Genomic DNA, 72,089 nt, shown 5'->3' on the forward strand with positions numbered 1-72,089 from the left:
CAGTTTAGGGTTTAAAACCCCTAATGCTAACTAAAGGAAAGAGTTCAGTTTTGGGTTTAAAACCCTAATGCTGACTGAATGGAAAAAGTTCAGTTTAGGGTTTAAAACCCTAATGCTGACTAAAGGAAAGAGTTCAGTTTAGGGTTTAAAACCCTAATGCTGACTGAATGGAAAAAGTTCAGTTTAGGGTTTAAAACCCTAATGCTGACTAAAGGAAAGAGTTCGGTTTAGGGTTTAAAACCCTAATGCTGACTGAATGGAAAAAGTTCATTTTAGGGTTTAAAACCCTAATGTTGACTAAATGGAAAAAGTTCAATTTTAGGGTTTAAAACCCTAATGCTGACTGAATGGAAAAAGTTCAGTTTAGGGTTTAAAACCCTAATGCTGACTGAAGGAAAGAGTTCAGTTTAGGGTTAAAAACCCTAATGCTGACTGAATCGAAAAAGTTCAGTTTAGGGTTTAAAACCCTAATGCTGACTAAATGGAAAAAGTTCAGTTTAGGGTTTAAAACCCTAATGCTGACTAAAGTAAAAAGTTCAGTTTAGGGTTTAAAACCCTAATGCTGACTGAATGGAAAAAGTTCAGTTTAAGGTTTAAAACCCTAATGCTGACTTAAGGAAAGAGTTCAGTTTAGGGTTTAAAACCCTAATGCTGACTGAATGGAAAAAGTTCAGTTTAGGGTTTAAAACCCTAATGCTGACTAAAGGAAAGAGTTCAGTTTAGGGTTAAAAACCCTAATGCTGAATGAATGGAAAAAGTTTAGTTTAGGGTTTAAAACCCTAATGCTGACTAAATGGAAAAAGTTCAGTTTAGGGTTTAAAACCCTAATGCTGACTAAAGGAAAGAGTTCAGTTTAGGGTTTAAAACCCTAATGCTGACTGAATGGAAAAAGTTCAGTTTAGGGTTTAAAACCCTAATGCTGACTAAAGGAAAGAGTTCAGTTTAGGGTTTAAAACCCTAATGCTGACTGAATGGAAAAAGTTCAGTTTAGGGTTTAAAACCCTAATGCTGACTAAAGGAAAGAGTTCAGTTTAGGGTTTAAAACCCTAATGCTGACTGAATGGAAAAAGTTCAGTTTAGGGTTTAAAACCCTAATGCTGACTAAAGGAAAGAGTTCTGTTTAGGGTTTAAAACCCTAATGCTGACTGAATGGAAAAAGTTCAGTTTAGGGTTTAAAACCCTAATGCTGACTAAAGGAAAGAGTTCGGTTTAGGGTTTAAAACCCTAATGCTGACTGAATGGAAAAAGTTCAGTTTAGGGTTTAAAACCCTAATGCTGACTAAAGGAAAGAGTTCAGTTTAGGGTTTAAAACCCTAATGCTGACTGAATGGAAAAAGTTCAGTTTAGGGTTTAAAACCCTAATGCTGACTTAATGAAAGAGTTCAGTTTAGGGTTAAAAACCCAAATGCTGACTGAATCGAAAAAGTTCAGTTTAGGGTTTAAAACCCTAATGCTGACTAAAGGGAAAAAGTTCAGTTTAGGGTTTAAAACCCTAATCCTAATTAAAGGGAAAAGTTCAGTTTAGGGTTTAAAACCCTAATGCTGACTGAATGGAAAAAGTTCAGTTTAGGGTTTAAAACCCTAATGCTGACTAAAGGAAAGAGTTCAGTTTAGGGTTTAAAACCCTAATGCTGACTGAATGGAAAAAGTTCAGTTTAGGGTTTAAAACCCTAATGCTGACTGAAGGAAATAGTTCAGTTTAGGGTTTAAAACCCTAATGCTGACTGAATGGAAAAAGTTCAGTTTAGGGTTTAAAACCATAATGCTGACTAAAGGAAAGAGTTCAGTTTATGGTTTAAAACCCTAATGCTGACTGAATGGAAAAAGTTCAATTTAGGGTTTAAAACCATAATGCTGATTAAATGGAAAAAATTCAGTTTAGGGTTTAAAACCCTAATGCTGACTAAAGGAAAAGTTCAGTTTAGGGTTTAAAACCCTTATACTGACTGGATGGAAAAAGTTCAGTTTAGGGTTTAAAACCCTAATGTTGACTAAATTGAAAAAGTTCAGTTTAGGGTTTAAAACCCTAATGCTAACTAAAGGAAAGAGTTCAGTTTTGGGTTTAAAACCCTAATGCTGACTAAAGAAAAGAGTTCAGTTTAGGGTTTAAAACCCTAATGCTGACTGAATGGAAAAAGTTCAGTTTAGGGTTTAAAACCCTAATGCTGACTGAATGGAAAAAGTTCATTTTAGGGTTTAAAACCCTAATGCTGACTGAATGGAAAAAGTTCATTTTAGGGTTTAAAACCCTAATGCTGACTAAATGGAAAAAGTTCAGTTTAGGGTTTAAAACCCTATTGCTGACTGAATGGAAAAAGTCCAGTTTAGGGTTTAAAACCCTAATGCTGACTAAAGGAAAGAGTTCAGTTTAGGGTTAAAAACCATAATGCTGACTGAATCGAAAAAGTTCAGTTTAGGGTTTAAAACCCTAATGCTGACTAAATGGAAAAAGTTCAGTTTAGGGTTTAAAACCCTAATGCTGACTAAAGGAAAGAGTTCAGTTTAGGGTTTAAAACCCTAATGCTTACTGAATGGAAAAAGTTCAGTTTAGGGTTTAAAACCCTAATGCTGACTAAAGGAAAGAGTTCAGTTTAGGGTTTAAAACCCTAATGCTGACTGAATGGAAAAAGTTCAGTTTAGGGTTTAAAACCCTAATGCTGACTAAAGGAAAGAGTTCAGTTTAGGGTTTAAAACCCTAATGCTGACTGAATGGAAAAAGTTCAGTTTAGGGTTTAAAACCCTAATGCTGACTGAAGGAAAGAGTTCAGTTTAGGGTTTAAAACCCTAACGCTGACTAAAGGGAAGAGTTCAGTTTAGGGTTTAAAACCCTAATGCTGACTAAAGGGAAAAGTTCAGTTTAGGGTTTAAAACCCTAATGCTGACTGAATGGAAAAAGTTCAGTTTAGGGTTTAAAACCCTAATGCTGACTAAAGGAAAGAGTTCAGTTTAGGGTTTAAAACCCTAATGCTGACTGAATGGAAAAAGTTCAGTTTAGGGTTTAAAACCCTAATGCTGACTAAAGGAAAGAGTTTAGTTTAGGGTTTAAAACCCTAATGCTGACTGAATGGAAAAAGTTCAGTTTAGGTTTTAAAACCCTAATGCTGACTGAAGGAAAGAGTTCAGTTTAGGGTTTAAAACCCTAACGCTGACTAAATGGAAAAAGTTCAGTTTAGGGTTTAAAACCCCTAATGCTAACTAAAGGAAAGAGTTCAGTTTTGGGTTTAAAACCCTAATGCTGACTGAATGGAAAAAGTTCAGTTTAGGGTTTAAAACCCTAATGCTGACTAAAGGAAAAAGTTCAGTTTAGGGTTTAAAACCCTAATGCTGACTGAATGGAAAAAGTTCAGTTTTGGGTTTAAAACCCTAATGCTGACTAAAGGAAAGAGTTCGGTTTAGGGTTTAAAACCCTAATGCTGACTGAATGGAAAAAGTTCATTTTAGGGTTTAAAACCCTAATGTTGACTAAATGGAAAAAGTTCAGTTTAGGGTTTAAAACCCTAATGCTGACTGAATGGAAAAAGTTCAGTTTAGGGTTTAAAACCCTAATGCTGACTAAAGGAAAGAGTTCAGTTTAGGGTTAAAAACCCTAATGCTGACTGAATCGAAAAAGTTCAGTTTAGGGTTTAAAACCCTAATGCTGACTAAATGGAAAAAGTTCAGTTTAGGGTTTAAAACCCTAATGCTGACTAAAGGAAAGAGTTCAGTTTAGGGTTTAAAACCCTAATGCTGACTGAATGGAAAAAGTTCAGTTTAGGGTTTAAAACCCTAATGCTGACTAAAGGGAAAGAGTTCAGTTTAGGGTTTAAAACCCTAATGCTGACTAAATGGAAAAAGTTCAGTTTAGGGTTTAAAACCCTAATGCTGACTAAAGGAAAGAGTTCAGTTTAGGGTTTAAAACCCTAATGCTGACTGAATGGAAAAAGTTCAGTTTAGGGTTTAAAACCCTAATGCTGACTAAAGGAAAGAGTTCAGTTTAGGGTTTAAAACCCTAATGCTGACTGAATGGAAAAAGTTCAGTTTAGGGTTTAAAACCCTAATGCTGACTAAAGGAAAGAGTTCAGTTTAGGGTTTAAAACCCTAATGCTGACTGAATGGAAAAAGTTCAGTTTAGGGTTTAAAACCCTAATGCTGACTAAAGGAAAGAGTTCAGTTTAGGGTTTAAAACCCTAATGCTGACTGAATGGAAAAAGTTCAGTTTAGGGTTTAAAACCCTAATGCTGACTAAAGGAAAGAGTTTAGTTTAGGGTTTAAAACCCTAATGCTGACTGAATGGAAAAAGTTCAGTTTAGGGTTTAAAACCCTAATGCTGACTAAAGGAAAGAGTTCAGTTTAGGGTTTAAAACCCTAACGCTGACTAAATGGAAAAAGTTCAGTTTAGGGTTTAAAACCCTAATGCTGACTAAAGGAAAGAGTTCAGTTTTGGGTTTAAAACCCTAATGCTGACTGAATGGAAAAAGTTCAGTTTAGGGTTTAAAACCCTAATGCTGACTAAAGGAAAGAGTTCAGTTTAGGGTTTAAAACCCTAATGCTGACTGAATGGAAAAAGTTCAGTTTTGGGTTTAAAACCCTAATGCTGACTAAAGGAAAGAGTTCAGTTTAGGGTTTAAAACCCTAATGCTGACTGAATGGAAAAAGTTCAGTTTAGGGTTTAAAACCCTAATGTTGACTAAATGGAAAAAGTTCAGTTTAGGGTTTAAAACCCTAATGCTGACTAAAGGAAAGAGTTCAGTTTAGGGTTTAAAACCCTAATGCTGACTGAATGGAAAAAGTTCAGTTTTGGGTTTAAAACCCTAATGCTGACTAAAGGAAAGAGTTCAGTTTAGGGTTTAAAACCCTAATGCTGACTAAAGGAAAGAGTTCAGTTTAGGGTTTAAAACCCTAATGCTGACTGAATGGAAAAAGTTCAGTTTAGGGTTTAAAACCCTAATGCTAACTAAAGGAAAGAGTTCAGTTTAGGGTTTAAAACCCTAATGCTGACTGAAATGGAAAAAGTTCAGTTTAGGGTTTAAAACCCTAATGCTAACTAAAGGAAAGAGTTCAGTTTAGGGTTTAAAACCCTAATGCTGACTGAATGGAAAAAGTTCAGTTTAGGGTTTAAAACCCTAATGCTGACTAAAGGAAAGAGTTCAGTTTAGGGTTTAAAACCCTAATGCTGACTGAATGGAAAAAGTTCAGTTTAGGGTTTAAAACCCTAATGCTGACTAAAGGAAAGAGTTCGGTTTAGGGTTTAAAACCCTAATGCTGACTGAATGGAAAAAGTTCAGTTTAGGGTTTAAAACCCTAATGCTGACTAAATGGAAAAAGTTCAGTTTAGGGTTTAAAACCCTAATGCTGACTGAATGGAAAAAGTTCAGTTTAGGGTTTAAAACCCTAATGCTGACTGAAGGAAAGAGTTCAGTTTAGGGTTTAAAACCCTAATGCTGACTGAATGGAAAAAGTTCAGTTTAGGGTTTAAAACCCTAATGCTGACTAAATGGAAAAAGTTCAGTTTAGGGTTTAAAACCCTAATGCTGACTAAAGTAAAAAGTTCAGTTTAGGGTTTAAAACCCTAATGCTGACTGAATGGAAAAAGTTCAGTTTAGGGTTTAAAACCCTAATGCTGACTTAAGGAAAGAGTTCAGTTTAGGGTTTAAAACCCTAATGCTGACTGAATGGAAAAAGTTCAGTTTAGGGTTTAAAACCCTAATGCTGACTAAAGGAAAGAGTTCAGTTTAGGGTTTAAAACCCTAATGCTGACTGAATGGAAAAAGTTTAGTTTAGGGTTTAAAACCCTAATGCTGACTAAATGGAAAAAGTTCAGTTTAGGGTTTAAAACCCTAATGCTGACTAAAGGAAAGAGTTCAGTTTAGGGTTTAAAACCCTAATGCTGACTGAATGGAAAAAGTTCAGTTTAGGGTTTAAAACCCTAATGCTGACTGAATGGAAAAAGTTCAGTTTAGGGTTTAAAACCCTAATGCTGACTAAATGGAAAAAGTTCAGTTTAGGGTTTAAAACCCCTAATGCTAACTAAAGGAAAGAGTTCAGTTTTGGGTTTAAAACCCTAATGCTGACTGAATGGAAAAAGTTCAGTTTAGGGTTTAAAACCCTAATGCTGACTAAAGGAAAGAGTTCAGTTTAGGGTTTAAAACCCTAATGCTGACTGAATGGAAAAAGTTCAGTTTAGGGTTTAAAACCCTAATGCTGACTAAAGGAAAGAGTTCAGTTTAGGGTTTAAAACCCTAATGCTGACTGAATGGAAAAAGTTCAGTTTAGGGTTTAAAACCCTAATGTTGACTAAATGGAAAAAGTTCAGTTTAGGGTTTAAAACCCTAATGCTGACTGAATGGAAAAAGTTCAGTTTAGGGTTTAAAACCCTAATGCTGACTGAAGGAAAGAGTTCAGTTTAGGGTTTAAAACCCTAATGCTGACTGAATCGAAAAAGTTCAGTTTAGGGTTTAAAACCCTAATGCTGACTAAATGGAAAAAGTTCAGTTTAGGGTTTAAAACCCTAATGCTGACTAAAGGAAAAAGTTCAGTTTAGGGTTTAAAACCCTAATGCTGACTGAATGGAAAAAGTTCAGTTTAGGGTTTAAAACCCTAATGCTGACTAAAGGAAAGAGTTCAGTTTAGGGTTTAAAACCCTAATGCTGACTGAATGGAAAAAGTTCAGTTTAGGGTTTAAAACCCTAATGCTGACTAAAGGAAAGAGTTCAGTTTAGGGTTTAAAACCCTAATGCTGACTGAATGGAAAAAGTTCAGTTTAGGGTTTAAAACCCTAATGCTGACTGAATGGAAAAAGTTCAGTTTAGGGTTTAAAACCCTAATGCTGACTGAATGGAAAAAGTTCAGTTTAGGGTTTAAAACCCTAATGCTGACTGAATGGAAAAAGTTCAGTTTAGGGTTTAAAACCCTAATGCTGACTGAATGGAAAAAGTTCAGTTTAGGGTTTAAAACCCTAATGCTGACTAAATGTAAAAAGTTCAGTTTAGGGTTTAAAACCCTAATGCTGACTGAATGGAAAAAGTTCAGTTTAGGGTTTAAAACCCTAATGCTGACTAAAGGAAAGAGTTCAGTTTAGGGTTTAAAACCCTAATGCTGACTGAATGGAAAAAGTTCAGTTTAGGGTTTAAAACCCTAATGCTGACTAAAGGAAAGAGTTCAGTTTAGGGTTTAAAACCCTAATGCTGACTGAATGGAAAAAGTTCAGTTTAGGGTTTAAAACCCTAATGCTGACTAAAGGAAAGAGTTCAGTTTAGGGTTTAAAACCCTAATGCTGACTGAATGGAAAAAGTTCAGTTTAGGGTTTAAAACCCTAATGCTGACTAAAGGAAAGAGTTCAGTTTAGGGTTTAAAACCCTAATGCTGACTGAATGGAAAAAGTTCAGTTTAGGGTTTAAAACCCTAATGCTGACTAAAGGAAAGAGTTCAGTTTAGGGTTTAAAACCCTAATGCTGACTGAATGGAAAAAGTTCAGTTTAGGGTTTAAAACCCTAATGCTGACTAAAGGAAAGAGTTCAGTTTAGGGTTTAAAACCCTAATGCTGACTGAATCGAAAAAGTTCAGTTTAGGGTTTAAAACCCTAATGCTGACTAAATGGAAAAAGTTCAGTTTAGGGTTTAAAACCCTAATGCTGACTAAAGGAAAGAGTTCAGTTTAGGGTTTAAAACCCTAATGCTGACTGAATGGAAAAAGTTCAGTTTAGGGTTTAAAACCCTAATGCTGACTAAAGGAAAGAGTTCAGTTTAGGGTTTAAAACCCTAATGCTGACTGAATGGAAAAAGTTCAGTTTAGGGTTTAAAACCCTAATGCTGACTAAAGGAAAGAGTTCAGTTTAGGGTTTAAAACCCTAATGCTGACTGAATGGAAAAAGTTCAGTTTAGGGTTTAAAACCCTAATGCTGACTGAAGGAAAGAGTTCAGTTTAGGGTTTAAAACCCTAATGCTGACTAAAGGGAAAGTTCAGTTTAGGGTTTAAAACCCTAATGCTGACTAAAGGGAAAAGTTCAGTTTAGGGTTTAAAACCCTAATGCTGACTGAATGGAAAAAGTTCAGTTTAGGGTTTAAAACCCTAATGCTGACTAAAGGAAAGAGTTCAGTTTAGGGTTTAAAACCCTAATGCTGACTGAATGGAAAAAGTTCAGTTTAGGGTTTAAAACCCTAATGCTGACTAAAGGAAAGAGTTCAGTTTAGGGTTTAAAACCCTAATGCTGACTGAATGGAAAAAGTTCAGTTTAGGGTTTAAAACCCTAATGCTGACTGAAGGAAAGAGTTCAGTTTAGGGTTTAAAACCCTAATGCTGACTAAATGGAAAAAGTTCAGTTTAGGGTTTAAAACCCTAATGCTGACTAAAGGAAAGAGTTCAGTTTAGGGTTTAAAACCCTAATGCTGACTGAATGGAAAAAGTTCAGTTTAGGGTTTAAAACCCTAATGCTGACTAAAGGAAAGAGTTCAGTTTAGGGTTTAAAACCCTAATGCTGACTGAATGGAAAAAGTTCAGTTTAGGGTTTAAAACCCTAATGCTGACTAAAGGAAAGAGTTCAGTTTAGGGTTTAAAACCCTAATGCTGACTGAATGGAAAAAGTTCAGTTTAGGGTTTAAAACCCTAATGCTGACTGAATGGAAAAAGTTCAGTTTAGGGTTTAAAACCCTAATGCTGACTGAATGGAAAAAGTTCAGTTTAGGGTTTAAAACCCTAATGCTGACTAAAGGAAAAAGTTCAGTTTAGGGTTTAAAACCCTAATGCTGACTGAATCGAAAAAGTTCAGTTTAGGGTTTAAAACCCTAATGCTGACTAAATGGAAAAAGTTCAGTTTAGGGTTTAAAACCCTAATGCTGACTAAAGGAAAGAGTTCAGTTTAGGGTTTAAAACCCTAATGCTGACTGAATGGAAAAAGTTCAGTTTAGGGTTTAAAACCCTAATGCTGACTAAAGGAAAGAGTTCAGTTTAGGGTTTAAAACCCTAATGCTGACTAAATGGAAAAAGTTCAGTTTAGGGTTTAAAACCCTAATGCTGACTAAAGGAAAAGTTCAGTTTAGGGTTTAAAACCCTAATGCTGACTGAATGGAAAAAGTTCAGTTTAGGGTTTAAAACCCTAATGCTGACTAAAGGAAAGAGTTCAGTTTAGGGTTTAAAACCCTAATGCTGACTGAATGGAAAAAGTTCAGTTTAGGGTTTAAAACCCTAATGCTGACTAAAGGAAAGAGTTCAGTTTAGGGTTTAAAACCCTAATGCTAACTGAATGGAAAAAGTTCAGTTTAGGGTTTAAAACCCTAATGCTGACTAAAGGAAAGAGTTCAGTTTAGGGTTTAAAACCCTAATGCTGACTGAATGGAAAAAGTTCAGTTTAGGGTTTAAAACCCTAATGCTGACTAAAGGAAAGAGTTCAGTTTAGGGTTTAAAACCCTAATGCTGACTGAATGGAAAAAGTTCAGTTTAGGGTTTAAAACCCTAATGCTGACTGAATGGAAAAAGTTCAGTTTAGGGTTTAAAACCCTAATGCTGACTAAATGGAAAAAGTTCAGTTTAGGGTTTAAAACCCTAATGCTAACTAAAGGAAAGAGTTCAGTTTAGGGTTTAAAACCCTAATGCTGACTGAATGGAAAAAGTTCAGTTTAGGGTTTAAAACCCTAATGCTGACTAAAGGAAAGAGTTCAGTTTAGGGTTTAAAACCCTAATGCTGACTGAATGGAAAAAGTTCAGTTTTGGGTTTAAAACCCTAATGCTGACTAAAGGAAAGAGTTCAGTTTAGGGTTTAAAACCCTAATGCTGACTGAATGGAAAAAGTTCAGTTTAGGGTTTAAAACCCTAATGCTGACTAAATGGAAAAAGTTCAGTTTAGGGTTTAAAACCCTAATGCTGACTAAAGGAAAGAGTTCAGTTTAGGGTTTAAAACCCTAATGCTGACTGAATGGAAAAAGTTCAGTTTAGGGTTTAAAACCCTAATGCTGACTAAAGGAAAGAGTTCAGTTTAGGGTTTAAAACCCTAATGCTGACTAAAGGGAAAAAGTTCAGTTTAGGGTTTAAAACCCTAATGCTGACTGAATGGAAAAAGTTCAGTTTAGGGTTTAAAACCCTAATGCTGACTAAATGGAAAGAGTTCAGTTTAGGGTTTAAAACCCTAATGCTGACTGAATGGAAAAAGTTCAGTTTAGGGTTTAAAACCCTAATGCTGACTAAAGGAAAAAGTTCAGTTTAGGGTTTAAAACCCTAATGCTGACTGAATGGAAAAAGTTCAGTTTAGGGTTTAAAACCCTAATGCTGACTAAAGGAAAGAGTTCAGTTTAGGGTTTAAAACCCTAATGCTGACTGAATGGAAAAAGTTCAGTTTAGGGTTTAAAACCCTAATGCTGACTAAAGGAAAGAGTTCAGTTTAGGGTTTAAAACCCTAATGCTGACTGAATGGAAAAAGTTCAGTTTAGGGTTTAAAACCCTAATGCTGACTGAATGGAAAAAGTTCAGTTTAGGGTTTAAAACCCTAATGCTGACTAAATGGAAAAAGTTCAGTTTAGGGTTTAAAACCCTAATGCTGACTAAAGGAAAGAGTTCAGTTTAGGGTTTAAAACCCTAATGCTGACTAAAGGAAAGAGTTCAGTTTAGGGTTTAAAACCCTAATGCTGACTGAATGGAAAAAGTTCAGTTTAGGGTTTAAAACCCTAATGCTGACTGAATGGAAAAAGTTCAGTTTAGGGTTTAAAACCCTAATGCTGACTGAATGGAAAAAGTTCAGTTTAGGGTTTAAAACCCTAATGCTGACTAAATGGAAAAAGTTCAGTTTAGGGTTTAAAACCCTAATGCTGACTGAATGGAAAAAGTTCAGTTTAGGGTTTAAAACCCTAATGCTGACTAAAGGAAAGAGTTCAGTTTAGGGTTTAAAACCCTAATGCTGACTGAATGGAAAAAGTTCAGTTTAGGGTTTAAAACCCTAATGCTGACTAAATGGAAAAAGTTCAGTTTAGGGTTTAAAACCCTAATGCTGACTAAAGGAAAGAGTTCAGTTTAGGGTTTAAAACCCTAATGCCTGACTGAATGGAAAAAGTTCAGTTTAGGGTTTAAAACCCTAATGCTGACTGAAGGAAAGAGTTCAGTTTAGGGTTTAAAACCCTAATGCTGACTAAATGGAAAAAGTTCAGTTTAGGGTTTAAAACCCTAATGCTGACTAAAGGAAAGAGTTCAGTTTAGGGTTTAAAACCCTAATGCTGACTGAATGGAAAAAGTTCAGTTTAGGGTTTAAAACCCTAATGCTGACTAAAGGAAAGAGTTCAGTTTAGGGTTTAAAACCCTAATGCTGACTGAATGGAAAAAGTTCAGTTTAGGGTTTAAAACCCTAATGCTGACTAAAGGAAAGAGTTCAGTTTAGGGTTTAAAACCCTAATGCTGACTGAATGGAAAAAGTTCAGTTTAGGGTTTAAAACCCTAATGCTGACTAAATGGAAAAAGTTCAGTTTAGGGTTTAAAACCCTAATGCTGACTGAATGGAAAAAGTTCAGTTTAGGGTTTAAAACCCTAATGCTGACTGAAGGAAAGAGTTCAGTTTAGGGTTTAAAACCCTAATGCTGACTGAATGGAAAAAGTTCAGTTTAGGGTTTAAAACCCTAATGCTGACTAAATGGAAAAAGTTCAGTTTAGGGTTTAAAACCCTAATGCTGACTAAAGGGAAAAAGTTCAGTTTAGGGTTTAAAACCCTAATGCTGACTGAATGGAAAAAGTTCAGTTTAGGGTTTAAAACCCTAATGCTGACTAAAGGAAAGAGTTCAGTTTAGGGTTTAAAACCCTAATGCTGACTGAATGGAAAAAGTTCAGTTTAGGGTTTAAAACCCTAATGCTGACTGAAGGAAAAAGTTCAGTTTAGGGTTTAAAACCCTAATGCTGACTGAATGGAAAAAGTTCAGTTTAGGGTTTAAAACCCTAATGCTGACTAAAGGAAAGAGTTCAGTTTAGGGTTTAAAACCCTAATGCTGACTGAATGGAAAAAGTTCAGTTTAGGGTTTAAAACCCTAATGCTGACTAAATGGAAAAAGTTCAGTTTAGGGTTTAAAACCCTAATGCTGACTAAAGGAAAAAGTTCAGTTTAGGGTTTAAAACCCTAATGCTGACTGAATGGAAAAAGTTCAGTTTAGGGTTTAAAACCCTAATGCTGACTAAATGGAAAAAGTTCAGTTTAGGGTTTAAAACCCTAATGCTGACTAAATGGAAAAAGTTCAGTTTAGGGTTTAAAACCCTAATGCTGACTAAAGGAAAGAGTTCAGTTTAGGGTTTAAAACCCTAATGCTGACTGAATGGAAAAAGTTCAGTTTAGGGTTTAAAACCCTAATGCTGACTGAATGGAAAAAGTTCAGTTTAGGGTTTAAAACCCTAATGCTGACTGAATGGAAAAAGTTCAGTTTAGGGTTTAAAACCCTAATGCTGACTAAATGGAAAAAGTTCAGTTTAGGGTTTAAAACCCTAATGCTGACTGAAGGAAAGAGTTCAGTTTAGGGTTTAAAACCCTAATGCTGACTAAATGGAAAAGTTCAGTTTAGGGTTTAAAACCCTAATGCTGACTGAATGGAAAAAGTTCAGTTTAGGGTTTAAAACCCTAATGCTGACTAAATGGAAAAAGTTCAGTTTAGGGTTTAAAACCCTAATGCTGACTAAAGGAAAGAGTTCAGTTTAGGGTTTAAAACCCTAATGCTGACTGAATGGAAAAAGTTCAGTTTAGGGTTTAAAACCCTAATGCTGACTAAAGGAAAGAGTTCAGTTTAGGGTTTAAAACCCTAATGCTGACTGAATGGAAAAAGTTCAGTTTAGGGTTTAAAACCCTAATGCTGACTAAAGGAAAGAGTTCAGTTTAGGGTTTAAAACCCTAATGCTGACTGAATGGAAAAAGTTCAGTTTAGGGTTTAAAACCCTAATGCTGACTGAAGGAAAGAGTTCAGTTTAGGGTTTAAAACCCTAATGCTGACTAAAGGGAAAAGTTCAGTTTAGGGTTTAAAACCCTAATGCTGACTAAAGGGAAAAGTTCAGTTTAGGGTTTAAAACCCTAATGCTGACTGAATGGAAAAAGTTCAGTTTAGGGTTTAAAACCCTAATGCTGACTAAAGGAAAGAGTTCAGTTTAGGGTTTAAAACCCTAATGCTGACTGAATGGAAAAAGTTCAGTTTAGGGTTTAAAACCCTAATGCTGACTAAAGGAAAGAGTTCAGTTTAGGGTTTAAAACCCTAATGCTGACTGAATGGAAAAAGTTCAGTTTAGGGTTTAAAACCCTAATGCTGACTGAAGGAAAGAGTTCAGTTTAGGGTTTAAAACCCTAATGCTGACTAAATGGAAAAAGTTCAGTTTAGGGTTTAAAACCCTAATGCTGACTAAAGGAAAGAGTTCAGTTTAGGGTTTAAAACCCTAATGCTGACTGAATGGAAAAAGTTCAGTTTAGGGTTTAAAACCCTAATGCTGACTAAAGGAAAGAGTTCAGTTTAGGGTTTAAAACCCTAATGCTGACTGAATGGAAAAAGTTCAGTTTAGGGTTTAAAACCCTAATGCTGACTAAAGGAAAGAGTTCAGTTTAGGGTTTAAAACCCTAATGCTGACTGAATGGAAAAAGTTCAGTTTAGGGTTTAAAACCCTAATGCTGACTAAATGGAAAAAGTTCAGTTTAGGGTTTAAAACCCTAATGCTGACTGAATGGAAAAAGTTCAGTTTAGGGTTTAAAACCCTAATGCTGACTAAAGGAAAGAGTTCAGTTTAGGGTTTAAAACCCTAATGCTGACTGAATGGAAAAAGTTCAGTTTAGGGTTTAAAACCCTAATGCTGACTAAATGGAAAAAGTTCAGTTTAGGGTTTAAAACCCTAATGCTGACTAAAGGAAAGAGTTCAGTTTAGGGTTTAAAACCCTAATGCTGACTGAATGGAAAAAGTTCAGTTTAGGGTTTAAAACCCTAATGCTGACTGAATGGAAAGAGTTCAGTTTAGGGTTTAAAACCCTAATGCTGACTAAATGGAAAAAGTTCAGTTTAGGGTTTAAAACCCTAATGCTGACTAAAGGAAAGAGTTCAGTTTAGGGTTTAAAACCCTAATGCTGACTGAATGGAAAAAGTTCAGTTTAGGGTTTAAAACCCTAATGCTGACTAAATGGAAAGAGTTCAGTTTAGGGTTTAAAACCCTAATGCTGACTGAATGGAAAAAGTTCAGTTTAGGGTTTAAAACCCTAATGCTGACTAAAGGAAAGAGTTCAGTTTAGGGTTTAAAACCCTAATGCTGACTGAATGGAAAAAGTTCAGTTTAGGGTTTAAAACCCTAATGCTGACTAAAGGAAAGAGTTCAGTTTAGGGTTTAAAACCCTAATGCTGACTGAATGGAAAAAGTTCAGTTTAGGGTTTAAAACCCTAATGCTGACTAAAGGAAAGAGTTCAGTTTAGGGTTTAAAACCCTAATGCTGACTGAATGGAAAAAGTTCAGTTTAGGGTTTAAAACCCTAATGCTGACTGAATGGAAAAAAGTTCAGTTTAGGGTTTAAAACCCTAATGCTGACTGAATGGGGAAAGTTCAGTTTAGGGTTTAAAACCCTAATACTGACTGGCTGGAAAGAGTTCAGTTTAGGGTTTAAAACCCTAATGCTGACTGAATGGAAAAAGTTCAGTTTAGGGTTTAAAACCCTAATGCTGACTAAAGGAAAGAGTTCAGTTTAGGGTTTAAAACCCTAATGCTGACTGAATGGAAAAAGTTCAGTTTAGGGTTTAAAACCCTAATGCTGACTAAAGGAAAGAGTTCAGTTTAGGGTTTAAAACCCTAATGCTGACTGAATGGAAAAAGTTCAGTTTAGGGTTTAAAACCCTAATGCTGACTAAATGGAAAAAGTTCAGTTTAGGGTTTAAAACCCTAATGCTGACTAAAGGAAAGAGTTCAGTTTAGGGTTTAAAACCCTAATGCTGACTGAATGGAAAAAGTTCAGTTTAGGGTTTAAAACCCTAATGCTGACTAAAGGAAAGAGTTCAGTTTAGGGTTTAAAACCCTAATGCTGACTAAAGGAAAAAGTTCAGTTTAGGGTTTAAAACCCTAATGCTGACTGAATGGAAAAAGTTCAGTTTAGGGTTTAAAACCCTAATGCTGACTAAATGGAAAGAGTTCAGTTTAGGGTTTAAAACCCTAATGCTGACTGAATGGAAAAAGTTCAGTTTAGGGTTTAAAACCCTAATGCTGACTAAAGGAAAGAGTTCAGTTTAGGGTTTAAAACCCTAATGCTGACTGAATGGAAAAAGTTCAGTTTAGGGTTTAAAACCCTAATGCTGACTAAAGGAAAGAGTTCAGTTTAGGGTTTAAAACCCTAATGCTGACTGAATGGAAAAAGTTCAGTTTAGGGTTTAAAACCCTAATGCTGACTAAAGGAAAGAGTTCAGTTTAGGGTTTAAAACCCTAATGCTGACTGAATGGAAAAAGTTCAGTTTAGGGTTTAAAACCCTAATGCTGACTGAAGGAAAGAGTTCAGTTTAGGGTTTAAAACCCTAATGCTGACTAAATGGAAAAAGTTCAGTTTAGGGTTTAAAACCCTAATGCTGACTAAATGGAAAGAGTTCAGTTTAGGGTTTAAAACCCTAATGCTGACTAAAGGAAAGAGTTCAGTTTAGGGTTTAAAACCCTAATGCTGACTGAATGGAAAAAGTTCAGTTTAGGGTTTAAAACCCTAATGCTGACTGAATGGAAAAAGTTCAGTTTAGGGTTTAAAACCCTAATGCTGACTGAATGGAAAAAGTTCAGTTTAGGGTTTAAAACCCTAATGCTGACTAAATGGAAAAAGTTCAGTTTAGGGTTTAAAACCCTAATGCTGACTGAATGGAAAAAGTTCAGTTTAGGGTTTAAAACCCTAATGCTGACTAAAGGAAAGAGTTCAGTTTAGGGTTTAAAACCCTAATGCTGACTGAATCGAAAAAGTTCAGTTTAGGGTTTAAAACCCTAATGCTGACTAAATGGAAAAAGTTCAGTTTAGGGTTTAAAACCCTAATGCTGACTAAAGGAAAGAGTTCAGTTTAGGGTTTAAAACCCTAATGCTGACTGAATGGAAAAAGTTCAGTTTAGGGTTTAAAACCCTAATGCTGACTAAAGGAAAGAGTTCAGTTTAGGGTTTAAAACCCTAATGCTGACTGAATGGAAAAAGTTCAGTTTAGGGTTTAAAACCCTAATGCTGACTAAAGGAAAGAGTTCAGTTTAGGGTTTAAAACCCTAATGCTGACTGAATGGAAAAAGTTCAGTTTAGGGTTTAAAACCCTAATGCTGACTGAAGGAAAGAGTTCAGTTTAGGGTTTAAAACCCTAATGCTGACTAAAGGGAAAGAGTTCAGTTTAGGGTTTAAAACCCTAATGCTGACTAAAGGGAAAAGTTCAGTTTAGGGTTTAAAACCCTAATGCTGACTAAAGGGAAAGTTCAGTTTAGGGTTTAAAACCCTAATACTGACTGGCTGGAAAGAGTTCAGTTTAGGGTTTAAAACCCTAATGCTGACTGAATGGAAAAAGTTCAGTTTAGGGTTTAAAACCCTAATGCTGACTAAAGGAAAGAGTTCAGTTTAGGGTTTAAAACCCTAATGCTGACTGAATGGAAAAAGTTCAGTTTAGGGTTTAAAACCCTAATGTTGACTGAAGGAAAGAGTTCAGTTTAGGGTTTAAAACCCTAATGCTGACTAAATGGAAAAAGTTCAGTTTAGGGTTTAAAACCCTAATGCTGACTAAAGGAAAGAGTTCAGTTTAGGGTTTAAAACCCTAATGCTGACTGAATGGAAAAAGTTCAGTTTAGGGTTTAAAACCCTAATGCTGACTGAATGGAAAAAGTTCAGTTTAGGGTTTAAAACCCTAATGCTGACTAAAGGAAAGAGTTCAGTTTAGGGTTTAAAACCCTAATGCTGACTGAATGGAAAAAGTTCAGTTTAGGGTTTAAAACCCTAATGCTGACTAAAGGAAAGAGTTCAGTTTAGGGTTTAAAACCCTAATGCTGACTAAAGGAAAGAGTTCAGTTTAGGGTTTAAAACCCTAATGCTGACTAAAGGGAAAAGTTCAGTTTAGGGTTTAAAACCCTAATGCTGACTGAATGGAAAAAGTTCAGTTTAGGGTTTAAAACCCTAATGCTGACTAAAGGAAAGAGTTCAGTTTAGGGTTTAAAACCCTAATGCTGACTGAATGGAAAAAGTTCAGTTTAGGGTTTAAAACCCTAATGCTGACTAAAGGAAAGAGTTCAGTTTAGGGTTTAAAACCCTAATGCTGACTGAATGGAAAAAGTTCAGTTTAGGGTTTAAAACCCTAATGCTGACTGAAGGAAAGAGTTCAGTTTAGGGTTTAAAACCCTAATGCTGACTAAATGGAAAAAGTTCAGTTTAGGGTTTAAAACCCTAATGCTGACTAAAGGAAAGAGTTCAGTTTTAGGGTTTAAAACCCTAATGCTGACTGAATGGAAAAAGTTCAGTTTAGGGTTTAAAACCCTAATGCTGACTAAAGGAAAGAGTTCAGTTTAGGGTTTAAAACCCTAATGCTGACTGAATGGAAAAAGTTCAGTTTAGGGTTTAAAACCCTAATGCTGACTAAAGGAAAGAGTTCGGTTTAGGGTTTAAAACCCTAATGCTGACTGAATGGAAAAAGTTCATTTTAGGGTTTAAAACCCTAATGCTGACTAAATGGAAAAAGTTCAGTTTAGGGTTTAAAACCCTAATGCTGACTGAATGGAAAAAGTTCAGTTTAGGGTTTAAAACCCTAATGCTGACTGAATGGAAAAAGTTCAGTTTAGGGTTTAAAACCCTAATGCTGACTGAATGGAAAAAGTTCAGTTTAGGGTTTAAAACCCTAATGCTGACTAAATGGAAAAAGTTCAGTTTAGGGTTTAAAACCCTAATGCTGACTAAAGGGAAAAAGTTCAGTTTAGGGTTTAAAACCCTAATGCTGACTGAATGGAAAAAGTTCAGTTTAGGGTTTAAAACCCTAATGCTGACTTAAGGAAAGAGTTCAGTTTAGGGTTTAAAACCCTAATGCTGACTGAATGGAAAAAGTTCAGTTTAGGGTTTAAAACCCTAATGCTGACTAAAGGAAAGAGTTCAGTTTAGGGTTTAAAACCCTAATGCTGACTGAATCGAAAAAGTTCAGTTTAGGGTTTAAAACCCTAATGCTGACTAAATGGAAAAAGTTCAGTTTAGGGTTTAAAACCCTAATGCTGACTAAAGGAAAGAGTTCAGTTTAGGGTTTAAAACCCTAATGCTGACTGAATGGAAAAAGTTCAGTTTAGGGTTTAAAACCCTAATGCTGACTGAAGGAAAGAGTTCAGTTTAGGGTTTAAAACCCTAATGCTGACTAAATGGAAAAAGTTCAGTTTAGGGTTTAAAACCCTAATGCTGACTAAAGGAAAGAGTTCAGTTTAGGGTTTAAAACCCTAATGCTGACTGAATGGAAAAAGTTCAGTTTAGGGTTTAAAACCCTAATGCTGACTAAAGGAAAGAGTTCAGTTTAGGGTTTAAAACCCTAATGCTGACTGAATGGAAAAAGTTCAGTTTAGGGTTTAAAACCCTAATGCTGACTAAAGGAAAGAGTTCAGTTTAGGGTTTAAAACCCTAATGCTGACTGAATGGAAAAAGTTCAGTTTAGGGTTTAAAACCCTAATGCTGACTAAAGGAAAGAGTTCAGTTTAGGGTTTAAAACCCTAATGCTGACTGAATGGAAAAAGTTCAGTTTAGGGTTTAAAACCCTAATGCTGACTGAATGGAAAAAGTTCAGTTTAGGGTTTAAAACCCTAATGCTGACTGAATGGAAAAAGTTCAGTTTAGGGTTTAAAACCCTAACGCTGACTAAAGGAAAGAGTTCAGTTTAGGGTTTAAAACCCTAATGCTGACTAAAGGGAAAAGTTCAGTTTAGGGTTTAAAACCCTAATGCTGACTGAATGGAAAAAGTTCAGTTTAGGGTTTAAAACCCTAATGCTGACTAAAGGAAAGAGTTCAGTTTAGGGTTTAAAACCCTAATGCTGACTGAATGGAAAAAGTTCAGTTTAGGGTTTAAAACCCTAATGCTGACTGAATGGAAAAAGTTCAGTTTAGGGTTTAAAACCCTAATGCTGACTGAATGGAAAAAGTTCAGTTTAGGGTTTAAAACCCTAATGCTGACTAAATGGAAAAAGTTCAGTTTAGGGTTTAAAACCCTAATGCTGACTGAATGGAAAAAGTTCAGTTTAGGGTTTAAAACCCTAATGCTGACTAAATGGAAAAAGTTCAGTTTAGGGTTTAAAACCCTAATGCTGACTAAAGGAAAGAGTTCAGTTTAGGGTTTAAAACCCTAATGCTGACTGAATGGAAAAAGTTCAGTTTAGGGTTTAAAACCCTAATGCTGACTAAAGGAAAGAGTTCAGTTTAGGGTTTAAAACCCTAATGCTGACTGAATGGAAAAAGTTCAGTTTAGGGTTTAAAACCCTAATGCTGACTAAAGGAAAGAGTTCAGTTTAGGGTTTAAAACCCTAATGCTGACTGAATGGAAAAAGTTCAGTTTAGGGTTTAAAACCCTAATGCTGACTGAATGGAAAAAGTTCAGTTTAGGGTTTAAAACCCTAATGCTGACTGAATGGAAAAAGTTCAGTTTTAGGGTTTAAAACCCTAATGCTGACTAAATGGAAAAAGTTCAGTTTAGGGTTTAAAACCCTAATGCTGACTGAATGGAAAAAGTTCAGTTTAGGGTTTAAAACCCTAATGCTGACTAAAGGAAAGAGTTCAGTTTAGGGTTTAAAACCATAATGCTGACTGAATGGAAAAAGTTCAGTTTAGGGTTTAAAACCCTAATGCTGACTAAATGGAAAAAGTTCAGTTTAGGGTTTAAAACCCTAATGCTGACTAAAGGAAAGAGTTCAGTTTAGGGTTTAAAACCCTAATGCTGACTGAATGGAAAAAGTTCAGTTTAGGGTTTAAAACCCTAATGCTGACTAAAGGAAAGAGTTCAGTTTAGGGTTTAAAACCCTAATGCTGACTGAATGGAAAAAGTTCAGTTTAGGGTTTAAAACCCTAATGCTGACTAAAGGAAAGAGTTCAGTTTAGGGTTTAAAACCCTAATGCTGACTGAATGGAAAAAGTTCAGTTTAGGGTTTAAAACCCTAATGCTGACTGAAGGAAAGAGTTCAGTTTAGGGTTTAAAACCCTAACGCTGACTAAAGGGAAAGAGTTCAGTTTAGGGTTTAAAACCCTAATGCTGACTAAAGGGAAAAGTTCAGTTTAGGGTTTAAAACCCTAATGCTGACTGAATGGAAAAAGTTCAGTTTAGGGTTTAAAACCCTAATGCTGACTAAAGGAAAGAGTTCAGTTTAGGGTTTAAAACCCTAATGCTGACTGAATGGAAAAAGTTCAGTTTAGGGTTTAAAACCCTAATGCTGACTAAAGGAAAGAGTTCAGTTTAGGGTTTAAAACCCTAATGCTGACTGAATGGAAAAGTTCAGTTTAGGGTTTAAAACCCTAATGCTGACTGAAGGAAAGAGTTCAGTTTAGGGTTTAAAACCCTAATGCTGACTAAAGGGAAAGTTCAGTTTAGGGTTTAAAACCCTAATGCTGACTAAAGGAAAGAATTCAGTTTAGGGTTTAAAACCCTAATGCTGACTGAATGGAAAAAGTTCAGTTTAGGGTTTAAAACCCTAATGCTGACTAAAGGAAAGAGTTCAGTTTAGGGTTTAAAACCCTAATGCTGACTGAATGGAAAAAGTTCAGTTTAGGGTTTAAAACCCTAATGCTGACTAAAGGAAAGAGTTCAGTTTAGGGTTTAAAACCCTAATGCTGACTGAATGGAAAAAGTTCAGTTTAGGGTTTAAAACCCTAATGTTGACTAAATGGAAAAAGTTCAGTTTAGGGTTTAAAACCCTAATGCTGACTGAATGGAAAAAGTTCAGTTTAGGGTTTAAAACCCTAATGCTGACTAAAGGAAAGAGTTCAGTTTAGGGTTTAAAACCCTAATGCTGACTGAATCGAAAAAGTTCAGTTTAGGGTTTAAAACCCTAATGCTGACTAAATGGAAAAAGTTCAGTTTAGGGTTTAAAACCCTAATGCTGACTAAAGGAAAGAGTTCAGTTTAGGGTTTAAAACCCTAATGCTGACTGAATGGAAAAAGTTCAGTTTAGGGTTTAAAACCCTAATGCTGACTAAAGGGAAAGAGTTCAGTTTAGGGTTTAAAACCCTAATGCTGACTAAATGGAAAAAGTTCAGTTTAGGGTTTAAAACCCTAATGCTGACTAAAGGAAAGAGTTCAGTTTAGGGTTTAAAACCCTAATGCTGACTGAATGGAAAAAGTTCAGTTTAGGGTTTAAAACCCTAATGCTGACTAAAGGAAAGAGTTCAGTTTAGGGTTTAAAACCCTAATGCTGACTGAATGGAAAAAGTTCAGTTTAGGGTTTAAAACCCTAATGCTGACTAAAGGAAAGAGTTCAGTTTAGGGTTTAAAACCCTAATGCTGACTGAATGGAAAAAGTTCAGTTTAGGGTTTAAAACCCTAATGCTGACTAAAGGAAAGAGTTCAGTTTAGGGTTTAAAACCCTAATGCTGACTGAATGGAAAAAGTTCAGTTTAGGGTTTAAAACCCTAATGCTGACTAAAGGAAAGAGTTCAGTTTAGGGTTTAAAACCCTAATGCTGACTGAATGGAAAAAGTTCAGTTTAGGGTTTAAAACCCTAATGCTGACTGAAGGAAAGAGTTCAGTTTAGGGTTTAAAACCCTAACGCTGACTAAATGGAAAAAGTTCAGTTTAGGGTTTAAAACCCCTAATGCTAACTAAAGGAAAGAGTTCAGTTTTGGGTTTAAAACCCTAATGCTGACTGAATGGAAAAAGTTCAGTTTAGGGTTTAAAACCCTAATGCTGACTAAAGGAAAGAGTTCAGTTTAGGGTTTAAAACCCTAATGCTGACTGAATGGAAAAAGTTCAGTTTTGGGTTTAAAACCCTAATGCTGACTAAAGGAAAGAGTTCAGTTTAGGGTTTAAAACCCTAATGCTGACTGAATGGAAAAAGTTCATTTTAGGGTTTAAAACCCTAATGTTGACTAAATGGAAAAAGTTCAGTTTAGGGTTTAAAACCCTAATGCTGACTAAAGGAAAGAGTTCAGTTTAGGGTTTAAAACCCTAATGCTGACTGAATGGAAAAAGTTCAGTTTTGGGTTTAAAACCCTAATGCTGACTAAAGGAAAGAGTTCGGTTTAGGGTTTAAAACCCTAATGCTGACTGAATGGAAAAAGTTCATTTTAGGGTTTAAAACCCTAATGTTGACTAAATGGAAAAAGTTCAGTTTAGGGTTTAAAACCCTAATGCTGACTGAATGGAAAAAGTTCAGTTTAGGGTTTAAAACCCTAATGCTGACTAAAGGAAAGAGTTCAGTTTAGGGTTTAAAACCCTAATGCTGACTGAATGGAAAAAGTTCAGTTTAGGGTTTAAAACCCTAATGCTGACTAAATGGAAAAAGTTCAGTTTAGGGTTTAAAACCCTAATGCTGACTAAAGGAAAGAGTTCAGTTTAGGGTTTAAAACCCTAATGCTGACTGAATGGAAAAAGTTCAGTTTAGGGTTTAAAACCCTAATGCTGACTTAATGAAAGAGTTCAGTTTTAGGGTTTAAAACCCTAATGCTGACTAAATGGAAAAAGTTCAGTTTAGGGTTTAAAACCCTAATGCTGACTAAAGGAAAGAGTTCAGTTTAGGGTTTAAAACCCTAATGCTGACTGAATGGAAAAAGTTCAGTTTAGGGTTTAAAACCCTAATGCTGACTAAAGGAAAGAGTTCAGTTTTGGGTTTAAAACCCTAATGCTGACTGAATGGAAAAAGTTCAGTTTAGGGTTTAAAACCCTAATGCTGACTAAAGGAAAGAGTTCAGTTTAGGGTTTAAAACCCTAATGCTAACTGAATGGAAAAAGTTCAGTTTAGGGTTTAAAACCCTAATGTTGACTAAAGGAAAGAGTTCAGTTTAGGGTTTAAAACCCTAATGCTGACTGAATGGAAAAAGTTCAGTTTAGGGTTTAAAACCCTAATGCTGACTAAAGGAAAGAGTTCAGTTTAGGGTTTAAAACCCTAATGCTGACTGAATGGAAAAAGTTCAGTTTAGGGTTTAAAACCCTAATGCTGACTTAATGAAAGAGTTCAGTTTAGGGTTTAAAACCCTAATGCTGACTAAATGGAAAAAGTTCAGTTTAGGGTTTAAAACCCTAATGCTGACTAAAGGAAAGAGTTCAGTTTAGGGTTTAAAACCCTAATGCTGACTGAATGGAAAAAGTTCAGTTTAGGGTTTAAAACCCTAATGCTGACTAAAGGAAAGAGTTCAGTTTAGGGTTTAAAACCCTAATGCTGACTGAATGGAAAAAGTTCAGTTTAGGGTTTAAAACCCTAATGCTGACTAAAGGAAAGAGTTCAGTTTAGGGTTTAAAACCCTAATGCTAACTGAATGGAAAAAGTTCAGTTTAGGGTTTAAAACCCTAATGCTGACTAAAGGAAAGAGTTCAGTTTAGGGTTTAAAACCCTAATGCTGACTGAATGGAAAAAGTTCAGTTTAGGGTTTAAAACCCTAATGTTGACTAAAGGAAAAGAGTTTAGTTTAGGGTTTAAAACCCTAATGCTGACTGAATGGAAAAAGTTCAGTTTAGGTTTTAAAACCCTAATGCTGACTGAAGGAAAGAGTTCAGTTTAGGGTTTAAAACCCTAACGCTGACTAAATGGAAAAAGTTCAGTTTAGGGTTTAAAACCCTAATGCTGACTAAAGGAAAGAGTTCAGTTTAGGGTTTAAAACCCTAATGCTGACTGAATGGAAAAAGTTCAGTTTAGGGTTTAAAACTCTAATGCTGACTAAAGGAAAGAGTTCAGTTTAGGGTTTAAAACCCTAATGCTGACTGAATGGAAAAAGTTCAGTTTTGGGTTTAAAACCCTAATGCTGACTAAAGGAAAGAGTTCAGTTTAGGGTTTAAAACCCTAATGCTGACTGAATGGAAAAAGTTCATTTTAGGGTTTAAAACCCTAATGTTGACTAAATGGAAAAAGTTCAGTTTAGGGTTTAAAACCCTAATGCTGACTAAAGGAAAGAGTTCAGTTTAGGGTTTAAAACCCTAATGCTGACTGAATGGAAAAAGTTCAGTTTTGGGTTTAAAACCCTAATGCTGACTAAAGGAAAGAGTTCGGTTTAGGGTTTAAAACCCTAATGCTGACTGAATGGAAAAAGTTCATTTTAGGGTTTAAAACCCTAATGTTGACTAAATGGAAAAAGTTCAGTTTAGGGTTTAAAACCCTAATGCTGACTGAATGGAAAAAGTTCAGTTTAGGGTTTAAAACCCTAATGCTGACTAAAGGAAAGAGTTCAGTTTAGGGTTAAAAACCCTAATGCTGACTGAATCGAAAAAGTTCAGTTTAGGGTTTAAAACCCTAATGCTGACTAAATGGAAAAAGTTCAGTTTAGGGTTTAAAACCCTAATGCTGACTAAAGGAAAGAGTTCAGTTTAGGGTTTAAAACCCTAATGCTGACTGAATGGAAAAAGTTCAGTTTAGGGTTTAAAACCCTAATGCTGACTTAATGAAAGAGTTCAGTTTTAGGGTTTAAAACCCTAATGCTGACTAAATGGAAAAAGTTCAGTTTAGGGTTTAAAACCCTAATGCTGACTAAAGGAAAGAGTTCAGTTTAGGGTTTAAAACCCTAATGCTGACTGAATGGAAAAAGTTCAGTTTAGGGTTTAAAACCCCTAATGCTAACTAAAGGAAAGAGTTCAGTTTTGGGTTTAAAACCCTAATGCTGACTGAATGGAAAAAGTTCAGTTTAGGGTTTAAAACCCTAATGCTGACTAAAGGAAAGAGTTCAGTTTAGGGTTTAAAACCCTAATGCTAACTAAATGGAAAAAGTTCAGTTTAGGGTTTAAAACCCTAATGTTGACTAAAGGAAAGAGTTCAGTTTAGGGTTTAAAACCCTAATGCTGACTGAATGGAAAAAGTTCAGTTTAGGGTTTAAAACCCTAATGCTGACTAAAGGAAAGAGTTTAGTTTAGGGTTTAAAACCCTAATGCTGACTGAATGGAAAAAGTTCAGTTTAGGGTTTAAAACCCTAATGCTGACTGAATGGAAAAAGTTCAGTTTAGGGTTTAAAACCCTAACGCTGACTAAATGGAAAAAGTTCAGTTTAGGGTTTAAAACCCCTAATGCTAACTAAAGGAAAGAGTTCAGTTTTGGGTTTAAAACCCTAATGCTGACTGAATGGAAAAAGTTCAGTTTAGGGTTTAAAACCCTAATGCTGACTAAAGGAAAGAGTTCAGTTTAGGGTTTAAAACCCTAATGCTGACTGAATGGAAAAAGTTCAGTTTTGGGTTTAAAACCCTAATGCTGACTAAAGGAAAGAGTTCGGTTTAGGGTTTAAAACCCTAATGCTGACTGAATGGAAAAAGTTCATTTTAGGGTTTAAAACCCTAATGTTGACTAAATGGAAAAAGTTCAGTTTAGGGTTTAAAACCCTAATGCTGACTGAATGGAAAAAGTTCAGTTTAGGGTTTAAAACCCTAATGCTGACTAAAGGAAAGAGTTCAGTTTAGGGTTAAAAACCCTAATGCTGACTGAATCGAAAAAGTTCAGTTTAGGGTTTAAAACCCTAATGCTGACTAAATGGAAAAAGTTCAGTTTAGGGTTTAAAACCCTAATGCTGACTAAAGGAAAGAGTTCAGTTTAGGGTTTAAAACCCTAATGCTGACTGAATGGAAAAAGTTCAGTTTAGGGTTTAAAACCCTAATGCTGACTTAATGAAAGAGTTCAGTTTAGGGTTTAAAACCCTAATGCTGACTGAATGGAAAAAGTTCAGTTTAGGGTTTAAAACCCTAATGCTGACTAAAGGAAAGAGTTCAGTTTAGGGTTTAAAACCCTAATGCTGACTGAATGGAAAAAGTTCAGTTTAGGGTTTAAAACCCCTAATGCTAACTAAAGGAAAGAGTTCAGTTTTGGGTTTAAAACCCTAATGCTGACTAAATGGAAAAAGTTCAGTTTAGGGTTTAAAACCCTAATGCTGACTAAAGGAAAGAGTTCAGTTTAGGGTTTAAAACCCTAATGCTAACTGAATGGAAAAAGTTCAGTTTAGGGTTTAAAACCCTAATGCTGACTAAAGGAAAGAGTTCAGTTTAGGGTTTAAAACCCTAATGCTGACTGAATGGAAAAAGTTCAGTTTAGGGTTTAAAACCCTAATGCTGACTAAAGGAAAGAGTTCGGTTTAGGGTTTAAAACCCTAATGCTGACTGAATGGAAAAAGTTCAGTTTAGGGTTTAAAACCCTAATGCTGACTAAAGGAAAGAGTTCAGTTTAGGGTTTAAAACCCTAATGCTGACTGAATGGAAAAAGTTCAGTTTAGGGTTTAAAACCCTAATACTGACTAAAGGAAAGAGTTCAGTTTAGGGTTTAAAACCCTAATGCTGACTGAATGGAAAAAGTTCAGTTTAGGGTTTAAAACCCTAATGCTGACTAAAGGAAAGAGTTCGGTTTAGGGTTTAAAACCCTAATGCTGACTGAATGGAAAAAGTTCATTTTAGGGTTTAAAACCCTAATGTTGACTAAATGGAAAAAGTTCAGTTTAGGGTTTAAAACCCTAATGCTGACTGAATGGAAAAAGTTCAGTTTAGGGTTTAAAACCCTAATGCTGACTAAAGGAAAGAGTTCAGTTTAGGGTTAAAAACCCTAATGCTGACTGAATCGAAAAAGTTCAGTTTAGGGTTTAAAACCCTAATGCTGACTAAATGGAAAAAGTTCAGTTTAGGGTTTAAAACCCTAATGCTGACTAAAGGAAAGAGTTCAGTTTAGGGTTTAAAACCCTAATGCTGACTGAATGGAAAAAGTTCAGTTTAGGGTTTAAAACCCTAATGCTGACTAAAGGAAAGAGTTCAGTTTAGGGTTTAAAACCCTAATGCTGACTGAATGGAAAAAGTTCAGTTTAGGGTTTAAAACCCTAATGCTGACTGAAGGAAAGAGTTCAGTTTAGGGTTTAAAACCCTAACGCTGACTAAATGGAAAAAGTTCAGTTTAGGGTTTAAAACCCCTAATGCTAACTAAAGGAAAGAGTTCAGTTTTGGGTTTAAAACCCTAATGCTGACTGAATGGAAAAAGTTCAGTTTAGGGTTTAAAACCCTAATGCTGACTAAAGGAAAGAGTTCGGTTTAGGGTTTAAAACCCTAATGCTGACTGAATGGAAAAAGTTCATTTTAGGGTTTAAAACCCTAATGTTGACTAAATGGAAAAAGTTCAGTTTAGGGTTTAAAACCCTAATGCTGACTGAATGGAAAAAGTTCAGTTTAGGGTTTAAAACCCTAATGCTGACTAAAGGAAAGAGTTCAGTTTAGGGTTAAAAACCCTAATGCTGACTGAATCGAAAAAGTTCAGTTTAGGGTTTAAAACCCTAATGCTGACTAAATGGAAAAAGTTCAGTTTAGGGTTTAAAACCCTAATGCTGACTAAAGGAAAGAGTTCAGTTTAGGGTTTAAAACCCTAATGCTGACTGAATGGAAAAAGTTCAGTTTAGGGTTTAAAACCCTAATGCTGACTAAAGGAAAGAGTTCAGTTTAGGGTTTAAAACCCTAATGCTGACTGAATGGAAAAAGTTCAGTTTAGGGTTTAAAACCCTAATGCTGACTAAAGGAAAGAGTTCAGTTTAGGGTTTAAAACCCTAATGCTTACTGAATGGAAAAAGTTCAGTTTAGGGTTTAAAACCCTAATGCTGACTGAAGGAAAGAGTTCAGTTTAGGGTTTAAAACCCTAACGCTGACTAAAGGGAAGAGTTCAGTTTAGGGTTTAAAACCCTAATCCTGATTAAAGGGAAAAGTTCAGTTTAGGGTTTAAAACCCTAATGCTGACTGAATGGAAAAAATTCAGTTTAGGGTTTAAAACCCTAATGCTGACTAAAGGAAAGAGTTCAGTTTAGGGTTTAAAACCCTAATGCTGACTGAATGGAAAAAGTTCAGTTTAGGGTTTAAAACCCTAATGCTGACTGAAGGAAATAGTTCAGTTTAGGGTTTAAAACCCTAATGCTGACTGAATGGAAAAAGTTCAGTTTAGGGTGTAAAACCATAATGCTGACTAAAGGAAAGAGTTCAGTTTAGGGTTTAAAACCCTAATGCTGACTGAATGGAAAAAGTTCAGTTTAGGGTTTAAAAACATAATGCTGATTAAATGGAAAAAATTCAGTTTAGGGTTTAAAACCCTAATGCTGACTAAAAGAAAAGTTCAGTTTAGGGTTTAAAACCCTTATACTGACTGGATGGAAAAAGTTCAGTTTAGGGTTTAAAACCTTAATGTTGACTAAATGGAAAAAGTTCAGTTTAGGGTTTAAAACCCTAATGCTAACTAAAGGAAAGAGTTTAGTTTTGGGTTTAAAACCCTAATGCTAACTAAAGGAAAGAGTTCAGTTTATGGTTTAAAACCCTAATGCTGACTGAATGGAAAAAGTTCAGTTTAGGGATTAAAACCCTAATGCTGACTGAATGGAAAAAGTTCATTTTAGGGTTTAAAACCCTAATGCTGACTGAATGGAAAAAGTTCATTTTAGGGTTTAAAACCCTAATGCTGACTAAATGGAAAAAGTTCAGTTTAGGGTTTAAAACCCTATTGCTGACTGAATGGAAAAAGTTCAGTTTAGGGTTTAAAACCCTAATGCTGACTAAAGGAAAGAGTTCAGTTTAGGGTTAAAAACCCTAATGCTGACTGAATCGAAAAAGTTCAGTTTAGGGGTTTAAAACCCTAATGCTGACTAAAGGAAAGAGTTCAGTTTTGGGTTTAAAACCCTAATGCTGACTGAATGGAAAAAGTTCAGTTTAGGGTTTAAAACCCTAATGCTGACTAAAGGAAAGAGTTCAGTTTAGGGTTTAAAACCCTAATGCTAACTGAATGGAAAAAGTTCAGTTTAGGGTTTAAAACCCTAATGCTGACCAAAGGAAAGAGTTCAGTTTAGGGTTTAAAACCCTAATGCTGACTGAATGGAAAAAGTTCAGTTTAGGGTTTAAAACCCTAATGTTGACTGAATAAGAAAGTTCAGTTTAGGGTTTAAAACCCTAATGCTGACTAAAGGAAAACGTTCAGTTTAGGGTTTAAAACCCTAATAATTACTAAAGGGAAGAGTTCAGTTTAGGGTTTAAAACCCTAATGCTGACTAAAGGAAAAAGTTCAGTTTAGGGTTTAAAAACCCTAATGCTGACTAAAGGAAAAAGTTCAGTTTAGGGTTTAAAACCCTAATGCTGACTGAATGGGAAAGTTCAGTTTAGGGTTTAAAACCCTAATGCTGACTAAAGGAAAAAGTTCAGTTTAGAGTTTAAAACTCTAATGCTGACTGAATGGAAAAGAGTTCAGTTTAGGGTTTAAAACCCTAATGCTGACTGAAGGAAAAGATCAGTTTAGGGTTTAAAACCCTAATGCTGACTGGCTGGGGACGATGTTCGAGGATACTAACTGACCTCTTTTTTTGAATTTTCTTGTTTTAGTAGACGATAAAAGGGAATCTCGTGGAAACTTACCTTTCGAGTGGATTCCTTATTGCTAAACGGTTTTCTTGTACCCATGTACCTTCTTCTTTGGGTGACACCTGCTTCTTGCACGGTTGTCTTGGATTATACCTGTTTCAACTTTTCAGACAAAGAACCGTTGTTAGTTCGGAAATGGCGGTCGGTTCGGTGACCTTGATCATTTCAGTTGCTTTGTTGCATCCTTATTCCTGTTGCGAAGTCCTGCCATTGATTGGATTCAAATGGCGAAACCCTTTTAGACTGCTCAGGCTTTTATTTCCAGATTCTGTGATGATTTGCCTCGTAAGGCTCTTTTTTTGTGTCCCGTTTTGCTTGGAGATTCTCAACGGGGATTTTATTGGGGATACTCTGTGGGGATTTGTACAAGGCGGACTTGTCGGGGATTTGTTGCAAAGCGGACTTGCCAGGATTTGTTGGGAAAGCTCGCTGGGGAATTTTTACAAAGGGAGGCTCTGTGGGGATTTGTACAAAGTGATGTTCTGTGGGGGAATATTTACAAAGTGGATTCTTTGTGTGGATTTTTGTACAACGGGAACATGCTGGGGATTTGTTTCAAAGCGGACTTTCCAGGATTTGTTGGGGTAAGCTCGCTGGGGAATTTTTACAAAGGGACTCGCTGGGGATTTGCTGGGGAAATCCTCTTTTTTTTATTATTATTATTAACAAAGGGAAGACCTTGTGGGGATCTGTACAAGAGAGAAAATCTGTGTGGATTTCGTTGGGGCAGACTCTTTGGGGAATATTTACGTAGTGGATTCTTTGTGCGGATTTGTACAAAGGGAAACCCTGTGGGGATTTGTACGAGGCGGACTTTCTGGGGAAATTTCTCTCTTTCCTCTTTACTTCGAACGCAGTCAAACATCATGATTCATCAGGTTTGGACAAACGTACCAACGAAACGAGGTGTTTTCCTTCATGAAACAGAATTCCGTGAAACCAAACCTACCACCTGTCCTTTCCGGTATATCTGGAACTTGGGGTTAAACATGAAAGGGATTCGAAGAAAAAACAAAGAAAGGAGAAAGCAAATTTCAGAAAAGGGGTGTCCCTTTCAGGACGAGAAAGACTTATCTGAGGAAGACAATGCTGGCTTTAAATGGACATGACATGCTCTTTGGACTGGACGCCTGACCTTCAATGAACTTACGTTTCCCCGAACCAAAACGGATCTGTGATCCCAAACCGGTGGAACTTTGCCGAGACCTCCTTGGGTGGAGTCATTCTTTCGGCCAACAGCGCCCTTTGCAGGTTTTCGCTGGCTGACCTCTCTCATTTCTCTTCCTGTCATCGCTTGATAGCACTCTTTGCGAGTTTTTACTAAACAAGCTCTCTCATTTTGGTTTCTCTACTCCCGTCGCCTCGCGGTGCCCGAAGGTTTTCACCGACGAGACTCTCTCATTTTATCTCTCTCAATTTAGAGTGTGCCAGCCTCCATTCGTGATGATTCTTGGCTTCCTGCTATCTTTGGTAATTGATCTGAAGGCTTGTGCTTGGTAAAGAGAGGTAGATGATACTAACTTCTAAACCGCTTGACGTGCCCCGGTTTCAATTTCAGGGTAAATGGGATTTTATTGGTGGTGTGACTGAACCTCAGGGAGAGGCTGCCTACGTATCCTTTCGGAATCAAGTCAAACGTAGTTCAGGCCTCAATCAATGTTTTGTTTTGTTTGTTTTTGTTTGTTTTTTCTTTTTTTTTTCTTGTTTTTTCATTATTTTTGTAACCGGCTCAAAGGCTTGTAGAGAGAGTTGATAGTGAGAATAAAACTTTCAGCATTTCAAATGTGTCAGGACCGCTGGGATGTCACTCAGACATAGTATCTTTTGACCGCGTCTGTATTTACTGCTGTTTCGGGATCATTTCCTTCAATGTCACCTAGGTACAATGCTCCTCTTGGCAATATTTTCCTGATGATGTATGGGACTTTCCAATTTGGAGCAAATTTCCCTTTTGCTTCCTAGTGATGTGGCAGAATACGCCTCAGTACCAGCTAACCTACTTCGAAATTCCTGGGTCGGACTTTCTTGTTGTAAGCGCGGGCCGTTCTTCGTTGGTACAACTGTCCGTGACAAACCGCGGCCATTTGTTTTTCATCAATCAAAGTCAACTGCTCCAATCGAGTCTTAACCCATTCGCTGTCCTCGATTTCTGCTTCAACAATGGTTCGAAGCGAAGGGATTTCTACTTCTGCTGGTATCACAGCCTCGGTCCCATAAACCAAAAGATAAGGAGTTGCTCCTACTGACGTGCGTACCGTAGTGCGATATCCCAACAATGCAAATGGTAACTGCTCGTGCCACTGTCGGGAACTTTGGATCGTTTTCCTCAAAATCTTCTTGATGTTTTTGTTCGCCGCTTCTACAGTGCCATTGGCCTTTGGCCGCTAAGGAGTAGAATTCCTATGTGTTATTTTGAATTGCTCGCATACATATCCCATCAAGTGACTGTTCAAGTTTGCTGCGTTATCTGTAACGATAGTCGCAGGAATACCGAAACGACAGATAAGATTTGAGTGTACAAAATCCACTACAGCTTTTTAGTGACCGACTTGAGAGTGACAGCCTCTACCCATTTTGTGAAGTAGTCGATTGGTCCAATGACGTCCATGCCCCAGGCGACAAATGGCCAAGGTGCAGACATAGGATGTAGTTCCGTGGGAGGTGCATGAATCAAATCATCGTGCACCTAACACTGATGACACTTCCGAACGAAGCTAAAGCAGTCCTTTTCCATGGTCATCCAGTAATAACCTGCTCGAAGGATTTTCTTCGCTAAGACATACCCGTTCATGTGAGGTCCGCACACACCTGCGTGTACTTCGTGCATGATCTTTCTCGCCTCCTCGGCGTCGACACATCTTAGTAGGTTGAGGTCCGGGGTCCTCTTGTACAACAATTCACCGCTCAGAAAGAAACCACTTGCATGCCGCCTAATGGTTCTCTTTTGATCTCCAGTAGCATGCTCGGGGTATTCTTGCGTCTTCAGGAACCTCTTGATGTCATGGTACCAAGGCTGCGTATTTGATCCCGCCTCGATTACATTGCAGTAACCGTGTCTTTCCCTGATTTGGATTTCCAAAGGATCGACGTGGGCGTTGCCCGGGTAGGGTAGCATTGAAGCCAGAGTAGCAAGTGCATCCGCCAGTTCATTGTGACACCTCGGGATATACCTGAACTCTATTGATTTAAAACTCTTGCCGAGGTCCTCCACGTGCTGTCGGTAAGGGATAAGTTTGACATCCCGAGTTTCCCATTCACCTTGAACTTGTCGGATGATCAGGTCAGAATCTCCCATAATCAGTAAGTCTTCGACATCCTGATCGATTGCCATATGCATGCCCATAATGCAGGCTTCATACTCAGCTGTATTGTTTGTGCAAAAGAAACGCAGTCTAGCTGTGGCGGGATAATGCTGACCAGAAGGCGAAATCAAAATTGCCCCGATCCCTACACCTTTGGCATTCACGGCTCCATCAAAGAACATCTTCCAAACATGAGCGTCCTCCGAGACCACTTCTACGGTGTTTACTTCTTCATCTGGAAAGTAGGTACTCAATGGCTGGTATTCTTCATCGACCGGATTTTCGGCCAAGTGATCTGCTAGCGCCTGGGCTTTCATTGCCGTGCGAGTAACATAGACTATGTCGAATTCAGTAAGCAAGATTTGCCACTTAGCCAGTCTTCCAGTAGGCATTGGTCTCTGAAATATATACTTCAAAGGATCCAACCTGCTTATGAGGAAGGTAGTGTGAGCTTGAAGATAATGTCTTAGTTTTTGAGCAACCCATGTCAAAGCGCAACACGTTCTTTCCAACAGAGTATACTTGGCCTCGTAGCCGGTGAATTTCTTGCTCAAGTAGTAGATCGCTTGTTCTTTCTTTCCGGTTATGTCATGTTGCCCGAGGACGCAACCGAAAGAGTTTTCCAAGACTGTCAGATACAAGAACAGCGGTCTCCCTGGCTCTGGAGGGACCAAAACTGGGGGATTCGAAAGATATTCTTTGACTTTATCAAAGGCTTCTTGACACTCAGCCGTCCATTTGATCGCCGCATCTTTCCTTAACAGCTTGAATATGGGCTCACACGTGCTTGTCAGCTGGGCAATAAATCGACTGATATAGTTTAATCTGCCCAACAGACTCATCACGTCTTTCTTCGTTCTCGGGGGAGGTAGATCTCTGATAGATTTTATCTTAGTTGGATCTAGTTCGATACCTCTCCTGCTTACGATGAAGCCCAAAAGTTTGCCCGACGGAACTCCGAAAGCACATTTGGCTGGGTTCAGCTTCAAGTCATACTTCCTTAGTCTCTCGAAGAACTTCCTCAAGTCTTGGATGTGATTATCCTGCGTCCTGGACTTGACTATCACGTCGTCCACGTACACCTCTATTTCCTGATGCATCATGTCATGAAAAATGGCAGTCATGGCCCTCATGTAAGTAGCCCCAGCATTCTTCAGACCAAATGGCATGACCCGATAACAGTAGGTGCCCCAAGGCGTGGTGAAGGCAGTTTTCTCGGCGTCCTCTTCATCCATCAATACCTGATGATACCCAGCGTAACAATCTACGAAAGACTGTATCTCGTGTTTGGCGCAATTATCAACGAGGATGTGGATGTTGGGCAGTGGGAAATTATCTTTGGGACTTGCTCTATTCAAATCTCGGTAATCTACACATACCCGAGTTTTCCCGTCCTTTTTCGGTACTGGAACCACATTTGCCAACCATGTTGTATACTGGACTACCCGAATCACTCCCGTTTTCAGTTGTTTGGTGATCTCCTCTTTAATCTTGTCACTGACCTCAGTTTTGAACTTTCGTTGCTTTTGTTGAACTGGAGGACAATCAGGATGAATTGGCAATTTATGAACCACTAGATCAACACCTAATCCCGGCATGTCATCGTATGACCAAGCAAACACGTCTTTAAATTCAAAAAGAAGTTGAATTATCGCATCTCGCGTTTTCTTGTCCGTGTGAATGCTTATTTTGGTCTCCCGGATTTCTTCAGGAGTTCCTAAATTAACCGGTTCGGTGTCATTCAGATTTGGCTTAGGTTTATTCTCAAAATGTTCCAACTCTCGGTTTATTTCCCTAAAAGCTTCTTCTTCATCATATTCTGGTTCTGGGTTCATTAATTCACAGTTAAATAGCTCGTTGTGATCTGGGCGTGAAGTCCGCAAGCATGTCATATTTAAAGCCGCATTATTATAACTGAAAGGAAAGATAAAAGAAAAAATATCAAAAAAATCAGAACAAAAGAAAAAATGGGAAAGCAATGATGATTTTTTTTCATTTTCTTTGGGAAGTTGGAAGACAACAATGTTTACAACTTAGGAATTCAAAACAACAATTGAAAGGAAGAAAACGTTCAAGTTATGTCCTGGAGATAACTTGTGACACAGGGAAGGTGGCAGGACAGGTCTACCCGGACTTCCGTCTAGTCGGGAATGGCGTGGCCTCCCAGTTTCGAAGTTTGGAGTTCGGCCCCACGTACAGCATCTCAGCAGTGTTTGTGCCTTCACCTGGTTGAACCATGTGAGTCTCGTAGAGCATTTCTCTCATTGCCCCACATATCTCCTCGATTTCCTCAGCCGTGAAGACCTCATCGTCTTCTTCTTCGGTGTACCTTGGCCTGATGAAAGTTTCATATAAATCCGGCAATGGTCGAGGTAACTTCCAACCCTCATTTTTCCTTTTCTTTGCCCACTCTTCATCTCCTGGAGTGGGTTTGAAACCTAGTCCAAAAGGTTTCTTGGTGGTCGGCAAGGTGATGGGTTCTGTTATTCCCTGCAGGGTTCGTCCAAGCCCTTTCCCTGGCCTAAATCCGTGCCGGATCATCTCTTTGGACACCATAATCGAGGCGTTAGACAAGAAAGGCTGGGGGCAAGGTATTCCCTCTTCATGCTGCTCTGCTAGTACAATCTCGAAAGCTTGATAGACCGTGTGTTCGCTCCCTTCTCTTGGTTCAAGATATGGGATGGATGGGTCCCGATAAATAGCATGCTCGTCTTCTCCATGGACCACGATCTCTCGGTCTTCGTACTCAAACTTCACCATCTGGTGAAGAGTGGAAGGCACAGCTCCTGCCGCATGGATCCAAGGTCTGCCGAGGAGAAAATTGTAGGATGTATCCATGTCGAGCACCTGGAAGGTTACTTCAAACTCGACTGGTCCTATGACCAACAACAGGTCTATTTCCCCATGGTATCTCTCTTGATGCCGTCGAAAGACCTTACGCAGACATTATTAGGTCGGATTCTTCCAGTCCCAATTTCCATTCTTTGTAGCGTGGAGAGCGGGCAAATGTCGACACCTGAACCTCCGTCCAACATCACCCTCTTGACATAGTAGTCTTCGCATTTAACTATTAGATGCAGGGCTTTGTTGTGAGCTGCTCCCTCTGGAGGTAAGTCATTCTTGCTGAAAGATATCTGGTTAATGGCGAAGAACCTCTCCGTCATCCGTTCCAGTTGTTCAACTGAGGTTTCAACTGGTACGTATGCTTCATTCAAAGTCTTGAGCAAGATCTTTTGGTGCTCGGCCGACCTCATCAATAACGATAGCATGGACATTTGCTCGGGGCATTGGCGTAGTTGGTCTACCACTTCGTAGTCTGGCATTTTCATTTGTTGGAAGAAAACTTCTGCTTCTTCAACGCTTACAGGCTTCTTTGGTGGGAAGCGTCTCCGTGTGGCATTGTTCAGCTCTTGGGTGTTTGAATACCTTCCAATGAGAGTACTTTCTAGAAGTTCCCCCGTGACTTCTTTACCTTTGTATGTTACCAACGTCCTCTGATAGTTCCACGGTACTGTGGACGGGTTTGTCATCGGCTTTTGTGGCACGCGTCCGATAACCACTGGCTCATTCAGCCGAGGTGGTTGAATCTTCCCCCGGACCACACAGGCCCCTTTTGGTACGTACATAGGTTTTGCCTTTTTGACCTCGAAGTTCTGCGGCTTCTCTGCTCGACCTCGTGGGATGTAAAGAACTCCATCCTTTACCGGTACCGCTTTCTTCTCCACCTTCTTTTCTGGCTCGCGCTTCGCAGTATTGGCCTTTTCCCCTTTTTCTGGTTTCTGGGCTGTTTCAGGCTTTTTCCCTGTGTCGACAATGGCGATTATAGCTTTCAAAGCAGGGTCAAATTGTTTGTCTTCGCAAATCATCCCGATCAGTGGCCCGTTATTATGAGCAGGTAATGGATTGTTAGTCACATTTGGGACCTCCTCGTCCCTTAGCACTATTTTCCCTTGCTCTATCAAATTCTCGACCACTCTTTTCAACGACCAACAGTCATTTGTATCGTGCCCCTCGGCCCCTGAATGATAGGCGCATCTGACTCCAGCTTTGTAAGAAGGTGACGTCGGGTTTTGCCTTGTTTGAGGGACTGGTTGCAGGAAGCCCAACTGGACTAGCTTCGGGAACAAAGTAGAGTATGGTTCACCGATGGGCGTGAAAGTCCGCCTTCTAGGCGGCTCCTGAGGGCGGAAGTTATTCTGCGGAGGTTGTGGATTATAGTGGTTGCGGTAAGGAGGCTGATTTCTGGGAAGTGGAGCTTGGCCTCGGTTGGCTTGTTGCGGCGGATGGACATAAGGCTGGGCATTCATGACCATATAGGGTTGATGAGCATATGCCAGATTTGAGTGGGGGTAGTAGTGTTGTGGGGTTCTTTCCGGAAAACGGGGTCGGGGATTACGATATTCCCTTGTTCCTGAGGCTGCCATGGCCGTTTCTTCCTTTTTCTTCCCTCTTGCCATTCCTCCGGACCCGCTTTGGACGGCTTGGGAGGTCGCCCTTATGGCTGCTTGACTCAAAATCCTACCTGTTTTCAGACCATTCTCCACCATCTCTCCAATCTTAATTGCTTCTGCAAACGGCTTTCCCATGGCTGACATCATGTTTTGGAAATAGTCAGACTCTTGAGCCTGGAGAAAGGTAGTGACCATTTCCACTTCATCCATGGGAGGCTTCACCCTCGACGCCTGCTCGCGCCACTTAATAGCATACTCTCTGAAGCTTTCTGAAGGTTTCTTTTTCAAGTTCGACAGAGAATTTCGGTCTGGTGCGATGTCGATGTTATACTGGAATTGTCTCACAAAATCTCTAGCGAGATCATCCCAGACATGCCATCGGGACATGTCCTGGTCCATGTACCATTCCGAGGCTATTCCTACCAGACTTTCCCCGAAATATGCCATTAGCAATTCCTCTTTTCCGCCGGCTCCCCTTAATTGGTTGCAATATTTCTTTAGGTGAGCAATGGGGTCACCGTGCCCGTCGTACTTCTCAAACTTTGGGGTCTTGAAACCCACTGGTAGGTGTACGTGAGGGAACATGCATAGGTCGGCGTAAGAGACGCTTTTCTGTCCGCTCAAACCTTGCATATTCTTCAAACTCTGTTCAAGGCTTCTCATTCTTTTGGCCATCTCATTTTGTTCCGCAATTCTGGGGTTCTGATCCTGCCCAGGTGCAAGCTCGCACTGAGGCTGTGGAGGATTAGTGCTGGTAGCGAACCTAGTTGGTTCCATCGAGAAAGATGGGGCTTGGAATGTAAACGAGGACGAGTCAAAAGTCGGCTTGTATGCAGCAGGTTGTGCCGTGATCGGGCAAAGTGGTGCAGTAAAGATATTGGTGTTTACATCCGTCATTGACACTCGAGGATGAGACTCAGAGGGCGATCCCGCAGAGAAGGCTGAAATGGTTGGGTATCCGAATGGGGTAGCAGGATAACTTATGGGGACATTAGAAGTCCCGCTTGTCCTGGAGAATAACTCAGGGAATCCAGGGATGATGCTTGGTGGCTCTTTTCCATTATTCCAGTCATCAAGCATTTCGAGCATGCGAAGCCGCAAGATTCTATTTTCCTCCGCAGTTGCGGATTCGGGCGTGGGGACGGCCGAGATAGAACTTTCCTCGGAAACAGGGATTGTTGGCAACGGAATCTCTGAAGACATTTCTACACTTCCTTTTGACCTTGTGAAGTAAGTGTGAGCACTGCCTCCTGTCTTAACAATAGGTAATTGAACACTCCCTTTCGATCTCGTGAAATACGGGTGCGAGGCCAGACGTTCACCAAACCAACCACCTTTTCCAAAACCTGGAAGAAACTCAATGACAAACGAACGGTTAATTCGAATCAAATAACAGATAAGCAATCTCACGTTGGGGCATGATGCACCTATACAGTTAAATGGATTCCTACATGTTTGCGACGAAAGCATGTGTCATTCCGACATTCTTTTAGGCTTTTTATTATTTTCCCCCTTTTTATCAATTTTTCTCTTTGGTTAAACTGCGACTGGATCTGATGAGGATTGCCTACGTATCACGATGCCACGTGAATCAGATCATTACGTAGTTCAAAAACACAAATGAGCGTAAAAGAAACACGCCTTTTATTGTTGAAACGGTCTATTACAAACTACATTTTGCAAAAGAAAGAGCAAACCTTGAAAATAAACCTAGACTTAACGTAGACTAAAACAAACTGATGGGAAAACAGGCAGAAGATGCTAAGATACAGACTCGACTTATGAGTACATTATGGTTTTGAAAATTGGTGCCCGCGGGGCATCATTCGGCCTCGCCGCGGTCCTAGGTGTGAGATCCCTCTCAAGCTGCTCCAGCTCATGCATGGTCTGTTTGACATAACCCATCACTGCTAAGAGGACGGTAACACTGGTCATGTCCTCACATTGTAGACATCGTCTGGTGATGGCATGGGCAATGGCCTTGATCCTATCTCTGGTTTGCTTCTTCTCTATGAGTAGGCGTTTTATCTGATCGCTACACATCTTGAATAGCTGAGAATCCTGTATATACTGATTCTTCAGTCGCCGTACTTCTAACTTCATTTGGGCTAACAAGTCGTACCAGTATCTGCTCTCAATTTGGAAATCCTTGGCCTGATTAGCTGCTTTGATCTCAAGTATAGCCATCTCTCTCTTCATTTTGGCAACAAGTTTTCTCGTGGTCGCGTTTCAATTGGTTCAAGTATCGGCGATGCTTCTCTACTCTTATTCCCCACTGTGCCTTGAGCTTTGCCATAATCTTTCCCGATTCTTCTAAACCATCTCGCCATTCCGTGACTTCTCTTTTTAAACCCTTAATCAACTGCTGGTCTGATCGACTTCTGGGCTGTTCATCAAGAGACAATCTCAATTTCTGGATTTGGGCCTTAAGTTCTTCATTCTCTTGGACCATTTTATTCTTTTCGCTTCGATCCGCCGCGATTTGTATGCTGTTATTGAATTTCAGACTGTCAATTTGTAGCTTCAAATCACCGATCTCTGGCCGATACCCCTTTTCTTTTGCTAACCAGTTCCATTGCCCTTGGGACGATTCTACAAAATCTTTGAGATGCAGTCTCTTAGCTGGTCTTTCGCAAGACAAGTCGCCTCTGAACCAAGCGTGATACCCTGGGGCAACTTCCCCTTTTGCTATATCCATCACACAAGTGCTTGCTGTCAGATGTTGGCACTCACTCCAGATTTGGCGAACTTCTTCTTCGGGGAAACGACCGTCTGGACTGATTTCAATCACTTGGGTACTCAGATCTTCATCTTTCGGCACCACTTGATATCTCCCAAGTTGCCTCAAAACCCGATATGGTGCGTAGGGTTGGATGCTTTTAAGTCCCATCAACAGAAAGTGGGGCCTGGTTGCCGGCATGTATATGATTTCCTCAATAGGCGACCATCCGAGCGTCCACTAGATTTGGCTAGCAGTGAGAGTTCGGAAAAATGAGGTCCATGATGTGACGCCCTCAGGTAGGTTGAAACCTTTGATTCTAGTGTAGAATTCTCCAATACAAGTTTTTTCGGGCGAACCGTAACCCAAGAGCGGGGAGCGGTGGCATAAATGATCGGTCATCCATATTTGCAACAGTAGGTTACATCCTTCGAAAAAGTCACCCCTGGCTCGACAAACAGTGAGAGCCCGGAAAATGTCAGCCATAATCATAGGCGCTAGAGTACTTTTATCTTGGGTAAGCAAAGTACTGACGACCCCAGTTATTTTTAGATCGATGTTTCCGTCATTCCTTGGGAACACTATAAGACCCAAGAAGGCCGTTATAAAAGCTAACAGCCTGTGTTCGTCCCACTTCTGTCGGTTGCCTTTACTACACAGTTTGAAATCCGGCTTATTAAACCCGCCCTCGTGACCGTATCTAGCATACATGAGGTGGAGACTGCAGAAACCTTTGGCAAGATCTGGATGGTGAAATGTTCGGGGTATTTTCAGAAAATCCAGAAACCGGTGTACCGTGACGGCCCTAGGTGCAATCAAGTATTTGAACCTTAACGGAGCTTCATCACCCCCAATGTATCCCGCTATTTCTTCCAAAGTCGGGGTGAGCTCGAAGTCTGAGAAATGAAATACATTGTGCGCCGAATCCCAGTAAGTGACCAATGATCTGATAATATCGCCCCGAGGCTGAATGTCTAGTAAATCCGGGAGATTTTTCAGATATTTCCTCACTTTGCCTTGCCCCTCCTTGCCTAAGTCGTTCCACCATAATCGCAACTCAAAAGGGATCTTGGTCATCATTGAAAAAGGTTCGTTTTGTATCGTGCTCATCCTGCACATTTATTTAGGGTGATTAAAAAAAACTTTTATTAGACTCAAAAATTAAAAATATCTAGATCTTTTTTTTTTAAAAGATTTTTTTTTTTTTTGCAAAGCGGGAGGTTGGACCCGATGAGAGTTGCCTACGTATCTCACACCGTGTGAGAATCAAACCGGCGTAGTTCGGTCGGATCAAAATAGGGGAAACAAAAATAAAATCCTTTAAAGAAAAGAAGAATAACTGTTTTTTTTCCTGGAATTTTGTTATATATTTTTTTATTATAGTATTTATTTTTGAAAAGAGACCAAGGAAATACTTATACATTTTAAACTTCTTTTTTTTTTTATTTTTTTGAAGTTTCGAAAATCTTTTAAAGAGGTACTACAAATGAAACAATAAAAAAAAAAATTTTTTTTTGATTTTTGTTTTATTTATATGTATTTTGGATTTTGAAAGTGATTAAAAGGAATAGTCAAACTGAAAGACAAGCTTTGTTTTTCATTTTTTTTATATATTTTTTTTAAAAAGAAAATTCCGGTGAGGTTTTGACATTACTTGGACATTGGTTTTTTTTCAAAAGAATAAATAATTATCTCCCTACCCCGCTATTCTCTTTTTTTTTGAAAATTTTTCGGAAACCGGTCGACATGCAGATCTGAAGCAAATAGATGCGCAAAACAAATGGGATGCAGCAGGATGGTCTTTTCATTCCAGGTTGCCTGTCCTAGACGGACCCAACCCCTGTGTTGAGTCCCCTATGTCAAATGCAACATGATGCAGATAAGCGTTCCTACTAGGGATCCGGCATGAGGTTTCGTTATACTAGGTTTATAACCTGGGTAGATGTTCTAGACTGTGTACCCGAGCGGACAACTCGAGTCGAGGAGGGGCAACTTACCGGGAACCAAAAGGCCGTCCGGCTTCGTAACTTATCCGTCCTCTTTCTTATTTCAGGTATCGACACTAACAGAATAGGGAGCCTCGACCAGCGAGCTTCTCCCCGGAGGTGAAGAGAGAAGGGTTCGGCACAGTTTATATACAGTTCAGATAATATCAAAGCAGTAAAAAAACAAACGTTGCAGCACGTTATGTCAAAACATGTAATAAATATCAGATAATAAAGCCAAATATAACAATTATTCTAAGCTCGAATTCTTGAACCCTGAACCGGAGGTTCTGGGTATAAATCCCCAGCAGAGTCGCCAGAGCTGTTACACCTCCTTTTTGCGCGCCCCGCCCCGAAGGGTTAAATGCGCGAGAGGAGTTTTTCCAATTTAAGTGACAATATTCGAAATGGGATTATTTATTTAATTCAGAGTCGCCACTTGGGAAAGGTTTAGCTTTTGGTGTCCCGAGTCACCGGTTTATCTTGAATCCCAAATCGGGGAAATTTTCGACTTTTCCAAATGAAGTCTGCGAACCAGAAATTCTAAGTAAGGAATTCTGTTGACCCGAGGGAAAGTGTTAGGCACCCTCGAATCCCGTGGTTCTAGCACGGTAGCTTAAATTGTTATAATGGCTAAATATCTGATTTAAATACATGTTATGACTTACGTGCTTTTATTAAGTTTAAACCGCTTTTATTATTATCATTATTTATTTTTAGAGAATTGCAACGTCGTGAAAATGCATCTCGAACCACGTCACAATCAATGCACCCGTAGTTATTGACACATTTCGACTTCGTTGAGATTTGGATTTGGGTCACATCAATGTGCACCCGAATTTAAGGATGTAATTTTAATTAGGTCGTGCCTAAAGAGTCTAACGCGTTATTATCTTTGGGGAAGGCAGTGAAATTTACTGAACGGTCCATCCCAAATTCTAAGCATTTATTATGATTAATTATTGAGGGCCCCACAATTTGCACTTTATTCGGCGAGGCTCATCTCATTATTTTAGAAGGGATATCCTAAAGTGACTACATTTCTATTATGTTCGTCTCTAAAAATGAAAGAAAGAAATATGTATGCTGATTAAATGGCATGCTTAGCTAATCCTGACTTCTTATTAATTATCTGATTACAAGGTGAAGAAACGCTGTATCTCATGGAACATACTTTTAATTTGATAAAAAGGAAATACATACGAGATTGATGAAATGCTACGCTTACTCCGAACACTCCTTAAGCTAAATCTAAATTAACTCATTTAAACAGGATTAGTAGGATTCCTTATTAAATGATGTTACCTATGGTATTCACAACTCATCTTAAACATGCCTAATGAAATTGCGACTCGAGAATCTAAAAACTGTATTGTATTTTGGCGAGATTAAAAGGAACCGTCCGCCCTATATATTCACAACATGCTGAAAAACGAGTTTGAATTAACAATCATACTAATGGTTGCATATTCCATGAATTATGGTTACATCCTATATACCATTAACGAATCGTATATTTAGATCGACATAAGCTTCAATCAAATACAAACTTACTAATGTACTTCCCTATTGAACTACAAATTAAAATTTATACAACTTAATAACAAAAGGCTGTAAATAAAGCAAACAGATGATTATAACTTCTCCAGATCTTTCAATTCATGCTTTTCATTGTTTACAATCAGCTGCACCAATATGAGACTCGAAATGTGTACCTGGAAATGCTGAAAATGCAAAGGAGAAGAGGAGGAACATAGGAAAATCAGCAGCAGCAGGAACAGAATAGCAGCAGCAAGAATGCGACTATAACCGATAGGAAAAGGTAGCCAAATGACAGCAGCACATAATGGAGTAGAATCAGAACTCCGGGCAGACAAAAACCAGTAATAAACCAATGAAAACACTCAACCAATAAACTCAGTTGGAACTTCAAAGAATCAGAATTGATTGAAAAGGCTGAAAACGAATGAAGCCCAAACAACAGTAGAAAGAAACAGTTTCTGATTTTCTGTGTTTTTTTTCTCTTGTGTATGTGTCTGTATATGTGCTCTCTCAAAATCAGTCTGAGTCCCCCCTTTCTAATGGAAGTTCTCCTGTTTTATAAGCCTAGCATCAGCCCTTTAACAGCCTGTTAGACAAATCAGAACCCCTCCCATGTGATCTGTTTTCTTTCCACTCAACTACTTAAAATAAGACCCTCCCATGATATTCCCTGACAAACCCCTTTTAATCACCTTATTAAACTAAAAAGCAGACATGGGCAGCAGGAATATAACCTGACAGCACATGCTGTCAAGTTATTCCTCATCTCAAAAGGGCCTTTATGCACATGTTGTGCACAAATGCACATGCCACCAATTCAGATGGCAGCTAACAATCCAATCCCTTAAGTTTTTGATTCAAATCAACAACTATAAGTAGCTATACTCGATTCTCAATTTTGATTCAAACAATGTTCAGCAAGAACAGATCAAATTGTTATCATTCAACAACTGAAACTATTTGACGACATGTATCAAATCGACTATACTAATTATAACATATACAATCAAAACCAATAATCAGGAATCCAACAGTATCAACAAAAGGGGGTTCAGATTGCACTGTCAAAACAAAAATGACCCTGGGAACTAATTAAATGACCAATTTCAAATTCAATCGACTATGCAATTTACACACACATACATTATCAGTAAATAAGGAAAAGACTTGAACAAATACAGAAGTCTGGGCAAGGTGGGCAACAACAGTTGATAAAAATTCGAAACACAAACTAAACAAGACGTTTCGGCCATACGAACAGACCTTTAACAAACACATGACATGAATAAAGAAAAGAGAAACAAACTTACCTTAAAATCCTTAGAAAAATCAGAAAACCAAACTCGTATTTGAAGAGAACCTTCTTGGGGTTGAACGGACTTTAATCGAAGTGTTCTCAACTGAGAACACTTCGATTAAGGTCCATTAGACCCTAATCACTTGGCTCAAACGGACACAAACCAGGCATCAGAACTTCTAGGGTTCTTAAGGGTAGATTTGGGATCTAGGTTTCCCTGGTTAGATTCGGACCAAACCAAGCATGGTTTGGTCACGAGGGAGGTCCGGGGACTGCCTGGTATGAAACTGGGGTAGATCGGTGTGGATCGGAGTTCTGCTCGAATCTTCAAATGAAGATTCGAGAAGATGGGGGAAGGTTCGAGATCAATGGTTTACAGATCCATGTTCAGGGTGTCAAGGTGGTCCTAGGGTGTTAAGGTGGGGGTCACCGGCGTCCATGCCGCCGGGTTTTTGGTGAGGGGAAAGTGGGGCGGCTAGGGTTCCGTGGTTTGGGGTATGTGAAGGGGACGACCTAAGGCAGGGGGGGTTTTGGTTTAGGCGCGGGGTGAAAATGGGAAGGGTTTATATACGGGGGTGAGTAATGGATGTTGGCCGTTGGATTGCTGGTGATCAACGGCTGTGATCTATGTACTAAAGGAAAAACGGCGTCGTTTCAAATACACGGGGCTGGGTTGGACCAAGGTTGAACGGGTCGGGTTTGTTTGTGGATATGAGGGATGTGATCTTGGCCGTTGATCATTCTGAGATCAACGGCCCAGATCGAACCAGATCAGAACTACGTCGTTTGGACACTCCTGAGGTCAGCTGGTCTGGACCGGGGCAACACGTGTTTTGGGCTCGAGTTGGGCATCAGATTTAAAAATGGGAATAGGCCCAATCTTAATTTCAGTCCAATTTTGCATTCTTTTCTTTTATTATTATTTTTTATTATATATATATATATATATATATATATATATATATATATATATATATATATTTTATATTTTCCATTTTAAAACAAAACAAAATTAAAACCCATTAATTAAATACTTAATACAATTATTTACACATATTAAAATGTTAAAAGTAGGTAAAATTAAACAAGGCAACAATCAGGACAAAATGCATATTTTATGATTTTCCATTTAATAACCGGATTACGGTTCAAACTATGCATGACACACATTTTTTGTATTTTGTTTTAATAAAAAATAAAAATGGGCAAAAATCATAAATAATTAACAACATGCCACGTAAAAATTCAAAAATTGTACAGCAAGACCAATTGCTATTATTTTTGTTTCTTTTGGAGCGATTATCGCGTAAAACAAAAATCACGTGCCCACAAATATAAATTTAAAATCTACTCGTAGGAATAGTAGAAAGAGAATAAAAATATGACTAAAATAAAAAAGAGAAGAAATGTATAGTAGAAATAAAAGGGAAAAGGAAAAGAAAAATAATAATAATAAATTAAGGAGAGATAATTTGAAAATATAAATTTAATGTAAGGTTATTTATCTTAAACAAATTAATTTTTGCTTCTGCTTCTTCTTCTTGGAAGAAGCTAGAATTTGTAGCTTCTCTCTAAAAGTATTTTTTTATTTTGGTCAAACATCTTAAATTTTTCAAAAAATACTTATTTTACAAAAAAAATATATATATATATATATACTTTTGACCTCCCAGAACAAGCTCTAAAATTTCTTTCGGCCTCTCGGAAGTTAGTCGCATTTATTCTCGATATGCTCTACCAATTGGCCCCTCCTCCTCTCCTCTCCAAAATGACAACACTTAAGAAAAGACTGGATCCACAATGACCCAAGGCTTTCACAGTACTGTTTAGCCCACGACAGCTATTTTTATGAACACAAATCGGAATCTGGTTGGTCTAATTTATAATTATAATATATTTAAAACAAAGAAATTTAGTAAAAGCAAGCCTTCAAGATGGTGCTCTCAAGGAATTTCTTTTCTGTTCAGACACCAGAACCACATAAACTAGATCAACGGACAAATTGTTCAAAAACTTGTTACAGTTAACAACCGAAATGGTAGAAGCTACGCCAGGTTTTAAATTTTGTCTCCATTCAAAATTAAAAAGGTTGTTGGGTGCGCAAATAAAATCTCATGTTTGTTGCTGAATAGATTGGGAGCCTATATATAAGTTGTAAATATTTTTTAATGGAGTGAGACCTTTTAGGAAAAATCGTGTGGGCTTAGCCCAAAGCAGATAATGTCATATCATGTTAAGAGTATGTTCGGCTCAACAAACTTGATGTTCCGCCACAGTCTTCGTGTCCATGGCATATAGTTGTAGTGTTCTCTGTTTTCACGATTTCCTTATCTGAAACTCAGTTATAGAAAAACATTACACACCTAAAATCATAGGGTCAAGTCGGAAGAGAGAGCATCTAAGAAAGACTGTTTAACATCTATAATATAACATCAACTTTATCAACTTCCAATGAATATAATATTAGCAACGATAGAACTATAGAATATAGTGATATCGGATTTAATTTGCATGATACGAATATTGAAAACTACCGTCTTATAAAGAAAATCTTATAAGGGGGTCTAGGGAATATAAGAATCAATTGGCTTTACAAAGAAAAAGATGTAACCATAGGTTTTCACTTTTCACTTTTCATTTGCTTTAGTATGTGGGTGGCTTAGCAATTTTTATCAGAATTGGTTTGGGGTTTCTCCTTTTCCCCTTTAATTTCCTATATGTTACCGAAGTGCTATTATACTGCTATTGGAGAGAAGCATAAATGCTACCCACGAGTGGTATGAATATCCTGTGATTTTTAACTGGAAAGCGACAAATGCACCACATGTTCGGATTAGGGATTCTTCCATTTTCTAGTGGTCAATAAAGTCAAATCCCTATTGACACAAATAAAAATATAAGGTTATTTTTTTCATCATCATTGTTGAAAAGAAGCAGTAGTACAAGATGCAAGAACAGCAACACAATTACGAGAATAATATTAATGTCATAGATAAGGAAAAGAAATACGCTCCATTATCTACTAACCTTCTATCCTAATTTTTGATATTCACACCCTCCTATCAGGGTTAGATGTGTTATGTCCTGCCTTATCACTTTTCTCCAATACTTCTTTGGTTTGCCTCTACTTCTTCTAGATCCGATATAGCCAACTTCTCAATGGAATATCCGGCCATCTCATTTTCACATATCCGAATTATCTTAGCCTCGCTTTCCTCATTTGTCCACTACAGAGGCAAATTAACATAATATTCAGCTAAATGCAGCCAATGGAAATTTAAGGATCGAGGAAACAGTTAAATAATGGACAAGCTGAATAAGGGTGTGCATGCCAATAAGCTACCTTCATCATTACTAAAGAAAAGTGGCTAATCAAATTTCAATAAAATAAGATCAATATTAATTTCTAGCTCAAAATATTTATTCTGTTCACCACATATAAAAATGTACGGTCATGTACAAATTAAGCCAAAGCTTAGTCATGTTACTCTATTTTCAGAATATTTTCTCCAATGCAGCTTTGCAGCATAAATCCCCACTGAGAAATTCAACAAAATAAGGTTTTGTTCTTTACTTTTTATTTTTTTTCCTATAGAGTACTTAAATATCATTACTATTCTAGCTTCACTCTTTTTTCTTGTTTTGATTTATCGACCCTTCAGAATTAATTTATGAACATCTGAAAAAAAAAAAAAGGCACGCATCTTTTTGCTTTTCTTGCTAATCTGTGACCTTACATTACATATTCCATCAGTTGAAGAGCTCAGAATATAATCAAACGTCAATGAGCATTAATATATCTTATCATATGGTTTAGGATTAAATGCATCACTTCATTAATTTCATGGTGGGTTCTTAAGTCAGATCTTTGGCAGAGCCTGAGACGCATTACATAAAGAGAAAAAGAAAGGAATGCATAACATAGAAAATCAAGTAAGCCTAACAAAAGGTTTAATTATTATACTTTTGTCGGTACAAAGAATTTTTACCCTATCAGGTTATTTGAAAATCAATTATACATGTTTTTCTATAATATATAAACACTGATTGGTAAGCCGAAAAAGACAGTAAATGACATGTTGCAACTGGTGTACAATAATAACCTAAAAATCTTTACACTGTCACAAGTTAACTTGGAAAAAAAGAGTGGCGCATGCACAAGAGTTGACAAGCAGATAATGTAAGAATCCATTTTGCAGAGAAGTTTAAAAAGAAGTCCAAAAATAATAGAGCTTTATTGAGTTAAAGGTGGGAAGCACTATCAGAAGTACATAAAATTTTCAAGTAAGGAATTCAAATGAGTATGAAAAATCCGTATAACGCAATGCTAAAATAACACAAAAAGAAGAAAAAAGCACCAATCCGACAAAATTTGCCTACAAAACCCATGATTCCTAGGGTACTGCCACATTAGGTTTTCATTTTCTTATATTGCAAGTTGCTTCAAAAAAAATCATTATACAGAATAATTAATTAATGTCTAAATCAAGTAGAGCTGCTTTTTTCTTGTCAGTCAGAGAGTTGCAAGGCAAGTGAAAAATGATCGATTTGCTCAGTGCCATGTTTCTCATAACCCACTTCTTCTTGTTGGAAATGAGCTAGGCTACATGATGAATGATCTTTGGGTATTATTAGGAGATCTACTAGTATTTAAGATTTGTTCATTTCGCAATATTTTTCAGGCGTAACGTAAGCGTTGCCTAAAATTAATGTGTTCTTAGGCTAAATTTGTTATAAATAGTGACGAAATAACTCGGTCGATATTTTTGTGAGAGAGAGGGGATGCTAAAATGATAGAGGGAATCAATATGAGGAAGAACTAAAATGAAAGGAGATAGTGTCACGACCCATTTCCTGAACAAGTCACGACCGGCACTCGATCACTAAACATGACCGAGCGAACCATCTCTGCTTATCAAATCTATTATAACTCCAAACTTTATATGCAACAAGGCAATACTCTAACTAAATACTTTTGATTAATTTAAACATTTAAATAAATCAATTCCAAAACTTTATTCATAGTAACCAATGAAATACTGCTAAGTTATTATCAAAAACATCTGAATCTTAACTCAACGACTATGTCTATGAAGCCTCTACTGATAAACTGACGCACTGCTCAGGACATGAGATTTCCTGGTCAGTTCTCTAAGTAACAAAGAAATAACTAAATAAAGATGACTCTAAGGAATACTCCACGAACAAAAGCGGAGCTCACCAATAGCACTGGAAGAGAAGGAAGTCTTAACTCGTAGCCTGCAAATTCAGTTCCTAGGTTGTACCGCAGACCAACGTAGGTTCCCAAAAGAGAACGTCAGTACCATCCATTGTACTCAGTGAGTCTCAACAACAGGGGGCGAAACTTTAATAACATATACATTATGAGCAAAGGTTCTAAATGCATGTAAAATATAAAGCTTATAAGAATAATTCTAAATAATTGTATAATAGCAGTTTATGAATATTCTAAAAGAAATTCTTTTCTTTTTCTTTCTTATAAAAAAATACTTCACTTTATACTTTGGGAGTTCCAATTATCCTGACTTAATTCTGTCTCAGTCACCGTGTGATCGGCACGGGTTCGATCTCAACCTGATCGAATAGGTCCAATCCACGAGGTGCCATTCGCTTCATGGTTCTCAGCGCTCATGTCTCATACCTTAGCATGGCTAAGTAAATTCTTAGCAACGAGACCCTCGGCTCGTGTGCTCCCTACTTTGGCACAAGTAGTTTCAGGAAGTCAACGCCTTGGTCAGGACCCTAGGCCTAGACGATGACCCCTTCTCCGAATAAAGGATACTCCCAAAAATCTTTTCTTTCTAAAACTTCTACTTGTGACTATTCAAGTCTAAATCTTTTATACATACTCATACTAGTATCCTTAAATGTAAGGCATGGCATAAGAATGAAATAAACATTTAAAAGTATTTATAAAGGTTCTTGTTCCTTCATGAATTTTCAACATGAAAATGGCATATAAGAATAACATAAAATCTGGAATTTATGCACATATATCCAAATAATCATCTAGACTTTAGCTAGAAAATAATTCTAAGCTAATAGGTACTTACTACTCCAATTAAGTATATATTAACTCTTTTATGCAATTCATCAAACACCTTGTATGCGTGCTTTTGTGAGTTAAACCACTTTAGTAAAGGGTTGTATCAACTCACCTCAATTTCTCCTTTGAAGCAACAATGTAAGTTCCAATTCTTGTAATCAGCTCAAAGATCAAATACTACAATGATAAGTCACAATAAGTATCCAACTTCCCAAAAGCATTAATCTTTTGTCAACGCTAAGAACTTTAGGTTCAACTTCTAAATTTCTACTTTTGGGGTGAGGTCTTGTTCTAACATCCTTTACTGCCTTTAACAACCTTAACCCGTCATAGCAATCCAATAAAAATGAAGAATTTATCTATTAACACCAAAAACTTAACTCATATTTGATGGGTGTTCTTGAGGTTTTGTAAAACTTTCCTATGAATTTACCTTATTAGGGTATTAGATTCTAGTATATAATGATGTTATAGCTTACAATTCCGTAAAAAAAATTACCTCAGTCATGGCCTAAAGAAGGTCCTGCAGAATAGCTCTCAATGACTGATACGCTGCTTTGTTCTTGCTCCTAGACCTCTCGTTTCTTTTCCAAAGGCTTTAAGCCTTTTTGCCTCTACGTGACTAAACAGAACCAAGTTCTGTTTTGCTTAAGGCTTTAAGCCTTTTGTTTCCCAACATGGGCTTTAGGCCCTTTTCCCCTTTTTTTAAACTAGTAATTAATGATATTCACTTTTAATAATTAATAATATTAAAATTATTAATATTTCCCTAATTGTATATCCAATTATTTAACTGTACACACACACACACACACACGCACACACACACACACACACACACACACACACACACACACACACACATATATATATATATATATATATATATATATTTCATTATAGGCAAGATAAAAATAATAGTAATAATAATAATAATTTAGTTCTATAATTAGCGTATCTTGAAACTTTTATAAATTTGAGGAGTGTTACAATCTTCCCTCCTTAAAAACATTCATTCTCGAATGTTGCTAGGGCCTTATTCTTAAGCTAACAATCATTCCTTAGGTCCTTGTACCTCTTAAGTTTTCTTAGCACTACTCACTTTTCCAAGGGACTCAAAATTTTGGCTAACTCCCTAAATTTTCAAAAATTTCGGAAGAGTTTTCCTTGTAAATTGGACTATCCAAAAAAATATCCCTGTCACAAATACCACAAATACACCAACAACAACCAAATATACCATAACAGGCCATTCATAAGCACCATACACAACTCATAAATTAATTATTCACACTCCGGCGTACCACAATAACTAACAAGAATCTAAAGCACAACACTTTAGCAAAAGTAAATCACTTTAATGAATTAAATATACTCTGTTATAAACTAAATCACTACAACAACTAGATATAATCTAGGAAGGACATAAACACTTGCTAACTTGTATTTAATAAATGAAATATAAATGTCAAGCCAAACCTAGGTTCACATACCTTGTTACTCAAATAAATAAGGATACTTCTTCCTCATATCTTCCTCGAACTCCCACGTAGCTTCTTTTGAATCATGATTACTCCACAAAACTTTTATCGATGTTATATCTCTCGTTCTCAACTTTCTTACTTGTCTATCGAGAATTTCTATAGGTACCTCTTCATAAGTCAAACCTTTTTTAATTTCTATGGTATCGACAGGTATTATATGCGACTCATCATGAATGTACTTTCTAAGCATAGAAACATGAAAGACAGGATGAACAGAGGACAACTCAACGGGTAGCGCTAGCTTATAGGCCACGTTTCCTTTCTTTTCTAGAATTTCATAAGGTCCGATAAATCTAGGGCTAAGTTTCCCTTTCTTAACAAACCTCATAACTTCTTTCATTGTGAAACTTTCAAAAACACCTTATCACCAACCATGAACTCTAACTCACGATGCCTCTTGCCAGAATAAGACTTTTGACGACTCTGAGCCGCTTTAAGTCTTTCTCTAACTAGCTGAACTTTCTCCAAGGCCTCACAAACAAACTCTGGACTAATCAACGGCACCTCTGCTGGTTCAAACCAACCCACTGGAGACCTATATCTCCGCCCATACAACGCTTCATAAGGAGCCATACCAATGTTGGCCTGAAAGCTGTTATTCTAAGCAAATTCTATAAGTGGCAAGTGATCATCTCAATTACCACTAAAATCTATAACACACGCACGCAGCATATCTTTGAGAGTCTGAATGGTCCTTTCTGCCTGGCCATCGGTCTGTGGATGAAAAAACGATGCTTAGATTGACCTTGGTACCTAATATTTTCTGAAATGCTTGCCAAAACTGCGTCGTGAACTGAGGACCTCTGTCAGATGTGATTGAAAATGGAGTACCATGCACTCAGACTATTTCTTTGATATACAACTGTGCATACTGCTCTGCAGAATCCGTCGTCTTTACTGGAAGGAAATGCGCAGACTTTGTCAGTCGGTCTACAATAACCCAAATTGAATCATGTTTACGGTATGTGCGAGGTAGACCTACTACGAAATCCATATTAATCATCTCCCACTTCCAATGTGGTATCTCTATGTCTTGAGCAAGGCCACCAAGCCTTTGCTGCTCGGCTTTGACTTGCTGGCAGTTTAAACATTTAGCCACGTGATCTGCTACTTGTTTCTTCATGCCTTTCCACCAATACAACTCTTTCAAATCTAGATACATTTTTGTAGCACCTGGGTGGATAGAGTACCTCGAACTGTGAGCTCCTCCATTATGGCCTTCCTAAGACCATCTACATCTGGCACACATAACCGATCATTCAACTTCAAAACTCTGTCACTTCCTAGAGTGAAAGTAGAGATTTCTTTGCTTCTGACTCCTTCTTTTAATTTCACTAAGTACAGTTCTTCATCTTGCTTAGCCTTAACATGCGCAACAAGGGAGGATTGCGTTAAGGCATAAGCAGTTATATCTCATTCTTCGGTCTCATCCAATCTAATTCCATCATTTGCTAGTTTTTGAATTTCTCGACCCAAAGATCGCCTTTGTACTGCAAGATGGGCCAACACACCCATTGACTTCCTACTAAGTGCATCTGCTACCACATTAGCTTTTCCCGGGTGATAAAGGATATTGATGTCATAATCTTTCAATAGCTCGAACCACCTTCTCTATCTCAAATTTAGTTCTTTTTACTTGAAAATGTACTGGAGGATTTTGTGATCTGTAAACACTTCAGAATGCTTGCCATAAAGGCAGTGTCGCCATATTTTTAATGCAAACACCACTGCTGCAAGCTCCAAGTCGTGTGTGGGGTAGTTCTTTTCATGATTCTTTAACTGCCTAGAAGCATAAGCAATGACTTTTCCATTTTGCATAAGAACACAACCAAGGCCCACTCTGGAGGCCTCACAATACACTGTGAACCCACCCGAACCTGTCTGCAAGGTTAACATAGGTGCAGTGGTCAACTTCTTCTTTAACTCTGGAAAACCCTGCTCACAAGCGTCTGACCATTGGAACTTAACTGCTTTCTGAGTCAACATAGTTAGTGGAGCTTCAAGTGAGGAAAACCCCTCCACAAACCTTCTATAGTAGCCAGCTAACCCCAAGAAACTCCTAATTTCGGTTGGCATTGTCGGCCTAGGCTAGTTCTTGACTGCTTCTGTCTTCTGAGGGTCTATTGTTATTCTTTCACTAGATACCACGTGGCCTAAGAATGCCACTGACTGCAACCATAACTCACATTTTGAAAACTTGACATAAAGCTCATTCTCCTTCAAGCCCTGCAAGGCTATTCTGAGGTGTTTTGCATGATCTTCCTTGCTCTTAGAGTACACCAAAATATCATCTATAAACACAATAATAAAGGTATCCAGGAATGGCTGGAAACTCTATTTATGAGGTCCATGAATGCAGCTGGAGCATTTGTCAACCCGAAGGACATCACTAGAAATTTATAGTGCCCGTAGCGAGTTCTAAAGGTTGTTTTAGATATATCCCCTTTTCTGATTCTCAACTGATGGTACCCTGACCTCAAGTCTATTTTTGAAAAGTACTTTGCACCCTGAAGTTGATCAAATAAATCATCAATTCTTGGCAGTGGATACTTGTTCTTAATGGTAACTTTATTTAACTACCTATAGTCGACACACATTCTGAGAGACCCATATTTCTTCTTGACAAACAGGACCGGGGCACCCCACGGTGAAACACTCGGTCTGATGAAGCCCTTGTAAAGAAGGTCTTTCAATTGTTCTCTCAACTTATTAAGTTCTGTTGGAGCCATCCTATAAGGAGGTATAGATATGTGCTGAGTGCCTGGCATGAGATCAATGCCGAAGTCTATGATTCTTTCGGGAGGAAGTTCGGGAAGGTCATCTGGGAAAACTTCTGGAAATTCTCTAACAACTAGCACTGACTGAAGAGTTAGTGGTTCTTATTCTGGATTAATAATGTGAGCCAAATAGGCAAGACACCCCTTACCGATCATTGGTTGTGCCTTAAGGTAAGAAATAAACTTACCTACAAGCGATGCTGAACTACTCTTTCACTCTAAGACTTCTTCATTTGGAAATTGGAACCTGACTATCTTGGCATGACAATCTAACATGGCATAGCAGGAAGACAACCAATCCATACCCATGATCACATCAAAATCCACCATTTCTAACTCTATGAGATCAGCTTTGGTGTTGCGACCTTGGACTGAAACTATACAGCCTCTATAGACTCTGGTGACTTTCACTGACTCGCCAACTGGAGTAGATACTAGGAATGGCTCACTATGTTGTTCAGGTTCTAGTCCGAGGTTAATTGTAAAGTATGGAGTCACATATGAAAACGTTGAACCTGGATCCATTATGGCATAAGCATTATGTGAGTAGCTAAAAGTATACCTGTAATAACTTCTGCAGATGCCTCTACACTCTGACGATCAAGTGTAGCAAACAAACGGGGTTGTCCCCCTCCCTGAGTAACTCGGTTTGCACCTCTGCCTGCTCCATGCCCGGTCTGATTATGAGAACCACGAGCCTGAGGTAGTGCAACTGCATTAGCTGAGGAACTAGAAGGACGAGTTGATCCACCACTGAAATTACGCTGCAACTTTGGGTAGTTGGCCATTATATGACCAATGTCTCCATAATGTAGCAACCATGAAACCCGAGCTTGCACTGACCTGAATGTTGCCGCTTACATGTTCCACAAAGACCTTGCTGGTGTGTGTAAGCACGTGATTTTTGCTTCACGGACAATCACTCCAAAAGAAAACAAAAATAGTGACCAGTGACCTCGCTGTACAAATTTTCAATTTTTCATGACATGTACTGCTAGTCATTTGTGGTTCGTCCCATTTTTGCATTTTTGATCTTATCAGTCAAAATACAAGGTATGTCTGTCATAGTAATCAAACCGTAATTCGGTCGTTGAAAGAAAATTCAAAAATATATATATGCATTGTTCATTCTAGGTTGTGATTTAACCTACTTAAATATTTTTATATGTGTGTGATAATTGTTTTAAAGTGTTGCATTGTTGTTTGTTTTAATTTCATTTTTTTATTTATTTCATTTTTGTTTTAAAATTAGGAAAAAACAAAAGAAAAGAGTGATGAAAATCTGTTTGGGCCCAAAAATAAAACAAAAATAGGCCCAAAACCGGCACTCAAGTCCAGTCCAAATCCGGCCTGCCCAAACATTGATTCAAACGACGCCGTATCAACGTCCTTATTGGAGCCGTTGATCTGACTCAAACAAACGGTCCTGATCAGGTTGATCACTTCACCTCAACGACGCCGTTTCGGTCAAATTAATCTAAACCGTCCAACCCTTAGATCCAACGGACCCAGGCCTTCCCCCTAAACCCGTCCAATTTTGACCCGATCCAGCCTTACCCGGTCTCACCCACTATCAAACCCAAAACGACACCGTCTTCCCTAAGTGAATAGATCCTGGCCATAGATCTCATCTGATCCAACGGCCAGGATCTAAACCCCTAGATCGTATATAAGCTTTCTATCGTACCCCACGCCCCCTATTCGAACCCCCTCCACTCATCGTCTTCACCAAACACTGAAACCCCCCAAACCCTAGCAGCCGCCCTGATTTCCCTTTCACCAGAACCCGGCGGCATGAACGCCGATGACCACCTTTTGAACACCCTAGGACCACCTCACTGTCCTGAACATGGATCCGTTACCCCCTAGCCTCGAATCACCTTCCTTCGTCTCGAATCTTCATTTGAAGATTCGAGTCAAACTCTGACCTACACCAAACCTCACCATCTTCACACTAGACAGTCCCCGAACCTCCCTCGTGACCAAACCATGTTTGGTTTGGTCCGAATCTAACCAGGGAAACACGAATCCCAGATCTGCTGTTTCGAACCCTAGGGTTCTTCGTGCCTGTTCCGTGCCTGTTTAAACCAAGAGTTTATGGTCTAATGGACCTTAATCGAAGTGTTTCTCAAAACACTTCGATTAAGGGTTCCTCGTGCATGTTCCGTGCCTGTTCTGTGCCTGTTTAAACCAAGAGTTTATGGTCTAATGGACCTTAATCGAAGGGTTTCTCATTTGAGAAACACTTTGATTAAAGTCCGTTAAACTTTGAGAAGGGTCTGTTCAAACACAAGTTGATTTTTCTGATCTTTTCTTTCAAAGATTTTAAGGTAAGTTTGTCTTCTCTTCTTCATTCTAGTTCATGTGTGTGTTAAAGGTCTATTCGTATGGCCAAACATCTTGTTCAAATTGTGTTTTGAATTTTACCAACTGTTTTCTCACACCTTGCCTGGACCTCTGTTATTTGATCAAATGTTTCCTCATTCACTGATAATGCGTGTGTATGTGAACTGCATAACTTACTGAATTGAAACTGTTTGAGTAATCAATCCCCAAGTTAACCTCTGTATTGACATGTGCAATCTGACCCCTTGCTGATACTGTTTGATTCTAATCCTTGGCTTTGATTGTGTATGTTGTAATTAGTATAGTCGATTCGATACATGTCGTTAAATAGTTTTAGCTGTTTGAATGGTAACAGCTTGATTTGTCTCGTTGAACATTGCTTGAATCAAAATTGAAGATCGACTATAGCTATTTACAATTGATGTATTTGAATCAAAAATATAAAGGGATTGATTTTGTTTAGTTGCAGTTAGAATTGGAGGGCATGTGCACTTGTGCACAACATGTGCATAAAGCCCTTTTTGGATTAAAATAGTCTGATAGCACATGCTGTCAGATTATATTCTTGCTGCCCATGGCCTGCTTTAGTTTAATAAATGTTAAAAGGGGGCTGTCAGGGATGTCATGGGAGTCTGTTTATTTAAAATAGCTGAGTGGAAAAAAACAGCAGGGAGGGGGAATTTTGAGTTGTCACACAGACTGTAAAGTGCTGAATTCAGGCTATAAAAGAGGCAGACCTTCCATTGAGAAAAGGGGGGATTTTTTGGAGAGATTTTTGGAGCCTGTGGAAAGGATTTTCTTAAAGGCTGGACATTTTTAGTCTTCAGGAAAAAACAAGAAACATAAAGTCTCAGAATATCGTAACCAAACACTGTCTGAAAATTACATAAGAGTTCATGTTGGTCTAGCTTTTTTTTGGCCGATTGATGTGGTTGCCTGTTGAGCTGCTTGTGATTGTTGAATTGCTGGTGTGGTTACACTGAATACTCTGCTGTTTCTGTTGGTTCATTACTCTGTTTCTGGGATTGTTTGTTTGTGGCTCGACTGCTCGTGAGCTTCATCATTGTTGGCTGGTTGTTGTTGCTGTGTTGTTGCTGTGTATCTGCTGTTGCTGTGTTTGTTGCATACTACTCAGCTGATCATTCCTTTCTTCTTTTGCTTGGCTATACCAGGTACACGATTAGAACATTGTCAATGTAACTTGAAGGTTGAGCATGAATACAAAAGAGAAGATCTGAAGATTTTTTTTATAGACTATTATGTTAAACCTCATGTAAAGCATGATAGTTTGCAGTGTTGTTTGGATACTGAAGATAGTTTGCATGCCTAGTAGATATCAATTGTAGGGTAATTAAACGTTAGTTTGTATATGCAGGCTGGTAGATAAAAGTATTCCCAATGCAGTAGGTTGAATCTTAGATTTGGTTTAATTGTGTGGTATATTCTGTAATGTATGCCAAGCATGAAAACTGTACATTATTAGCTAAGCTCTTTCTCTTCTGATAAATTGTCTCATATAACTGGTAAACCACACGTTAAGACAAAGAACACAAAGCTTGCAATCTCAACCTCATGAAGGTCGAGCCCAGGTCAAAACAGGCCAAGCAGGCCCGCATCGAACAAACAGTGGCCCAGGCCTGGCCCATCCCGCATGAGCTGGATTTGGGCCCGTAATGTTCAATCAGCTGTCCGTGTGCGTAATCACGTTTACTTATTTTGTAAAAGCATTTTGAATCCTGCTATAAATAAGCCTATAAGCATGTAATTAACTAGGACTATTTCTGTTTTCTATTAGTAGAGACAAACGCGACAAGAAACGTAGTTGTTATAGGATATCCTTTTAAAATAAGGACGAGATGAGCCTCGACAAAAATAAAGAAAAACACACAAATTGCGGGGCCCTCGTTAAATTTATATATTGAAGCATTCGGTCCCCAAGGTGGGTCGTTTAGCAAATCTCACGACCCTCCCGGAATAATAACGCGATAGCCTCTTTAAGCGCGTATTTAATAATTTTACCTTCTTAAATTCGGGTGCAAATTTATGTGACTCAAATCCAAATCTCGACGGATTCAAGATGTGTTTCTAATCACGGGTACATTGATTGTGACGTGGTTCGAGATGCGTGTCCATGATGTCGCAAAATTCCTTTTAAAAATAAAAATGAGACGAGCCTCGCCAAACAAAAGGGACAAATTGAGGGGCCCTCACAAAATATATGTATTAAATACTCAGAATCCGGGACAGGCCGTTTAGCAAATTTTACGGTCTTCCCAAAAATAACAATACGTTAGTCACTTTAGGCGCGTCTTAATAATTTATTCTCCTTAATTCGGGTTCACATTTATGTGACCCAAATCCAAATCTCAACCGAGTCGAGATATGTCAATAACCACGGGTGCATTGATGTAACGTGGTTCGAGATATATTTTCACGACGTTGCAAGTCCTATAAAATAGCAGTGAATGATAAAAGCGGTAAAAAGTTAAAATTTGCACATAAGTTCATATTTGTATAAAATCAGATAATCAAGCCGAATATAACAGTTGAGCGACCGTGCTAGAACCACGGAACTCGGGAATGCCTAACACCTTCTCCCGGGTTAACAGAATTCCTTATCCGGATTTCTGGTACGCAGACTGTAATATGGAGTCATTCTTTTCCTCGATTCGGGATTAAAATTGGTGACTTGGGACACCCTAAATCTCCCAAGTGACGACTCTGAAATAAATAAACCAATCCTGTTTCGATTGTCCTTTAATTGGAAAAAACTCCCTTGTACCCTTGCGGGTGCGTAAAAAGGAGGTGTGACAGCTCTGGCGACTCTGCTGGGGATTCTTGTTGAATGAACCCAGAATCTCTGGTTCAGGGTTCAAGAATTCGAGCTTAAAATAACTGTTACAGTTGGCTTTATTTATTATCTGATTTTTACATGATATATGCTTAATGTGCTAAATGATGCTTTTACCGCTTTAATATTATCTGAATTGTGTATATAAAATTGCTGCGAAACCCTTCTTCTTTCTGAGTCTTCTAAATTTATGGTGTACACGTGCGCGTGACCCACCTTTCTGTTAAAAGTCATACCAAATAGGACGAAGTTGGGACAAGTAACTGGGCCGGGTAGACTTTCGTGCTCCCGGTACGTTGCCCCCGCTTCGGCTCGAACTGTCCGTTTGGGTAAGCCAGGTTTAGAACAATATGCCTCAGGTTTTTACCTAGAATAACTCAGCCATGTACCGGATCCCTAGTAGGAACGTCTATTTGCATCATGTACATCTGACCTTGGAGACTCAACACAGGGGTTGGGTCTGTCTAGGACAGGTGAACCCGAAATAAAAAGACCATCCTGATGCATCCTACTTGCTACCTGTGCATTCATTTGCCTCGAACATGCTTGTTGACCAGCTTAAATGAAATTATGGTGAGAACCGAGGAATAAAATGGGTTGTTTTTTTTTAAAAAAAAAAATCCAAAAAATAGTTTTAAATCTTGAAAATAGTTTTAACTGAAAATGATTTTTTAGTGTATATTTTCAAAATGAGTCTTGACTTTATTAAATCAAATTTCAGATACAAAATGAGCACCACACAAAACCCCCATCCACGAATACAGAAGAGTTTCTATTTCAGCTTCAAATGTGGTGGTGTGAATTAGGCGCAGATGGTCAAAAATGGGTCGTCAAGCATTTGGGAAATCTCACGGATATTATGAAAGTTAAACCCCATGATGATCTGATTGCGGCATTAGTAACTTTTTGGGACCCTGTTCACAATGTCTTTCGTTTCTCTGACTTCGAGCTCACTCCTACATTAGAGGAAATAGCTGGATATGCTGGTTTTGACGGAAGTTTAAGGAATCAAAGCCTGATATTCACAAAGGCTCCTTCGGTACATCGATTCTTCGGTCTTCTGAACATCAGCAGTCAAATCAGGAAAAGCAATGTCATCAATGGATGTTGTTCTTTCAACTTTTTGTATTCAAGGTTCGGAAAGTCAGATGGGTTCGAAATTCATGAGAAAGGCCTTACTAACAAGCAAGACAAAGACGCATTGGCAGGTTCACCGTCGCTTCGCCTTCATGGTGGCTTTTCTAGGAATCATGGTCTTCCCAAACAAAGAGCGAACAATCGATATTCGCACCGCAAAAGTTGTGCAAATCCTCACCACCAAAGAAAACCACACCCTTGTCCCCATCATTCTCTCAGACATTTATCGGGCTTTGACTTTATGTAAAGCAGGAGCGAAAGTCTTCGAAGGATGCAAAATTTTGTTGCAAATGTGGGTGATGGAACATCTCCAACAATAGCCCAAGATCATACAGTATGGGCCAAGCAACGATAATTGCATCGAGGGTTATGAGGAAAGAGTAAAAAATTATCAGGGTCCAGAAGGGATAGAAGCATGGGTATCTCATCTAAGGGCTTTAACGGCAAATCAAATTGAATGGACTTTGGGATGGCTCCCGATGAGGGAAGTGATACACATGTCAACCTCAAATAGTTATCTGCTACTATTGGGATTGAGAAGCATCCAGCCGTATGCGCCATTGAGAGTCCTAAGACAACTAGGGAGATATCAAGTAGTTCCTGATGATGAAGATTTGAGTACACAAGAAATCGAATTACACCCAGAAGCCACTATTCCTGAGGCTCTACTTCAGCAGATGTGGAATGGATGTCGATACTTGAAAAGTGATACTCAAGTCCCAGACACTACAAAGGGTGAGATAAATCCTGGATATGCAAGGTGGTTTGAAAAACGGTCTCGCGTGGATGATGTACCAGAGCCTGAGCTAAGAAGGCCAACAAAAAGACCCCATGTTCAAAACTTCAATGATAAAATCCAAGAGCGGTTGATCTGGGGAGAAAAGGAAAAAGGGTACAAAGCAACTATCCATGCCCTAAAAGAAAATCTGAGAAGCCTCAGTTTGGAGAAAGATTTGCAAGCACAAGAAGCCGAAGGCGAGAAGAAGAGTCTAGCTTGTGAGAATGAAAATCTTCATGCTCGATTCCAAAAAATGAAAAGAGTTTCTGAAACACCAAAGAGGAGCTGGAAGGATCAAAAAACCATCGCCAATCTTTTTGAAAGAATGCAAGATTATGATTCCATTCTTGCTGCAAATGAAAGGGCGTTGAGCAAAGCAAAAGAAAAGATCCAACAATTAAACGAAGAAGCCAGATCTGATAAGGAACGCCAAGATAGGCAATCCGAGAAAGACATGGCACAGTTCAAGAAGGAAAAAGACCATTGGGTACGATCAGAAGACCAACTTCGTGCACAACTAGACGAGGCAAGAAGGTACAACAGAGAGCATCAACAAGCGGACATTGACAGAGAAAGAGCGCAGGCGAGATTAGAGCAGGCCAGACTCCGAGCTCTATTAGAGTCAGCCCTAGATCGTGAAGACCGTATCAGAGATATAGCCACCACTCGCCAGCAGCAACTGCAGAATCAAGGCCTCTCAAAGTTATGTAAACTGCCAAGGAATGGATTATGAAAGGTTTACAGAGCATGCACCCACTTTTGCCCGTCATCTAGCGATGGAGTTGGAAAGGATGTATCGTACGCTGGGAGGTCATCCAGGTCAAGCCCCGCCTTGAGCAAATGATCTAATAATTTACAACACAAGTGGAAAGTGGGGCACGTTGTGAGATGTTAAGAATTGTATCTTTTTATTTCGATTTAAATGTGTGTATTTCAAGACATTTTCTTACAAAGTTTTCAAATGTAATGTTTGTTCATCTTTTTATAAATGAAAATGTTAGCCTCATGGCAGAACTACGCCTGGTCTGATTCGCGCGGGGACGTGATACGTAGGCAATCCCCATAAGATTTGACCGCTCTTAATAAAGAAAGAAAAGAAAAAACAAAAATAACAATAAAAGGACAAATGAGCAAGCCGGGATGACGCATGTTGTTTGAAGCAAAGCATGTAGAAACGGTTAACTGCCTAGGAGCATTGCATCCTCTATGTGTTATGATCAAATCTGTTAAGCTCTAACGCTAACAAAGTTTGTTGTTGTCTGAATCCAGACAAGTTAGTTGTTAAAGAACTCTGGCAACACACTCATACCAGACCAGATCCAAAGGACCGATAGCAACAAGCATGACTACTTCAGAGAATAGTAATGAGGAAGAGAGGCCGATGAGCCAGTTGTTAAAAGAAGCAATGGAAAAGATTGAAAGGATGGGACTAGAGATGAATGCAATGCAGCTAGCCCTAGCCAAAGCACAAAAGAGCCCTGAACCACTGGGGCACATGCCGGAATACCCTCACTCCGGCCCTTCCACAAGCCTCCCAAATCCCCGTTACCATCAAGAAAGAAGCCCTCATGATTCCCAAGCTCCACCACCCCATCAACCTCTCCCAACACCCAATATTCCTATTTTTGTGGGACCCACATTAGCCCCCTTGCAAAGAACGACCAGTGAGCCATTGTTTCAGGCTCACGATACGCAATACTATCCTCCTGAGCCTACATTCCATGCACCCGAACCACAGGCTTACAATCCACACTTGAAGGTACCGGCAGAGATTGAAAAGCTAGTTAAAGCCCCTGAACAGGATGAGGTATTGAGAAAGTTCAAAAGCCTGGAGCAATCCTTCAGGAACCTGCACGGATTGGGCAACCAAGTCAGCGTAGCTTACAAAGATCTGTGCCCTTTCCCAGACGTCCAACTCCCAGTTGGGTTCAAGATGCCTAAGTTTGATTTATATGAAGGCCACAGTGATCCCATGGCACATTTGCGGGGATTCTGTAGCAAAATGAGAGGGGCAGGCGGCAAAGATGAGCTGCTAATAGCTTATTTCGGCCAAAGTCTGAGCGGATCGGCACTTGAATGGTATACCAGGCAGGATTCCAGTAGGTGGTACACTTGGGATGATCTAACGCAGGCTTTCGCAGGTCATTTCCAGTACAATCTCGAGATAGTCCCTGATCGTCTCACATTATTAAGAACTGGGAAGAAACCCGGGGAAAGTTTTCGCGAGTTCGGGTTCCGCTGGAGAGAACAAGTAGCTAGAGTCGATCCTCCCATAAGAGAGGGAGAGATGGTGGACTATTTCTTGCAAACATTGGATCCAACCTACTTTGGTCACTTGGTGACAACGGTTGGAAAATCCTTCAACGAGGTGGTCAAGATAGGGGTCATGATAGAAGAGGGTCTGAGGTCTGACAAAATCTTGAACTACTCGGCACTCAAGGCCATGACCCAGGCTATTCAGAGCGGCACGGGAGGTGCGCTGAGAAGAAAGAAAGAAGAGGTTGCCACGATCGAGGCAGGCAGTTGGTCCAGGACTGGCAAGCCACACTACAACCAACCCAGACCTCACAGGTCAAACTACCCATACAACCCACCCCAAAATTTCTATCCACCTCGAGAACCACATTGTTCCGTACACCAGGCCCAGGCATACACACAGCCTCCGGTTCGCCCGCAATGGTGCGCGCCGACTCCCCAGAACATATACGCACCACCTCAAAACACCTATCCTCCACCGAGGGCGTATAGAAACCCTCCAGGGGCAGGCTTTCGGGGAAATCCAGATGCTAGGAATGACGGGTTGCGGAAACAGAGAACTTTCACGGAGTTGGGAGAAACCTACACCGCTTTGTTCCACAAGCTGAGGCAATTGGGTTTGGTTAGTCCTGTCCAGACTAGAGAACCAAATCCCCCACCTCAGAATTTGGATCGATCGATAAGTTGTGAATACTGCTCACGGATGCTCGGGCATGATACCGAGAAGTGTTGGAAGTTGAGGCATGCCATACAGGATCTTATTGACACCAATAAGATTGAGGTCCAGACACCGGAGGCTCCTAACATCAACCAAAACCCACTAAACCCTCACAAACAGTGATGATGATCCAGGCCACCCCGAAAGAATTCTCAACAAGTGGGGGAACGAGGGTACAGTCACAGGGAGAAAGCGTCAAGCCAGTAGTGATATTGTGAAAAAGCCCGTCCACCATAACAAGCAAACCCGAGCCAAACAAGTTGGTAATATCAGGGATTCCGCCCGCACCCGCAGTTGTGTTGAAAGGGGCATATAGAGAACTGGTCACCATAAAGCCTGTAGTCCAGCTGCCGATGATTGATAGCAAGGCTGTGCCTTGGAAATATGAAAAGGCGGTGGTGATGTACAAAGGAAAACAGGTGGAAGAAGTCAGTTGTGAAGCGCAAGGGCTGACTCGATCAGGTCGGTGTTTTGCTCCGGTGGAGCTAAGAAGGACCAACCCGGCTGCAACCAAGAAACCTGTGTCTGAAGAAGAGGCTGAGGAGTTCCTAAGGAAGATGAAAGTACAGGACTATTCTGTGGTCGAACAGCTGAGAAAAACACCGGCCCAGATCTCACTGTTATCATTGCTGATCCATTTTGAGGAGCATCGGCGGGCCCTAATGAAGATATTAAACGAAGCTCATGTACCCAATGAGATTTCCGTAAACCACCTAGAAACCATTGCCAACAAGATTTTCGAGGTGAACAGGGTGACATTCTCAGATGATGATCTGCCGGTGGAAGGTACGGAGCATAATAAAGCTCTATACTTAGCTGTCAAATGTGAAGACTCGGTGGTAACTCGAGTATTGGTGGATAACGGCTCAAGTGCCAATATTTGTCCACTATCTACCCTGAACCAGTTAAAGATCGACCACGGAAGAATCCACAAGAACAGCATATGTGTCCGAGGGTTCGACGGAAACGGAACAGCCACTGTGGGGGATGTTGTACTTGAACTGACCATCGGTCCAGTCCTGTTTACCATGGAATTACAGGTGTTAGAAGCCACAGTATCTTATAACCTGCTGTTAGGACGACCGTGGATTCATGCAGCCAAAGCAGTGCCCTCCACCCTACATCAGATGGTAAAGTTCGAGTGGGAAAGGCAAGAGGTTGTGCTGCACGATGAGGACCCGGCGTGCACCTTGGGTGGATCCATTGTACCTTTCATAGAGACCGCTGACGACAAAGGTCCTTGGGTCTACCAGATTTTCGATACAGGGTCGGCCAACAAAGTTTCTGAAGGAGAAATCATCCCGCACCCTAGGGTAGCTGCCGCAACAGTCATGATGGTCTCAGAAATGCTGGGTAATGGATTTGTGCCAGGAAAAGGACTGGGAGTCGAGCTTCAAGGGATTGTCCAACCTGTCTCCCTTCCTAAAAATCTGGAAACTTTCGGATTGGGGTTCAAACCAACCGCAGCAGATAGGAAGCAGGCGCGAAAAATGAAGAAGAGGGTTTGGTTTCTGCCCAAACCGGTGCCACGACTCTCAAGATCTTTTGTCAAAGCAAGTGCCAAGGGGTCGCCAGTCCCAAAGATTCTAGGACCATTGATTGGTATGGATGGGGACCTGAATCAGGGTTTCGAGAGGCTATTCGCTGATGTCAGTATGGTAGAAGTTGGAGAAGGTTCCAGCAGAATAGAGATACAGTTTGTGGGGCCTGAGGCCAAGACCAACAATTGGACAGTTACTCTTCTTCCTGTCCGAGGGGAGTCTTGGTAGTAGGCTTTGATTTATGTTTTGTGTGTTTTGTTTTGTTCGGATTATTCCAAGGTGTAATCCAAATTTTACTTTTGTTTTGTAAAAGTGTGAACCCTTTTATCCCGCAAATTTAATAAAGTTCTCTCCTTTTGCCCATTTTAATTTTGTTTTGTTCTTTTCCTTTCTGAATAGTTCTCTTTTTACTGGTTCTAATGACATGGCATGCACAGCGGATCTTCGACCTAGTCTAATAAATCAATCTGAATCCGACTCAATGATGCAAGAGGTCGTTTGTGATGATGAATCTGAATGTGACGAAGGTGAAGCCTTCGAAGAGATAAACCGAGAACTGTGCCAATTTGAAGAGAAACCCAAGCCTAACCTAAATGACACTGAGGCTGTGAATCTAGGAGACGCTGATAACGTCCAAGAGACCAAAATTAGCATCCACATTGAGCCGAATGTCAGAGAAGAATTGATCAAAACCCTCATGGAATTCAAAGATATTTTTGCATGGTCATATGACGATATGCCGGGATTAAGCACCAATTTAGTGGTTCACAAATTGCCCACTGACCCGGCATACCCTCCGGTCAAGCAAAAACTAAGGAAATTTAAAACAGAAATGAGTGTAAAGATCAAAGAAGAGGTGATTAAGCAGTTGCAGGTGAAGGTCATTCGGGTCACTCGATATCCCGAGTGGTTGGCCAATGTGGTACCAGTCCCAAAGAAGGATGGGAAAATCAGGGTGTGCGTCGACTACCGCAACCTCAACAAAGCAAGTCCCAAGGACAATTTTCCATTGCCCAACATCCATATCTTGATCGATAATTGCGCTGGGCGCGAGATCGGATCCTTTGTAGATTGCTATGCGGGTTATCATCAGATCCTAATGGACGAGGAGGATGCGGAAAAAACAGCGTTTATTACGCCATGGGGAACCTACTGCTATCGGGTAATGCCGTTCGGATTGAAGAACACCGGGGCAACGTACATGCGAGCAATGACTGCTGTGTTTCATGACATGATACACAAAGAAATAGAAGTGTACGTCGATGATGTGATCATCAAATCTTGGCGTCAGGAGGACCATGTAGCAGACCTAAGGAGATTTTTCCAAAGACTCCGAAGGTATGATATCAAGCTTAACCCGGCCAAATGCGCATTCGGGGTTCCATCAGGAAAGTTGCTAGGATTCATCGTCAGTCGACGGGGGATTGAGTTAGACCCATCCAAAATTGAATCCATCCGAGATTTGCCACCGCCAAGGAACAAAACAGAGGTAATGAGTTTGCTGGGTAGACTCAATTACATCAGCAGGTTCATCGCTCAACTCACAGCAACTTGTGAGCCCATATTTCGGCTGCTGAGAAAGGATGTTGCGGTAGGTTGGACGGCAGAGTGTCAGGAGGCCTTCGACCAAATCAATGGGTATCTGTCTAATCCACCCGTATTGGTCCCGCCTAAGCCTGGGAAGCCCTTAATTCTTTATCTGACGGTCCTGGAAAATTCATTTGGTTGTGTGCTGGGGCAACATGACGACACAGGAAGGAAGGAGCAGGCCATCTACTATCTTAGCAAGAAATTCACAGTACATGAGGTCAAGTACACTCAACTCGAGAAAACATGTTGCGCCCTAACTTGGGTAGCTCAGAAGTTGAAGCACTACCTGTCTTCGTATACTACTTATCTCATATCCCGTTTGGACCCATTGAAGTATATCTTTCAGAAACCTATGCCCACGGGAAGGTTGGCAAAATGGCAAATTCTGCTCACAGAGTTTGATATCGTCTATGTAACGAGGACGGCCATGAAAGCCCAGGCGCTGGCAGACCATTTGGCAGAGAATCCCGTTGATGAAAAATACGAGCCCTTAAGAACGTATTTTCCTGACGAAGAGGTAATGCATACAAATGAGTTGGAATTGCCTGAGGAACCGGGTTGGAAGCTTTTCTTCGATGGAGCCACAAACGCGAAAGGGGTTGGAATAGGAGCAGTACTCATTTCCGAAACGGGACGCCATTATCCTGTTACGGCTCAACTACGCTTCTATTGCACCAATAATATGGCCGAGTATGAAGCTTGCATTCTGGGTCTGCGCTTGGCTGCTGACATGGATGTCCAAGACGTCTTGGTCTTGGGAGACTCGGACCTCTTGGTACATCAAATTCAGGGCGAATGGGAAACACGAGATCTAAAGCTCATACCATACCGACAATGCTTGCATGATCTGAGCAAGCGATTTCGATCGGTGAAGTTCAAACATATCCCGAGAGTTCACAATGAGGTTGCGGATGCCTTGGCCACCTTAGCATCAATGCTGCACCACCCTGACAAAATGTATGTTGATCCTCTGCACATCCAGGTCCGTGATCAGCACGCTTATTGCAACGCCGTAGAAGAGGAACCAGATGGCGAACCTTGGTTTTATGATATCAAGGAATACCTCAGAATGGGGACATATCCAGAACAGGCCACTGGAGACCAAAAAAGAGCCCTTCGACGTTTGTCGAATGGTTTCTTCCTCAGCGGAGGAGTGTTGTACAAAAGAACCCCGGATTTAGGATTGTTGAGATGCATAGATGTCGGTCAAGCCACAATGGTTATGGCAGAGGTACATGCTGGAGTTTGTGGGCCACACATGAGCGGATATGTATTGGCAAGGAAGATCCTTCGAACAGGGTGTTATTGGCTCACCATGGAACACGACTGTATCACTTTCGTGAGGAAATGCCATCAGTGCCAGATACATGGAGATCTGATTCATTCTCCGCCAACAGAGTTACATACGATGTCAGCACCCTGGCCGTTTGTAGCATGGGGCATGGATGTCATTGGACCTATCGAACCAGCAGCATCCAACGGTCATAGGTTCATTCTTGTGACCATTGATTACTTCACCAAATGGGTTGAGGCTAAAACCTTCAAGTCGGTAACCAAAAAGGCAGTGGTGGACTTTGTTCACTCCCATATCATCTGCAGATTTGGAATCCCAAAAGTGATCATCACGGATAACGGTGCGAATCTTAACAGCAGCCTGATGAGAGAGGTATGCCAACAATTCAAGATTACCCACCGCAATTCCACCCCATATCGTCCCAAGGCGAATGGAGCGGTCGAAGCAGCCAATAAGAATATCAAGAAGATACTGCGAAAGATGGTGGAAGGATCCAGACAATGGCACGAGAGATTACCCTTTGCTTTGTTGGGTTACCGCACTACTGTCCGGACTTCCATAGGTACAACTCCTTATTTGTTGGTGTACGGAACTGAGGCCGTAATACCAGCGGAAGTCGAAATTCCGTCCCTCCGAATTGTCGCTGAAGCCGGGATTGATGATGATGAATGGGTCAAAGCTCGATTGGAACAGTTGAGCCTGATAGATGAGAAAAGATTGGCAGCAGTGTGCCATGGTCAGCTGTACCAGAAGAGAATGGCAAGAACATATAATAAGAAGGTGCGCCCCAGGAAGTTTGAAGTAGGGCAGCAGGTATTGAAGAAGATCCTCCCACATCAGGTCGAGGCAAAAGGCAAATTCGCCCCAAATTGGCAAGGGCCTTATATCGTGACCAGAGTATTGTCCAACGGTGCTTTGTGTTTGACAGATATCGAGGGGAGATGTGTCGACATGGCTATCAATTCTGATGCAGTAAAGAGATATTATGCGTAATTTCTTTAATTATGGCAATTTTTGGTTCGTTTGTTTGTATCTGGTATTTATTGGATAATGAGATGACGGAGGCAATTCTTTTCTTCTATCCAAACACTTTAACCCTTGCTTCCCCCTTTGAGCCTTAAGTTATTCTTTCATACCCCTCTTTTGGAATCACTAATGGAAAAGACATGAAAAAAAAAGAAAAAAAAGAAAAGAAAAGAAAAAGAAAAAATGAAAAGAAGGAGAAAGAAAAGAAAAAGAAGATAAAATCATAAGAAATACAAAACCGTGGGAGCTACGTTTGACCTGATTCCTCAAAGAGGATACGTAGGCGCCTCACGGCTCGGTCATAGTGTGCATAATAGGCACAGTGTGCGTAACGCACGTAGCTCAACATAAGTGTAAAAAAATAAAATTCCCCAAGCAAGAAAACCGGGGCAGAGGTTATGTTTTAAGTTCCAACAAAGGTTTGATTCCAAAAGTTGTAGCATGATCGCCCATCAAAATTATTTCATTTTTGATAGCCTTTCTTTAGCCCCACACCAAAACCAACATCGACGTCCAAAAGACCTCCCGATCAATATCCAAGAGATGCCAAGTCAGGCAAATAAAGCCGAGAATAATACACCGATCCCCAGCAAAGAAGAGGATCATAAGACTGAGAATGAATTGATGGTCAAAGGAAATTCCAGAAGAGAGGGTCGTATCGGCAACACCCCGATTCCTTGATGAAGGAGTAAAATGAGAGAGTCTTATCGGTGAAAACCTTCACAGGCACCAAAAGGTGACGTAAGATGAGAAATGTAAAATGAGAGAGTCTTATTGGTGAAAACCTTCACAGGCACCATAAGGCGCCAGGAGCTGAGAGAAAAGAGAGAGTCTCATTAGTGAAAACCCCTCGAAGGGCACTATGAGGCGACAAGACAGATCAACAAAAAAGCGACCACATTCGCAACGAAATGGACACTCATTTATCATCCCCAGCAAGTCAGACCATCGGGCAAATCGATTGATACAACTAGACTGGGTCGGGAATCTATGGTGCACGTCATGATCACGGGGACCAGTCATGTCCTCCAGATAAGTTCTTCTGAATTTCTTCTCCCACCAAATAATTGGTTCAGAAAGATTTTCTCCTTTTTCTACCTTTTATTTCTCTTCCTAAAATTTGTCTTGAAAAGGATTTTTCAAAGCTTACTACCAGAGACCGAAGGGGGATTCATCCAATGCAGGATAACCCCAACAGTCCTAAAGGATGGCCCCAGGCAATGCAACATTGTGCCCCGCGGTTTTGGAGGAAGTAAACTCCTAAAGGGAGTGATTTCGGGAGTAAGAGCAGACTCCCACAGCATGTACTGTAAAGAGAAAGCAGAAAAGGGGATAAATTGAAAACCAATCCCCAGCAGGCCGGATACCCCCAGCAAGCAATTTTGTCCACCAACCAATTATGGAGGCATAGAGCAAGAAAAGGGGAAGAGAGAAAA

Source organism: Nicotiana sylvestris, chromosome 8 (genome assembly GCF_000393655.2).
Source record: "Nicotiana sylvestris chromosome 8, ASM39365v2, whole genome shotgun sequence".
Lineage (NCBI taxonomy): Eukaryota > Viridiplantae > Streptophyta > Magnoliopsida > Solanales > Solanaceae > Nicotiana > Nicotiana sylvestris.